The following is a 72,089-nucleotide window of genomic DNA, read 5'->3' as shown; positions in this document are numbered from 1 at the left end:
TATTGGTCCACAAGGGTTTTCTTGATTATGCAGTTGACTATCTATATGCTAATAACCATGGGATCGTCCTACATTGGGTCGATCGCCTTGAAGTCATCTTAGGTAAAGGTTATAAGAGGCCATGTTAGGTGCTTTATGCGGGGAAACCATGTTAAGAAACGGATCTGCCATAGGTGCCTTTTTCACACAAAGGCGGTAGCCCTTCCTCCGCGATGGTGTTTATGACTCGCCTTGGTTGGTCGAGGGGTTTCTCCTTTCTCTCCTTTGAGCGTTTTGGGCTCATTCGCCTCTTTGATATAGAATATATAAGTGGCGGGCAACTCTCACCCTATGAGATAGCTTTTAGGATTGAGTTAGGCCTAAATCCACATTCTAAGATAGTATCAGAGCCTATCCTAGAGCCATTCAAAGGACCACCCACCATTTTATCCATGCATCAAGCTCAAAAGTGTTGGGCGTGAGGGGGTGTATTGGAAAAAACCCAAGTCTCACATTGGCTAGAGATAGTGTCAAGAAAGAGTATATAAGTGAAGGATAATCCTCACCCTATGAGCTAACTTTTAGGGTTAAGTTGGACCTAAACTCACATTCTAAGAATCTATGATGGTATCAAAGCCTATCCTAGATCCATTAAAAAGGTCACCCACCATGTTATCCACGCACCAAGCCCAAAAGTGTTGGGCGTGAAAGGGTGTATTGGGAAAAATCCAAGTCCCGCATTAACTAGAGATAGTGTCAAGATAAAGTATATAAGTGGGGGAAACTCTCACCCTAAGAGCTAGCTTTTGAGGTTGAGTTAGGCCCAAGTCCACATTCTAAGAGGAAGAGGTAGTGGGGTGGGAATGGTGGCGGTGTCGATGGCGGTGACGATAGGGGTCGGGGTGAAATAATGGTGGCGACGATGGTGGTGGAATGGTGATGGTAGTAGTGGTGGCATGGTGATGGCTGGGTTTTAAAACCTTTACTGACCCAGCCGATCAGACTGGTTCAACCACAACCCGAAGGTTTGATCGAGTTGAGTTGCCTATCAAATCAACCATGCATTGAACTAGGTGCAATCCAATATGACCCGACTAAGTTTGCAGTTAAATCGTTGACCCACTGCGTGAAATGGTGGTGGTGGTGGAAGCAACAATGGTAGTGTGGCAGTAACGACAGGGGCAGTGGTGGTTAGAACGAGTTTTTTAAAACTAAAAACCAAATTCACAAAACTTTTTTTCTTGGTTATGATAATGAATGTAAAATTGTTTTGAAATAAGTTAAAACCCAATTCAGCTCCATTTTTTCCAAACATGTTTTGTTTTGAAATTTTCATTTGAAAACCAAAAACCAGAAACTCGCAACCACCCGATCGGGGCCTTAACTAACTAGCAATTCGTATCACATGAAAAATTGCAAATGATTTTATATCTTGTGATACATTGATGAATCAGTGACTCTCTATCACCAATACAAATCGCACAATTCAGCAATTCATTATATTCTTTTGTTTTTTGCTTTCCTTTCACATTTCTTATCAAAGAATTGAAAATTCAGATAAACTTAAATCGTTAAATGAAAAGGAACTAAACAAAGACTACTAAAGGCACCCTAATTGATTATTCAGATATTCTATTTTCACTCTTCTGAAATAGGGATTTCTCCCCATTAGTCAATCATTCAATACAAGTTCCGTGAGCTTTTTTTTTTTCAATTAGGTCCCTGAATTAATATTTGTTTTTTAATTAGGTTTTAACATGAACTTAATAAAACAATAAATACAAGTTCAAGGACCCAATTGAAGGGAAAAAATAATTCATGGACATATTTAAAAATGACATAATTCAATGTATTTTTTATAAGAAAAAAATACACTATATACTAAGAGTGTAAAATAGTTTTATACTGTCATCTAATCACAATAATTATATCAAGGCAAATAAAAAGGGATGTTGAAGAAAATTATCAAGAAAGATTTTAGATTCTAATATTTCTTAAACTTTGGTTTTTAACCATACCAAATGGCGTGTGTGATCAATGTAGCCAACCTCACCTAATAGGATAAAACTTTGTTGGTGGTGGTGACTTATTAACCAAATGAACTGAAAATTGAGCCCATTAAATAAAGGAACTGAACTTAAGTTATGTATAGTATGACTCGTTTGATTCATAATATTTAAATAAATAAATTTAATTTATATTATTAAATTCATATAAATGTTTTCTATATAATTTCCTTTTAATTTTATATGAAATAAATAAAATATGTAAAATATTTAAACAAATAAGTTTAATTTATATTAGACTTGGTAAATATTTTTATATTTTGTAATATTTTTAGAATTTCATAATTTAAATACTATTGTAAATTTATGCAAAGTTTTTGCATATTTTTTACTATTATTTATAATTTATTTTTATGTTAACATTGTTAATATATGTATATATAAATATAATTTATTAATATATTAATATTAAGAATACATAGTATGGAAAAATGTTAACAAATGCATATTAGTTATTTTTATTATATTCTTGAGTTTTAAAAAAATAAGTACGTGGTATTTTTAATTTTATGATATGTAAAATTTGTGTGTGATCTTCCTTTTATTTTTAAGAGTATTCTTTTATTTAAAATGTAAAAAAATAATTTTTTAAAATAATTTTACACTATCATCTAATCACAATAACTATATCAACACCATACAAATGATGATTTCTAATTGGTTGACAGTAAGAAAAATTTACATTCAAAATGCATCATCATTAACATTTTTGTTTTTGACCAAAAGAGTCTTATAAATTACTTACACGTAAATGTATGCTATTGTAAGTCTATGCAAAATATCTACATAATTTTTTACTAGGGGAAAGAGAGGCACCACTCTGTATTATTTAAAAAAATAAAAAAAGGTTGGGAGGTTAAATTAAAAAAATTAACTGAAAATATAAGGGGTAGTTACTGTAGTTTAAAAGAGAATAGTGGAAGTTTAAGAAGTCTAAGGGTAAAATTCTCTAATGAAACTCAAAGTGGGCATTCCCTTTATTATTAGTATACATTATTTTTTAAAAATTTATTTTTATATTAATATTGATAATTTACAGTATATTTAAATATAATATGTTATATTCATATTTATAATTGTATGATAAAAATTATTTATTGTTGTAATAAGTATCTTTATTGTTATTTTCATTGTTTATAATAATGAAAATATCTATGAATGCATGGTGAACATAAAGATAAATTATTTAAATTATTTTTACCATCCTGTCAACAAACCACACAATTAACATATATCACCTGCTCATTCAAGCCTTGATAGACAATCAGTAGGACCTCAAACCATTCTCAAGCATCTAGCCACACAATGATAAGACAATACCAAACAATATAAATTAAACTAAATTAAATAACTAAATAGGCAAAACCCATATCTCCAACAAGTTCAAACGAACCTAGAGAAAGAAAGGCATAGCGACAAAGCATTTTACATTTTACATCTTGTACATTATTGTAAAAGAATTTATCTTTATAAACAGCCAAGCACACTCAGCTGTTACTAGCAAAACTACTAGCTCAAGTATCAACGAGTGGCATCGGTGAGTTGAAATCCTTGCCAAAACCACTGCTTAATGAGTTACTTGAAATCAAAATTCTTCTATACATTTTCCACCAAACCAAGTTATATTTCCTAGCAAACCAAGTTGCTGGCAAATGCACATAAATTCAAAATCTTGGTTTCTTTCAGGTGAATCTCAAAAGCAGAACTAGAAGCTGACACTCTTAGGAAATTCAAACGAGAGAAGATCTCGCCACTAAAACTCCTAGGAAATTCAAACCGCAACCTGAATCCGCAATCGGAAACCTAATTTCGCAAACATTATCGAAAACCTAAGCGGAACAAATCCACAAACAGCAACAACAAGAAACTGTTAGTGCTGGTCTTCGAGACCCAGTAAGTCTCCACGAAGAAGACGAGCTCGGGAAGAAGGATAAGAGAGAGAGAGAGAGAGAGAGAGAGAGAGAGAGAGATAGAAGGGATGAGAAAAGTGTTTGCTATTGCTTGCGTCTATCACTGTGATTTACATCCTTTATAGTTGGTTACAATGGCATCGTTCATAACGACTATAACGGTATCCTAACTGCTAAGTAGTTATTCATTGAAGCTTGGAGATTCAAAGCCGTTCTTCCCATGCATGGCTTAGGTCTACAACACGGAATCCTTCAAACGTGTGGGAATGTTAACTTGCCTCTTGGGCTTTGCTGTTTGAAACTCTTTTCTGCTATCCTCATCGCTGGATGTATCATTCCTGCCGCCTTCGAAGAACACCTTGTCCTCAAGGTGATGAAGGCTTTTAAGGGCGGTCCAGTCTTCCCATGAAGCTTCATTGGGGTGTAGATCCTTCCATTGCACCAGCACCAATTCCTTTGGGCCTGCTTCTATCGGAACTATCTTGTGGCCCAAAATGGCTAAGGGAACTAGGACTGGTTGGTTATCCACGACCGAGGGAGGCAAGTTTGTAGCTTGCGTTGATGCTGGAGATACTATGAAAGGCTTCAAAAGGGAACAATGAAAGACTGGGTGTATGCACGAATATTCCGGTAACACAAGCTTGTATGCCACTGGTTCCAACCTCTCCATGATCTGAAATGGTCCATAAAAGCGTTTGGCGAGCTTCAAATGAGTGGAACCCTTCATCGTTGTTTGTCTATAAGGTCGTAGTTTAACTAAGACCCAATCTCCGATATTGAAGTTGTGATCTCGGCGATGCTCATCTGCTATGTTCTTCATGCGTGCTTGGGCCTTCATCAATTTTTGCTTAAGTAACGCGATTACTTCCTCCCTTTGACTGAGCCACTCATCCACTGCTTCTATCTGCGTAGAACCTTCGACTTAGCGAGGGTAATTGGGAGGTTTTCATCCAAAGGTGACTTCGAACGGAGTTAACCCAGTGGTTGAGTGAACGGAGGTGTTGCATGACCACTCCGCCCACAGCAGAAAACGTCCCCATGTCAAGGGTTTGCGATGAACACAGGCGCGTAGGTATTGCTCCACCACACGATTAGCCACCTCCGTCTGGCCATCCGTCTGAGGATGGTAGGCGAAGCTCATCCTGAGCTTGGTGCCACTCAAAGAAAAAAGAGTTTGCCAGAATTTACTGATAAAGAGTGGATCTCGGTCCGATACGATGCTTATGGGTATTCCATGGATCTTACCCACCATCTCCATGAAGAGCTAGGCAACTCCTTGTGATGTGTGTTGCGTCGGCAACATGCCAAGGTGAATCCCTTATGAGAAGCGATCTACTACCACGAAGATGCAGGTGTGTCCCTTGTACGCCGGCAGCCCCACAATGAAATCCATTGATAGATCTTCCCACGGCTGAGATGGTACTGGCAAAGGGCAGAGCAACCCTCTTGGCTTTGTAGTTTCATATTTGACAAGTTGACAGTCTGTGCACCCCGCAATGAATTTCCGTGTGTCCGCGGCCATGTTTTTCCACGTGAAGTTTTCCGATAAGTGGTTCAGAGTCTTCCTGAAACCCATGTGGCCTCCTGTGGGTGTCTGGTGGAACTCAGTCATCAAGTCCTTGATGAAGGAACAGTTGTCGGGCAACCATATGCGTCCACGGTGCAAGATGAAATGAGACGTTGTTGTGTGCTCAGGGAAGTCTAATGATGACTATCGTATCTGCTCTCGAAGGGAGATGAATTCTTCATGTGACTGCAGCTCCTTATATAAGTCTTCTAGTAACAAGAAGTGGGGTGTTGACAAAATGAAGAAGGAGGCAGGAGGAGGTTCTGCGACTCTTGATAGGGCATCTGCTACTACATTAGTTCTCCCTACGATAATGTATGGAGTAGTCAAATCCTAGCAATCTTGACAAGTATCGATGTTGCTCGGGTGTTTGAACTTCTTGGGTCATCAATTCCTTCAAGCTTTGATGATCTGTGAGAATTTCAAAATGGTGACCCAGAAGATACTGTCGCCACTTCTTAACGGCGTTCATCATTGCAGCAAGCTCACGTACGTATGCTGATGATCGTGCAATCTTAGGGCAGAACTGCTTACTAAAAAAAGCTATGGGGTGCCCTCCCTGGGATAGTACTGCCCCCATACTTGAGCCTGAGGCATCCGTCTCGACAACGAACGGTTTGGAGAAGTCCGGTAATGTCAGCACCGGGGCGTTCGTGACTGTGTCCTTGAGGGCCTGGAAGGCAGCTGCTACTTCGGGTGACCACGCAAACCCCTCCTTTGTTAGAAGGTTAGAGAAGGGAGCTGCCATCGCAACATATCCTTTAATGAATCTGCGATAGAAGCCTGTAAGTCCCAGGAACCCTCGGAGGCTGCGAGCAGTGCACGACATCAGCCATTGTTGAACAGCTTGGACCTTGTCTGGTATTGGCTGAACACCTTCCCCCGACACAATGTGACCCAAGTACTCGATTTGGCGTTGCACGAATGAACATTTGGACAACTTAAGTGTGAACTTACCCTCTATTAACACCCGAAAAGCTGTTTCCGAGTGAAGCACGTGCTCATGAATAGATTGACTGTATATTAGAATGTCATCGAAGAAGACGACAATATATTTGCGTAAGTATGGCTAAAATAGGCGATTCATTGTGGCTTGGAAGGATGAAGGGGCATTGCAAAGCCCAAATGGCATCACGTGAAACTCGTAGTGGCCATTGTGGGTTCGAAATGTAGTTTTCGCGATGTCCGTTTCCTTCATCAGTATTTGATGGTAACCCTGCATCAAGTCTAGTTTAGAGAACCAGGTTGCGCCTCCTAATTCATCTAACAGTTCGTCCACCGTGGGGATAGGGAAACGGTCTCAAACTGTGATGGCATTTAGTGCTCTGTAGTCTATGCAAAATCGCCATGTACCATCGCGTTTCTTAACGAGTAATACCGGAGAAGAAAAAGGACTTGAGCTATGCTGGATATGTCCTTGACTCAACATAGCTGCTACCTGATTTTCATTTTCTTGTTTTTGAGAATAGGGGTAACGATATGGGCTCGTGTTTACAGATGCTGAATTTGGTAAAAGGTTGATTGCATGGTCAGTGGGTCTCAATGGAGGTAACGTGTTTGAAGGTTTGAAGAGTGGAGCATATTTAGTGAGGAGATGGTTAATTTCTGGGATTTGGCAAGGTGAAGGTAGGGTTGTAGTGGTGTCGGTTTCTAACTGGATATGGAAGTAGGATCTAGTGTTACCTGTATGTACAAGACGACGCAACTGGGAGGGGGAGATCTGTTCCATGCTTTTATCGCGTTGTCCGGTGAGCTCGATCAGTTTCCCTAAATAGATGAATTTCATCGTGAGGGAAGTATAATAAGTAAGCACGGGCCTTAACAACTTGAGCCACTGCACCCCAAGGACCATGTCCGCGCCGCAAATTGGTAGTACGTGAAAATCTACCGTGAATTCATGGTCTTGGATGTTCACCGGAACATCTGGGCAAAGCTGATGACACTGGAGTTCTTCTCCGTTTCCCACAGTCACCTTGAGAGGAGACGTATTCTGAGGGGACAACCCTAAGGTAGTGAGCAAGGCCAGTTGGAGGAAGTTATGTGTACTTCCTCCATTAATCAGGATGCGAACCTTATGATTTCCAATAACTCCGACAACACGCAGGGTTTCAAGAGCCCCATGACTGGAAAGAGCAAGGAGGCTGATCTAAGCTGGTGGTTCCTCGACACCGGAAACTGTTGACAATGATTCCTGACTCACTTCCTCTTCATTTGTAACAAACAGGAATAACGAAGTGGTGCACTTGTGCCCCCGTGAGAACTTTTCATCACAATTAAAGCACAAACCTTTCTCACGGTGGAGGGCCAATTCTGCTGGTGACAAGCGTTTAAAAGGAATCGTAGGAGGTGAGGGTTTGGTAGCTCCCTGAAGCAACGAAGGTTCCAGAGACATGGTGGGTGGTGTCGACGGTTGCGAGGGAAAAAGTTTTGCGACTCGCGTGTTCTGAAAACGCCCATCCATAAGCTTCTCCTCATGCAACCTTGCAAAAGAGACCGCTTGTGTCAATGACTGAGGTTGCATTACCTGAACTTCCCTGCGAATGGCTGGGCTGATCCCCGAGACAAAACAGCTGAGTACAAATGGTGCCGAAAGCCTGATGACACAGTTGGCCAAAGATTCAAATTTTGCGAGGTACTCCGCTACTGATGACTGCTGTGTCAGCTTACACAACATGCATGTGGGGTCTTCGTATGTGGAAGAGGAGAATCGCGTGTGTAAGGTGTGGAGGAACGACGGCCACGATGTCAGCTGTCCATTCCGGTACATCCATTGAAACCATGCTAATGCCTTCCCCTCCATGTAGAATGAAGCAATCGTGAGACGTTCATGATCTGGTGTCGCGTGGTATTCAAAGAATTGTGAAATCTTGAATATCCACCCCGCAGGATCCGTCCCATCAAAACGTGGGACTTCTAACTTTAAACGGTGGAGTGAACTCATGCTAGTTGATGGCGCCGCCGTGAACACCAGTGAGGGTCCTTGAGGCGTCTGAGAAGTCTCTAGCTGGGTCATTCTTTGAAGAAGCTCATCAAACCTAGAAGATATTGATGACGAAAGCTTTGCGAAGGCATCTTCCCATCGCTCAGTGCTTGTCTTTGAACGAGTACCTTCCTCCATAGTCACAACAATGAAAGCACCAGTGTTAGTGCTAGTCTTCGAGACCCAGTAAGTCTCCATGAAGAAGACGAGCTCGGGAAGAAGGATAAGAGAGAGAGAGAGAGAGAGAGAGAGATAGAAGGGATGAGAAAAGTGTTTGTTATTGCTTGCGTCTATCACTGTGATTTACATCCTTTATAGTTGGTTACAATGGCATCGTTCGTAACAACTATAACGGTATCCTAACGGCTAAGTAGTTATTCGTTGAAGCTTGGAGATTCGAAGCCGTTCTTCCCATGCATGGCTTAGGTCTGCAACACGTAATCCTTCAAATGTGTGGGAATGTTAACTTGCCTCTTGGGATTTGCTGTTTGAAACTCTTTTATGCTATCCTCACTGCTGGATGTATCAGAAACTCACCCTTCCACCAGCAGGAAGTGCGCACGATAGTGTTCATGCAATTAGGCAAAACAGAGGAACCAATATGCGCAGGTTAACAATCGTGCGCACTTCGCCGGAGAGGAATCGCCGACGGAGAGTAACGAGAAGAGCGAGGCGCGAATATTGGAACTCCGGCGGAGAAGAAGTGGTGCTGGCGAGTGAGATTCTGAATGTTGAAGCGACGGCAGAAGCGCCAGAGAATCGCCTGATGTCGCGGCGATTGTGACGTCGGAATTTGAGCGGGAAAAAAACGAAGCGAGGAGGATGGTGTGCAACTGATGAAAAGAGCGGAGAACCTGTCGCCTCTTATTTTTTCAAGAGAGAAAGGGTTGTTTTTTTTTTTTGCTTTATTAAGTTAATTTTTTATTAAATAAATATTATAGCGTAATTTTTTTCAAAAATTGCTAGGTTTGGTGGAAAATGTATAGAAGAACTTTTGTGCATTAGATTTTTAAACCAATACGAAATTGCTAATAATTTTGCTAATATTGGAACATAATCTTGGAAGAGATGATGAAAGTAGAAGTTGATTTTGACCACACAACTAGAAAATAGAATCTTAAAATATCATCTTATATATCGACTTTTGCATAGTTACTTTAAAAGTTATTTCTAAGGTAATTTTTTATTAATGGACATTAGGATATAGATATTTCTACTATTATCTATTTTTTTAACACAAAAGACTTATTTCATTTCATTAATTATCTGTTGAACAATCCCATCAGGAACTTGATCAATGGATCATGGACCATGGACCAACATATAACTTTGATGCCCTTGCAAGTGAATGGGCAATGCAATTTGCTTGTTTCCTTATCAAACTAACCTTATGGTTTGGAAAAGACATTAAGATCCTTTTACACTTATTTAAAATCATCCCAAACTCAGAATCATCCATTATGTTGCGATCAAGACTATCAGTGAGTCTTTTGCAGTCAGACTCCACTTCAACATATTGGTAGTCCATATTCTTCAACCATGTCAGAGTTTGTAGTAAGACTAGTGCTTCTCCCTCGTGAACCTCAGGCATTCCATGTCTAATATTCATTGTAGCTCTCACAAACCAACCTTTATCGTCCTGAATGCACATTCCTTTCCCCCACCATTGTTGCTCCTGGAAATAAGCAACATCAATGTTGCACTTCACAAACCCTGGCCCAGGTGGTTTCCATTCTTCAAGATCACTATCAGAGGTTGTCCTATCGATATTTCTCCCTTTCTGGCAAACACTTTGCCATTTTTGCAGAACCTTTTTGCTTGAAAGTGAACATGAGTAGCAATCTAGTTCTTCTCCTCCCAAAACTTGGCATTCTTACTATTCCATATGCTCCAAAGTGCCATGATAAACATATTGAAAGCCTGCTCCACCAGTTTACTAGACGTTGCAAAGAACAATTCTGTGAAGCTCTCAACATTGTCACTAATGTTATCAATAATGTTCCAGTAAGGGCTTTCCATCCAACATGATTCCACAAATTCATACCCAATGAGCACATGCTAGCAATTCTCGATATTGTTTTCACAGAAAATATATAAACTAGGACAAACTATATCTCTCATTTGAAGCTTGAATCTTGTAGGGAGGCAATCCCTACATGCCATCCAAGCAAAGTTCTTGACCTTTGGAGGAATTTGTGCTTTCCATATCAATCCCCAATCACCTGGGACATGAAGCTAACAAGTATCCAAGATATTCTCCCTAAGGTTATGATAAGTTAATTTGACTGAATACTTGTCATTCCTATTATGTCTCCATATTCTCACATCTTCCTCCTGGAGATTAGCAAGTGGCATGCTAAACATGACCATCGTATCTTCTAGGTCTAGTATTTCCTCAATGAGTGTTTCGTTCCATTTTCCTTCTCCATTCAACATCAAATCACTAACAACCATCTCTGGGTTGGTTTTTCTCAAGACCATACTATTATTTAATTATAAAGTATTATATATAATAAATTTATTAACTTTTGTAACGAGTAAATAGATATTTTAATTCTAGAAATTAGAAGGTGATGTTACATTAGTCTTTAAAACTAAAAATGTCAAATATGTTCTTGAAAGTGTAAATTGCTAGTGACATCTATTTACGATAATACAAACATATATTTAGGGTCGAAGGTGAGCTCCAATTCTAAAGTGTTTTGGCCGAAAAAGATTCAATTTAGAAGTTAAGATTTTTCTCTTTGAGAAGCTAGAATTTTCTATCTTTATCCTTTCTTGCAATGAACTCCTTTGAATATGGATCCGTATATAGACCTTGGAGCTAGCTGCATATGGTTGTTGGACATATTTCAAATTAGTCAAATTACATGTTTTGTCATTTTCATATAATTGTTCATCCATAGCTTTTGTATCCATCTCTACTACAATTTATTGTCCCATTTTTTACTACAACTAGAATAAACTCAAATTCTTTGGAATCAAACCAAAGGCATGGAAGATGTCTAATCCCAAAAAAATAGTATAGTTTTGATGATAACTAAGATATTAAAGTTTGATGAATTGATGAGTTTTAATGAGGTATGTAGGTTATTACATGCATCCCACAAGTATATATAAAAGTATAACGTCCTAAACTTAGATGCAAAAAAACGTCTTAAATGTGCTTACACCCAACATGCACAAGTGGATTTTCATCTAGTGCTTTCATAAGAAATAACGTCCAGTGCACTAAGTAATTGAATATGCATCCAATGCTTTTATGAAAATATCTAGCATCCAATGTGTTATCCTTTTTGTCCAACACCTTAAGGAAACTTGCACATTATCTTTTACATACACTTAAGTTTTCTTCGTTCAAGGCAAAACGAGCTCAGCATTCCATATTTGGTTTAATTGCTCTTATATTTATTTATAATTTTTATAAAAGTAAATACACAAAAAAGAGAGTTGAATTATGATATTAAGAATTTTTAAAGCCTTTTTCAAGAAAACCAGATCAACGTCTGAAATATAATTTTGTAAGACAAATAATAGATTTTTGCAAATGCAAGTTCAGACAATAAAGACAAATTTGGCAAAACTAAGAGTTTTTAAATAAGATCAAATTCAAACTCTAGATCACTTTAAAACAAAAGAGAAATATAATGCATCTAAGACACAAGATTTGTATCAATTTGTCTCTATCAGAGAGATTACGTTCAATTCTTAGCTAAGCATCAAGTTCCACTAACTTCACAAAGTTACAAGTTTTTGTCACTACCACTTTTAACTCTACATCACAAGCTCTACACCAAGCTTGAAATAAATAACCCAGTATTTTTTGTCCTACTAAGCCACTGCTGGCTTTATACAAATCAAAAGATTTGTTGTTTGATTTGCTCACAGACTAACTCTTATCGTCTTAAAGATGAATATATGATCTAAGCACTTAGTCTTTTCTATGAAGGTGTTCAAGGTGCTTTGAGAGCTTTACAAGATTATACAAAGAACTTTTTACAAAATGAATTGAATGTTAGCACGTAGGTTTGTAAACCATGTCTTTAAAGCTTCTGGTATGTATAAATCTTCATCTTCAAGTGTTTGTTGTCTCTAAACAAATATATTTCTTCAGTTGAGCTTGCACATGGTGTTTATGGTCATTGGCATATTTAATGCTTGCATTAAATCCATGTACTTCTTCATGTTGGAAAATCACTCTAATTAGCTTTCGTGTAGAATACTTCAGCAAAAACCACTTGCTTTTTGTCAAGCAGGTCTGTCATGGCAAAACATGTCTTTTGATGTTATTGGACAACTTCCAGATCTTGAACTTTATTTATTCTTCATATGATTTGACAAATCCTAGGAGAATATTTTGTGAGACAGTTATCCACAACAAATCACAAACATGAAGTGTTAAATGCAGTCTTTAATGTTGTATCAGATCATGGCTTATCTCTGTTATCGTCTAAAAATATAAACACATGTACGTAAGGCACAAAATGACATCGCATAAGGCACAACTTTAAACCTTTGTATTTATTACATCTAATGAAAATAATTAAGGGTCTTGATTGGTCTTAAGACATAAATGTCCTTTGACTCAACACTTTCGTTATTCCTTTTTCTTTTTTTGGAATATGCTCTTACATTTGAATTTCAAACATTTGATGAAAAACAAAGTTTCTCTGAGTATAAGTACAACTTCTAATCAAAAGCACTGTTACACAACAAGGCATAGTACAAGGAGAAGACTAAAGTGGTAAAATGCAAAAAAAGATTACACATTTTCAAAGAATGTCAATACTTTTTAGGAAATAAAGAACACTCACACTTTCTCTCTCCTCCTAAAAATTGTAGACACATTTAAAGTAGCTACATGCCAAAGTTCCCATGTATTTAAAGCAAAATTATAGCGATATAAATTACAAGGGCTCGAACATACAATGAATCTATGTACTTTAATGCCTATATAAAGAATGAAGAGAAGACATAAAGAAGTTAACGAAACTATAACTATGAACAAAATAATAGTCTATTAAAATCATTATATGGATGATACTTTGTGCTAAAACTAGTAATCCTTTGCTTTGCAAAGTCATATGTAATTTGTGCATAATGTAACGACCCTCAATATTATTACATGAAACACTAAGACCTTAATGCGGAAAGATTGATTTTTAGTCCTTTTAAAACTCTTGAATTAGTTTAAATAATGCAAATACTATAAATTCTTTTTTATGAATACAAGTGTGTCATATAAACATCACCCATAAAAGGTTCTCAAGTCGTCAAGCATAAAGGGGTGTGTGCCTCAAGGCACTACATCATCAAAACATCACGAACAAATCTCCAAACAAATCTCAAGTGTCCCATTAAGGGAATAAATACAACATAAATCCATGAATATACATAAACCCTAAGCTAGTCCCCACTAAGACAAAACATAAATAAAAGACCATGGGTCAAGTCTCGTCACCAAGTCCATATCAACCATGAGTTACATGCTACTTAAAAACTACATCATAATCTGCTTTAGTGTCAAATGACACAATCATCACAGTTCAACTGAAAACGTGTGGGTAATCTAATTTTGAAAGAAAACAACATATAAATAGAAATTTAAGGTCACAATGTTGAAAAAGATATAGAAATCCTTCATTTTTTCCAACAACCATGTGCTAATACAACTCCTCAAGTAACACATCATTCTCAAGTCACAATTATTAATGCACATGACAAACTATCATGTTATCTCATGCTAATTTTTTACTTCTGGAAGATTTCACCTTTTGATCAATTAATCCAAGTATATCCCTTAACAAAGTCGCACTCTATGATCTGATCATTCAAGGAGACTCGAATTAACCCTGTGAAGGAAGTATAATTTTATTGAAAATGGATGAACATGGGAAGTGGTTTACCTCGATAAGGCTTGCAAACATCTTAACCTATCTAGGGATTTACCCACTCATCCGTCAACGTTAGCCACTACGACAACCTCCAATATTAAGTTGAGGGCCTTCTTAGCACCTCCAACTTATGTGTCTACTCACATGCAATGTTATTCATCAACGCATGCATGTTATGATCATTCAAATCAATATCATATGTCATCACAAATTAATTCACCAATCTCAACATCATAAGATGTTCTAATATCATAAATATACCATTTATATGTTCATTGTTCGGTCGCGGCAAGTGCACCGGATCACACAAGTAGTATAAAATGGTAAGAACCAAGTATCGAACTCTCGGGGAACTTGTGTTACTTGGTAAAATTGTATTAAGTGAATAGGTGTCTAGTATGAAAAACAATGTGTTGACTATGAACAGGTATGTAAACTAACTATTAAAAGGAAAATCACTTGAGTAATGATGTGTAAAGACAAGCAGACAACACGTTGGTCTTCCTATTAGGTGCCTGATGTTAAAAGGATATTCTCTACTTAACAATGCTCATGTGTTCTATGGTGTCTCCTGAAATGCTAAACCTCGATTCCTCATGATAGTCTAGCCTAATCCTGATCAAGCATCGTCCTCAGATTCCTCTTGTTGGACTAAACTCGACCAGAACCACATTAAGAAGAACATATAAACAACTAGGTTACCGTACCCCGATCCCTCGTGATAATATGATAAACTAGCCTTATCCTATCAAGTTCTAAGAATCAGACCATTTCCACTGTTGAATGATCCTAACAAAGCATGCATCTACATGATCAAGGCAAAAGCACACTAAAATGACGTACTGATAGCACAGAAAACACATAAAACATCATTAAATAGATATACATGTGTTTACATCAAGTACCTATGAGGAAGAACCAACAGAGGATTTAGCTCTCCATATCTTGGAAGCTTCCTTTACAACAAAGAGAAGAGAAAAATGAAGGATTAAAGAAATACAAGTAGTGGGGATGTCTCCTCAACCTCTAGAACCTCGCAATCACTCACAAACTCATCTCAAGCTCTAAGGACGACTTCCTCTTCAAGCTCCGTTCTCTGCAGGTCTTCGCACAACAAAATCTTTCAAAACTCTCTAGATTCAGAACCTTCTCTCTCTAGAATCTCTCACATGTAGAAGCTCTTCGAGAAAATGGCCAAAATCCTTGGAACTTGGACCTTTCCCTCTCTAGAAATCTCTAAACATGCAAAAGCTTCGAGAATTGCCCAAAACTCCTCTCCAAAATCTGATTTCAGGCTTAAATAGGTGGCTTTGTTTGTGCTAGCGCGCTTAGCATGACTATGGACCGCTCAGCGTGCATTAGTGGATTTCGGCTTAGCGCATGCTTTTCTTGCTCAGCGGATGGACTGAAGCGGTGCGCTTAGCAAGATGACCCTTCGCTCAGCAAACATGCACAGCTCATCCTTCTTCCAGATTCTTCCTCACGCTCAGCCGAGGAGTGTTGCGCTCAGCGGATGGCTCGCTAAGCCAGAAGATTGGCTTAGCGAGAGGATGAAAATCAGCACTTCACAAACTTGCCTAATTAACCTGAAATTGAGAGGAAATGATTATTAAACACACAAAATGGGAGTATCTTTTAACAAAAAGTAATTATAATACTACAAAATAACCATAAATTGGAGGAGTTTGATACAATTTACACAAGTTTTATACACAAAAGTTAGTCGTATTCACCGACTAACATTCATCTTACTCATGAACCCACATATAGTTCAATAAGCATAGAAAGACATTCCAACACCTCAAATTCTTGAAAACAACTCACAAAAACTCATATGAATGTGAATCTCATGATCTCAACATAAAGTCAACTCTAATTATAAAACAACAATATCTCAATCACCTCTTATATCATCGTAAGTTCATTAAGATCTCAAAACATATAATTCACACAAAGAAAACAAACATAAATCACATTCACATCAAAAATTGATTTTCTAGACTTAAAACTAATAATTGAACTCAAAACTAGTCACTTGACTCAAAATTAGTCATTGGACTTGAAACTAGTCATTGGACTTGAAACTAGTTATTGGACTCAAAACTAGTCATTAGAATCAAAATTGATCATTGGACACGAAACTAGTCAATGTACGTGAAACTGGTCACTAGACGTGAAACAACTGGTTACTGGATGCAAAACTGTAGAGGTGAAATTGATCAATAGAGGTGAAACTGATCAATGGACACGAATTCTGTAGAATTTCAAAATTCTATAAAATTGCCTCTCATGGTTTTCAAATCATTCCAAAACAAACCCAAACCCAAATCCTTTTCTATCAATTCCAATACACAAACAAAATCAAAACTCTTTACAAATAGGAACTTTTCATCAATATTTATCAAATAATCAAAAACCCCAATTTCAAAACTCAAAACCTCAAACGTCCCTTTTTAACAACATGATTCACTTTCAAGCAACCTTGAAACCAATTCACAACAACCTAAGCATAGAAAAGGATAAAGCCTCGCTTACCTATCAAACCCAAGGAACTAGCTTTGAGATAAAGAAAAAGAAGGAAATAGTGAACTTTGAGTCCAAGGAGGAAGTTTTCTTTAACTCCACTAGCAATTCAAACTACAAGGTCATTATCCATACACAAAACTAACCCAAATTCAGATTCAAACCCAAAAACTAAGCTTTTACTATGGAACCCCATGGGTGCCCTAGGGAAAAATGAAATGGAATATAAAAGAGGGAGGAGAGGTGCTTACCACATAAAGGGACAACCAATGACCACTAAAGAGAAGAGAAAAAAACCTTCTTTGAACAAGACAACGAAGTTCTCAACTCTTCAAGGAATGGATTATCTTGGAGAGAAAGAAGAGAATAGAAATAAAGCCTTTTTTGTTTGGGTTTTAGATTTTTGAGGGTAGAAGGATAGTTTACGACTCTTGTCATTCCTCGTTTTCACACCTAAGACTTACAATACGCACCCACCTCCCCAAACATAAACGAAAATCTCAAAACATTAAAAACTCGCCAGCCACCTACGCACATAAAATCAAATCACCAAATTTGTTCATTAATTCATTCAAGTACTTAAATTTAATTTAATTTCTCTTATAATTTAATTAAAATCGCTTGAACAATCAATTAATTAAACACAATGTTACAATACTCCCTAACAAGAAAATTTGTGTCCTAAAAAATTTAGTTACAAGGGAATAGATTCAGATACTGCTTATGCATCTTGTCCTCAAGCTCCCACATTATATATCCCATAGTGCTGCTCCATACTACCTTAACCAAATCGATGGTCTTGCCTCTAAGTTGTTTGATCCTTTATCCTTGCAGGTTGAGTCTTATAGGTCTAATCTTCATGCACTTACACCCTGTCCGGTTCTAGGACATTAGGATCCATAATATACTTCCTCAACTATGAAACATGAAACACATTGTGTAGGTTTGCTAAGAAAGGTGGCAAATCCACCTCATAAGCTACAGGACCTACACGCCTGAGAATCTGATAAGGTCCAAGGAACTTAGGGGTAAGCTTCCTGGACTTGACCTAATGAGGATCCTTTTTCATGGATCACAATCCAGCATCTTAACAGACCCAAAATTAAAGGAAAATTTGGTAGAAGAAAAGGAAAAGCACATTGAGGTGAGAAATGGAAATGAACAACGCCATAATCCCTAATGATTGATAAGTTGAGCAGAACTCATCACAAAGAATAGAAATTATTTGATAAGAACATAAGGTTCTATACAAGAACCAAGAGAGAAAAATTCTCTCACACTTAGCACAAATCTAAATTCTAATTTCTTCTAAATCTAAGTCCTGATTTCATTGATAAAATTGTGAAGTATATATAGTTGTCCTAAGGCACATCAAAAGTCCCTATTCATAATGTGACTCATAATGGCAGAATTTAATCAACTTAGAGGCTTATTAATTTGCATGCAAGCCAACAACCACTTTTATTATGCCTTACTAAATATTACAACTTTATATAAAAAAAACTAAATGGCATATTTTCTTGGACCTTGTCTGATCCTCATCATGATTGCCTTTCCTACATTCATCGATGTAACCTTCAAGAACACATGATCACCCTTTTCAAACTCTAGCGGTTTCCTTCACTTATTTGCATATGACTTTTGTCTACTTTTTGATGCCTTCATTCTTTCTTGAATAAGCTTGATCTTCTTTGTAGTCCATTGTAAGAACCATGGCCCCACAACCATGTTCACACCATCTTGATACCAACAAAGAGGTGTGCTACACCTTTTATCATACAATGCTAACATGATAATTGTTGTTGTTGGTGAATTCCATAAAAGGTAAAACCTCGTCCCAACTCCCAAGGCAATCCATGACACAAGCCCTCAACAAATCTTCTAATGATTGGATCGTCCTCTCGGACTATCCATCTGTTTGTGGGTGATAAGTCGAACTAAGTCTCAGCTTAGTTCCCAAATCCTTTTGCAAACCCTATCTAAACCTTGAGGTAAACCTTGGATCTCAGTTAGAAATAATGCTAGAAAGCACTCCATGCCACCAGACAATCTCTTTGATGTACAGTTGAGTCATCTTTTCCGACCAATAACTTATGTTAATAGGTAAGAAGTGAACACACTTTTCTAACCTATCAACAATCACCCATATTGATGGAACCCTAATTTGTGGATCCAACATTTAGATTCAGCAAACTGGGAAACCAATTTGGAGCTCTATGAAATTAGGAAAAATAAAAGGAAAAAATGGAGTTAGAGAAGAAGATGGAAAGAACAACACCACAATCTTGGGAGATTGATAAGTTGAGGATGATTTGCCACAAAGAATAGAATTCTTTGATAAGAACCTAAGGTTTCACACAAGAACTAAGAGAGGCACTCTCTTAACTGTGTCTAATATGAAAATTTCATCAAAACTGCCAACAAAGTGTTTAAGGAGTCTATATATAATTCCTACTAATAATCCTAAATTAGGCCTAAGGCCTAATAACTAATCTACTAACTAAAAGACTTAAAAATAATAATAACAAAAGGTAGCATCCCATTGCAAGTCCTAAAATAGGCCCAAAAATACAATTAAAAATGAAAATAAATCTTATTCTAAAACTTGACTAAAATAAATGAGTTTCGCTTCTTCTTTTCTTTCCTCTATGAGAAAATTTAGTCTGTCGCCAAACTCTTCTTGAAATCTCTTACTCCTTACTCAAGTGATTGGTCCATCCATGTTGAGCCCACCTAAGTCAAACTCTTCCTTCTTGGATAGTCCTCTATCGTACTCTCTTTCTTGGGAAGAATTCACCCTCAAATTGATGTCAAAGGTACCTACATCACAAAGAGTCAAGTAAGTAATATTAAAAGTGTTGCTCACACCATAGTCAAGTGGTAATGCAATTTTATATGCATTATATGTTGGATCAAGTGGTCTCGGAATAATTAAGAAGGGGGGGTTGAATTAATTATGAACGTGTCTTGACTAATTAAAAATTTATCCTTCTTAATGTTACTAGATTCAATTAGGCTTTACAACTAAGTTATGAGAAAGTAAAGAACAGAAACAATAACTTAGACAAAAGTAAAGCGGAAATAAAAAGTACACAGCGGAAAATAAAGAGTGTAAGGAAGAAGAAGACAAACACAAGATTTATACTGGTTCGACAACAACCCGTGCCTACATCCAGTCCCCAAACAACCACCGGTTCTTGAGATTTCCAATAACCTTGTAAATTCCTTTACAAGCAAAGATCCACAAGGGATGTACCCTCCCTTGTTCTCTTTGAACAAACAAGTGGATGTACGCTCCACTTGAACTGATCCACAAGAGATGTACCCTCTCTTGTTCTCAGTATAACAACCCAAGTAGATGTACGCTCTACTTGTACCACAAAGGATGTACGCTCCAATGTGTTAAGACAAAGAATTCTTGGGCGGTTAGTCCCTTGAAATCTTTTGTTTAAAGGAAAAGGGAAGAATCAAAAGAATTCTCAGGCAGTTAGTCCTTTGAATCTTTTGTCAAGAGGGGGAAAGGAGAATCAAAAGAATTCTCAGGTGATTAGTCCTTTGAATCTTTTGTCAAGAGGAAGAAGGGATGAAAAGATAGCACATTTTTGTTCTCTGCAGAATTTACACTTGCAGAAAAAAACAAAGTTTTGAAATAAAGTTTAGAAAGCTTTTTGGCAAAGAAAAAGCAATGGGCAATGGTTAGAGAAAGATTGTGAAAAAGAATTGTTTGGAAGAATATCATATATGTATATTGAATGTGTGCCAAAGTCATGCTTTTATAGACTCTTCATGTCTAGTCAAAGAAACCATTAGAAGAGTAATGACTTTTTAGAAAACCATCTTAAGAGTTATAACTCTTAACTTTTTCTACAAAACTATTCACTGATAATTGATTACCACAAAGGTGTAATCGATTACACAATGCATTTTATGAAAAGTTGTGACTCTTCACAATTGGATTTGAATTTCAACGTTCAGATTCACTTGTAACCGATTACTAATATAGTGTAATCAATTACACTGTTTGAAAATCATTTTGGAACGTTGCAAACCATTTGAAAACATTTTGGAAACCAAGCTGGTCACTAGTAATCGATTATTGATAACTGGTAATCGATTACCAGAGAGTAATCACTCTGGTAACTTAGAAAATTTGAGAAAATTCTTTTGTAAAACAAAACTGTGCTATTTGGTTTTTGAAAAAAAATCTTTTAATACTTATCCTATATGAAGTCTTGACTTATTGCTTCTTGATTTCTTCTCTTGAATCTTGAATCTTGGATTGGATTCTTGATGCTTGATCTTGAAGTTTTGAATCAATCACTTGGGCTTTTGGCATCAACAAAATTGTTTGGTTCATCATCATGAAGCTTGCTTCTACATTATAGTTTATGCGCTTTAAAACTTGAAAAGGACCATCTCCCATTTTTGAAGTTTAGATTTCCTGTTGGAAGTAAACCTATTCTTCCACAAGTGAATCCAAACCCAATCACCCGGTTTGTAACCTTTTCTTTCTCCCCTTATTGGAATATCTAGCATATTGTTCAATCTTTTTCTCAATTTGTGCTTTCCCCTTCTCATGCAACCTCTTAACAAAATTGGCTTTAGAAAGCCCATCCCTATTCATTATAGCAGAAGTGTTAGGCAAAGGTAACAAATTCAGAGGGGACAATGGACTAGAATCGTAAACTACCTTAAAAGGAGAATAAGTAGTAGAACTTGCTACCCTAGAAAATTTAGCATCGGGTAGGCATTCCTCCCAAGCATTCAAATTCTTACTTACCACGTACCTTAGAAGTTGAGATAGAGTTTGATTTACCAAGATGACGGGCATAGCACGTGGACTCAAGATTTCTCTCACCCATCCTTTTTCCATCAAGCTCTCCACTTGCCTTTGGATCTCTTTTGTCTCTTCTAGATTGTTTTTATATGTTGGCTTATTTGGTAAGGAAGCTTCTGGAATGAGATCAATTTGGTGCTATATTCCTCTCAAAGGAGGCAACCCATGAGAGGGGTCTTTGGGGAAGACGTCCCCAAACTTCTTCAATACTTCTTCCATACTTAAAGGAAAAGAACTAGCAATAGAAGACAAACAATAATCACGAGGCATTAGTAAACACATAGGTTGCCTAGCTAGTAGCACTCTCTTCACCTCTTTTTCTCTCATGAACAAGCTATGTATTTTTCTCTCTTGATTTTCATCTTTTTTTTTTTTTCAATTTCACTCTTTTTTCTATATCCACTCTTTTCTTTCTTTTCTCTCCTTTCATGTTTCTCTCTCTTTTCATCAATTTTGTTTTTTCTCTCTTGTTCTCTTTTCACTCTCATTTTTTATTTGATCCTCACATACCTCACTTGGAGATAAAGGTCTAAGGGTAACCTTTTGCCCTTTATGTACAAATGAAAATTTGTTTGTGACACCATTGTGGACAACATCCCTATCATACTTCCAAGGCCTTCCAAGTAAGAGATAGCTAGCCTCCATAGGGACTACATCAAATAGTATCTCATCAACATATTTTCCAACGGAGAAGCATATCAAAACTTGTCTATCTACAACTAGCTCCCCATTCTCACTCAACCATTGTAGTTTGTAAAGCCTAGGGTGAGGGGAAGTTTTCAAAGCAAGTTTTTCAATCAATCTATAGCTAGCTACTTTAATGCAACTACCCCATCAATCATCAAAGAGCATATTTTCCCCATGACCATGCACCTAGTATGAAAAGTGTTCTCCCTTTGAGTTTCATCTCTATCCTTACACACACTCCCCCATTAACCTCCTAACCATCAAAAATCACCTTCCAGGGGCTGTACATCACATTCACTTTCACTCTCACTAGAAACTAGAAGAGCTAGAAAAAGATCCACTAGTAATATCCCCATTACCCAACACAACCATAGTCCTTTTGTTAGGACATTGGGAGGCAATATGACCATTTCCTAAACACTTAAAACATTTAATAGAACTTTCCTTTGAAGAAGTGGGAGTAGGGTTAGAATTATTTTTACCAAGGGCAACGGTTATCATGAGATTTGAATGAAGATCCTCCCTCCTTCTTGAATGTCTCCTTATCTTTCCAAGTTGAAGAGCCATAGAGGGACTTCTTGTATGTTTGCTTCCTCTTTAATTGTTGATCCACCTTGATAACTTGATGAATGAGATCCTCCAAAGAGGCATAGTGGTGTAACTCTACAATGTCTTGGATCTCCCTATTAAGACCATGCAAAAACCTTGCCATGGTGGCCCCTTAAGACTCCTCAGTTTGAGCCTTAATCAAGGAAATCTCCATCTCTTTGTAATACTCATCCACACTCCTATTTCCTTGAATTAGTCTTCGGAGCTTGTTGTGAAGGTCTCTCCCACAATAGGATGGCACAAATCTCTCTCTCAAAACTTTCTTCATGTCTTGCCATGTATTAATCAAAGGCCTTTTCATCCTCTCAACATCACTCCTCAGTTGATTCCACCACACTAAGGCATATCCCTCAAACTTCGGGGAGGCCAATTTGATCTTTTTCTCTTCATTGTAGTTGTAGCAAGCAAAGACTTGCTTGACCTTCATCTCCCACTCAAGATACACTTCTGGATCATAAGTCCCTTTAAAAGTAGGGATCTACATTTTCACTCCCTCAATCCTTTCCTCTCTTTGTCTACCTCCATATCTTCTATGATTTCTTCTCTCCATATAACTCTCATTCCTCCATCCTCCCTCATCTTCTCCATGAGAAGAATTAAATGATTTGTCCTCTCTTCTTCGCTCTATATTTTAAATCCTCACATTTAAAGCTTTTCTACTCTTGTGTATTCTTCCCCAACTCTCTTCATTCTCCTTTCTCGTTCTCTTCATCCTTTCTTCATTGTCATAACTCATTCTTCTCATTTGATCACCAAGTTTAATCATCTCCACAATGAGCCTTGTGGTTGTTGGAGATGGTGGAGTATCATCTCCACTTGTAGAAGCCATACCTATAAGAAAAGTTAGTGCACAAGTAAAAAATAGAATAGGGCCTCACCACTCAACTTAGTTTTTCACTCAAGTTCACTTGTGTATCACTCTTTCAAGGCTTTTAATTTTATAATATGCACTCTTGCTTCTTTTCAGTTCTTATGTAGAACCTTCAAGCCCAAAATCAAGAAGTATTCAATGTGAAATATGTCACAAATCAAAACTCAACTCAAGAAGCCAAGAAAAGAAATACTCTAAGACAAAACTAACGAATTTTAAAGACAAACAAAAATAATGAAAGGAATACTCAAAAGGAATGCCAAGCAAGACAAACTAAAAGACTCCAGAATGAAGAAAACAATTGCAAAAATTGAACTATACTAGATGTAAATAACCAACAAGACATAATTTTTTTTTTTTGAAATAGAAGTATGTAAAAACAAGAAAGACTCTGAATGCAAATTTTGTTTTTTTTCATTTTTTTTGTTTTTCTTTTTGCTTCTTTTGTTTTTTATCTCTGCACTTTTTTTTTGCACAAAATTCCAATTTGAATGCAAATATGTGATTGGGAAAATCCAAATCTAGACTATAATAGAATTTTGCCTCCAAATTTGAAAACTGGATTTCTTTCTTTTTTTAACTTCTTTCTTTCCTTTTTTGCATGAATTTCAATGCTATATTTATAAAAAAAAAAAGGAAGATCAAAAGATATTGATATTATTTATGGTTCAGAAAAGAAAGATAGACTCAAAGAAATAAAACAAAGGAAGATGAAATAATAATATAGAATTAAACAAAAAAAATTGACATAACAAACAAAGGAGAAAAGACACATGAAACAAAAAACATAAAAGATAGATAACACCTGATTTCAAGAACCAAAGCTCAGATACCAATTGATGAAACCCTAATTTGCGGATCCAATTTTAGCTTCAGAAAACTGGGGAACCAATTTGGGGCTCTATGAAATTGAGAAAAATAAAAGGAAAAAACGCAATTAGAGAAGAGATGGAACAAACCTAAGGTTTCATAGAAGAATAGAATTCTTTGATAAGAACCCAAGGTTTCATACAAGAACCAAGAGAGACACTCTCTTAACTATGTCTAATTTGACATTTTCATCAAAATTGTCAACAAAGTGTTTAAGGAGTCTATTTATAACTCCTACTACTAATCCTAACTTAGACCCAAAGCCCAATAACTAATCTACTAGGTAAAAGACTTAAAAATAATAATAAATAAAGGTAGTAGCCCACTACAAGTCCTAAAATAGGCCCAAAAATATATTTAAAAATGAAAATAAATATTATTCTAAAAGTTGGTTAAAATAAATGAGTTTCGCTTCTTATTATCTTTCCTCCCTAAGAGAATTTAGTCTATCGCCAAGCTCTTCTTGAAATAACAACAACTGTGTGATAAAGTCCATAGTGGTACTTTCCCATTTCCAGATAGGGATCTCCATGGTTTACAACAAACCATTGTAGAAGCAAAGACTTTGTCTTTGATGTTTTGATGATGATCGTGATGATTTGATGAAAATGCGCTTCTCAAAGGTTAATTCAAGACAATGATCCAAGAATACAAGATACAACATCAGAAGATCTCTATTATTTTAGGAAGGGAATTCCTAAATTGAAATAGCAAAAGATTTGGCCAAGAAATTTAAGTTAAAAAGTCTTTTTCAAGAGATTTACTCTCTGGTAATCGATTACCAGAGGATCCAATCGATTACCAGTGGCCAAAATGGTTTACAACAGCTATTAGAAATTTGAATTCAAAATTTTACACTGTGTAATTGATTACACAATATTGGTAATCGATTATCAGCAGTTAATAAACATTTTAATTCAAATTTTAAAGCCTGTAATCGATTACACAAATCTTGTAATCGATTACCAAAGGAGATTTTCAGAAAATTATTTCCAAGAGTCACAACTTTTCAAATGGTTTTTACATGGCCACCCAAGGCCTATTTATATGTGACTTGCAATTCAATAAGACCATTGGTGGTCATGTAAAAGCCTTTTGAAAAGTTGTGACTCTTAGAAATATTTTTCTGAAAATCTTGTCTGGTAATCGATTACAGGATTTGTGTAATCGATTACAGCTTTCAAAATTTGAATTAAAACATTCATTAACTGCTGGTAATCGATTACCAAGATTGTGTAATCGATTACACAGTCTAAAATTTGAATTCAAATATATAATAGCTGTTGCAAAGTATTTTTGGTCACTGGTAATCGATTACATCCTCTGGTAATCGATTACCAGAGAGTAAATCTCTTGAAAAACACTTTTTAACTTAAATTACTTGGCCAAACCTTTTGCTAAATCAATTAGGAATTCCCTTCCTAAAATAGTAGTGATCATCTTGATGTTGCGACTTGTATTCTTGAATCTTTGTCTTGAATTTAAACTTGAAAAGCCCATTTCCATCATTTGCATCAAATCATCATGATCATCATCAAAACACCAAAGGCATTTGCTTCTACACCGGTGCCTACATCCAATCCCCAAGCGACCTGCGGTCCTTGAGATTTCTTTTCAACCTTGTAAAAATCTTTTTACAAGCAAAGATCCACAAGGGATGTACCCTCCCTTGTTCTCTTTGAACCTAGTGGATGTACCCTCCACTAGAACTGATCCACAAGAGATGTACCCTCTCTTGTTCTTAGTCAAACCTAAGTAGATGTACCCTCTACTTGTACCACAAAGGATGTACCCTCCAATGTGTTAAGACAAAGATCTCAGGCGGTTAAACCTTTGATACTTTGTGAATGGGGATACAAAAGAATTCTCAGGCGGTTAGTCCTTTGAATACTTTTGTATAAGGGAAAGGGAAGAATCAAAAGAATTCTTAGACTGTGTCGTTTTGAATTCTTTGACAAGGGAGAAGGGAGACACAAAAGAATTCAGGCGGTTAGTCCTTCATTCTTTTGGAAAAGGGAGAAGAGAGGCACAAAAAGAATTCAGGCGGTTAGTCCTTGGTGAATTCTTTTTGGCAAAGGGAGAAGAGAATGAAAAGATGAATAGCACAAGTTTTCAAGGTTTAGAAAACCAGAAAACTTTGGAAAACTTTTGGTACAAAGAAGAAGAAGAAGTTCAAAGAGATTCAAGGCTTGTAAAGGATTGTAAGAGATTGATTGGAAAAGTATTGAAGATTCTTGAAATGCAAAACAAAGTCTTGCTTTTATAGACTCTTCATGTCTGGTCAAGACAACCATTTAGAAGATTTATAACTTTTAGAAAAACTTAAAACCAAATTGAAAAAGTCAAAAACCTTTATGAAGAGTTACATCTTTTGATTTATTCACAAACAGTCACTGGTAATCGATTACCAAATCAGTGTAATCGATTACACAAGGCTTTTATGTGAAAGGATGTGACTCTTCACATTTGAATTTGAATTTCAACGTTCAAAGGGACTGGTAATCGATTACCAAAACATTGTAATAGATTACAGCTTTTTGAAATTAATTGGAACGTTGTAAATTCAATTTGAAAACTTTTTCAAAACAATTTTGCTACTGGTAATCGATTACAACAATCTAGTAATCGATTACTAGAGAGTAAAAACTCTTTGGTAAACTTGTTTTGAGAAAAATCATGTGCTACTCAATTTTTGAGAAAAACTTTTTATACTTATCTTGATTAAGCCTTCTCTTGATTCTTGAATCTTGAGTCTTGAATCTTGATCTTGATTTTTGAGATCTTCAACCTTGAATCTTGATTCTTGACTCTTAACTTTCTTCTTGAGTCTTGAATTCTTCTTGATTCTTATCTTGAACTCTTGAATTGTTCTTGATTCACTTGAGTTGTTCTTTGATTGATCTTTGAGTCACTTGAGTTGTTCTTTGATTGATCTTTGAGCTTTTTGTCATCACCTTTGTCATCATCTTTTGTTATCATCAAAACACCTTTGAATCACCTTTGATTCACCATGAAGCTTTGCTTCTACAAAGGGATTTTACAAGATAGTGAAACTCTCAAGCGGGTTGCTTGGGGACTGGACGTAGGCACAAAGGTGTGGTCAAACCAGTATAAATCTGAGTTTGCACTTTCTCTTCCCTTACTCTTTTATTTATTATTGCTTTACATTTATATTCAGATTGTTTTATTTGAATCATTATTTAAGAGTTCATTTTTAAGGGAACTTGTAAATTGAAATTAAAATAGAATTTTAATTGGGGAAATAGTTTGTAATATCTTAATTCAATCCATCTTCTTAAGATATATGAGGCCACCTGTCTAACAACCACTAGGACTACGACGCTCCATCTTAGTTTTTTGAGAAGTCAAGCAAGCCGTCACATAGTCTCCCACAAATTTCAACTTCATTTTTTTTTAACACGTTTTATTTCAAAAATTGTATTTGAAAACTAAAATCCAAAAACTCACAACCAGCCTGATGGATCCTTAGTTTCCTAAGTATTTTTTTAATCTAATTAAGTATCTCTATTTTAAGCTAAGCAAGTTTAATCTTTCCACCAATTTTTCTTCGACTAAAAATACCACTCAAAATATTTATTAATTGAATTAATTAAATTGTTTAAATTTACTTTTACTCAAAACTCACAAATCAATTAAAACATCAAGTTTCCTCAAAATAAAATAAAATCTCACTTTTTTTTCTTGTTCAAATCCCAAACTTGCATTTTATGAAATTCTTCCAGTTTTTTATGCTTTCATTTCATTTTTTACTCTAAAATTTTAAAATTACTTATTGAGAATGATTGCTAAAAAGTTTTATATAGATTCTACTATTATTGAATTTTATGATATGAAAAAATGATGACACGTTAAATAAAAGAAATGATACATTTTAACTATTATGATATCATGTTTATTTAATATTTATTATTAGTTTTTCGGTACTTTTTTTATAGATGTCTATATTCACTTTTTTATGAAAAAATAATTAGATATGCAATTTTTTAAGAGAATCAGATGTACAATTAAGAAGATTAAATGTATAAATAAAATAAAAGTAATATAGTTTGAGTTTGAGAGGGAAATATTTTTGGCCAATTTCATAGACAGTATGTTGAAATGTATTTCCAAATGAGAAAAAAAATATTTAAAACATTAATTGTGAAAGTAAGGAGAATGAGTGCTAGCTGAAAGAAAAGAAAAAGGAGAATGAGAGTTTATCTCTCCAAATTGTGTATTATAATTCATAACATAGGAGCAATTTTTTTCAAAAAAAAATCTTTATAATTTAATATAATGCATTAATTTTTAGAAATTGAAATTACATTTAAATAATAATATTAAAAAGAATAAAAATTGCAAATAAAGAAGTTAAATACATATAAGAAGAGACCTAATTCAAGGAATATCAAAATAGTTTCTAAAAGTTCTATAGTAAAACCCAAATTTATATTAGATATATCTTTTAACTATTTTTTACTTCAAATTAATTTTCTAAATTATTAAATTAACACATATAGAAGCAAATGATTTGATACATGTGATTAATGTGCTGAAATTAAGGTTAAATTATTTAGGTAGTACTCGAGTTCAATCCATGGTAGAAACAATTCTTAACTAAACTTTTCTTATCTCCTAGTGGAATTTCATATTAGTCAGGGTTTTTTTCTTCTAATAAATCGAAGGGTTAAAACGAAAAAAAAAACATATATAGGATGACTTTGAAGAAAGAAATTGGGTGGGTGAGAAAGCAAAAGCCAGAGGGGAATTGCCTGCAAATCTCACAATTTTGTTGACTATTACTGCATAATAAAAAAGAATTTAAGTGAGTAAGACATGATAAAATTGATAGTTGCAATTAATATTTGGAATTAAGTGATTAAACACAAAGTCATATTAAGAAGGTTTAGCTTAGTTTGTTGGATAGGATATGTGAATTGTTATAAACTTATTGGTACTTATCTTTGATTCTTATAGATAAAAAAACACAATTTTTGTTTCAATGTTTTAATTTAATTTTTGCCATTTTAAAATCTCGTGGCTCTTTTAAAAGGCAAAGTTACATAATTTCGAGTATTACATTATATACCAACCATGAATGTGTTAGTGTGTTAAGTGTTGATTTTTTTCATCAACAATTAAAAAATTAACATATATATATATATATATATATATATAATAAATAGTGGTAATAAAATTTAAACTTAAAACTTTATATAAATTATTCAATTCTCTAGCTATAGATTGACTTTCCTAGTTCAAGTTATTTACTTTACTCATTCTTTGGAGAGACAAATTATTCTAAAATATTAGGTTGAGTGGGGCAGTTGTACCAAGAATTGTTACTTTATTTTTCTTTTTAATAGATTTCATTTATACTCAGATGTTTCTTTATCATCCAACAATTAATTAAATGACCTCATGTACATTCCTTATGGATGAATCGTGAATCTGTGCCCGTGATTCCTTTTTGTCAGAGATACTCTGAACCTTGAAATTCTTTTGCTATATACCATGACTAGGGATTCCTTGAATTTATCACATGCGACATTGAAAGAATAGAATGAAAGAATAGAAGGGCTTTTAAATTTTTTCTATAGTCAACAATATTTTTTGGGCTTTGACTTTTTGAGGAAGGGTAAACTAAGTAAATTATGAAAAGGAAAATGTTAGTCATACATCCCATTTTGGTTGGAATGGGGTGGAAGTAAGAGAGATAGGCAGAAAAGAAAAAAAAAAAGTAAAGTTACAGGTTGTGAAACTTCAAAAACTCCACATACACTAATGCCCCAAAACTGCTCCAAGTTTGAGAATAATGCAGTTAACTCCTCTTCCCCGCCAACCAGGTTGATTTTGGATTTTTCCTAATTATTTAAAACAATAATTATTTAGAGCAATATTTGGATAATGAGATAGACAAACCAATCATGTGACCTACCAATATTGCGAGTGTGAAACATGAAGAAGCTGTGAGTGATCAATATCCCTAAGTTTGAGATTCATGGAGTAAATTTGTTAAAAGAGTATTCAATTTGCTCCTATTTGGTGTGATTAGTGTTTATATAATCTTATCCTCTGCACATATGTGATATAATATGATGAATTCATCATAAATTGTATGTTATATTTGTCATAAATAAGTCATGTATATACTTTGCCTGAATTCTCTCTGCATTAGAATATCTCTACTTTGTTATAAAGCTATTTGGAAGGAAGCATCACACAAGTTGACATGAAAAGCCACATAGATTCTTTTGTATCACCTTTAGTCATTTATAATAACAAAGTTACTGGAGTTTCTTTAAATTTATCTGTGAATACATTAGTTCCGTTAAAAGAGGGCAACTTTATAAAAGTATCTTCTCTATAAATGCTGCATTTTTTATATTCCCCATTTTCTACTATTTCAATTTGCAAATGATTCTGATTTTCAAATTCCTCCAACTAATCAATTCTCAAACGCCTTCCCTCTTGTTTTCAATTCTCAAATGCTTTTATGGAGGCTCTTCTAATCCGAAACATCAACACCAAGGACATCATCCTGTTATTTTTACCTGCTTTAGAAGGTGGCAAGCCAAAAATTAAGAAACTCTTGAGAGCTTGAGCAAAATATAATCTACAAGTTGCAGACTTGCAGATGGATATACAGCATTGGGTAGGGCTAATGATGAAATTAGAGATTTCATTCATTCTTCATGCAGACGGCTTGATTAGTTTGTTTCCATTATGAGCCAGTTTAACCACACACATAGTTGTTCAAATTAGGATAACTTTTTGAATTTTTGAACTATTTTAGTTTATGAGCTTTGGGTTGATTGTAAGTAAGTATGAAGTTTATCTTAAGAATCTATGTATAAACTTATTTTCTTTCATTGCCTGAGATTCAGATGGTGAATAATTACTGCTGGAAAAATGCACATAACAAGTAAATGAGTTTAGGGATACTTGGTTTGAGAAATCATTTTCTATTTTTATGTTCTGTTAATTACAAAATGTCACTTTATTTTCAGTTCATTTTTTATTTTTAGAAATTTGTATGGGAAATAGTTATAGCAAATACTGAAAATAGCAAACAATATAGAAAATTGTTTTCAGTGTTTCTATTATAAACTTTTGAAAACAAGAAACAAAGTGAAAATAGAAAATGAAAAGAGAAAAGGTCTTCTTAAACCAAACAGGCATACAGCCCCTATGTATTATACAAACTTTTAACATAATATGGACAGCTTAACATTAATTCTACCTTTCCCATGCATAACATATCAACTATAGTGACTCTCTTGCACCTATTGAAGAGCTGAGTGCTAATAAAGTAAAAGGGCAAAAAAGTAACATTCAAAACTCATGACAAACTAGTTTGGAAAATGGATACCCTTTAACCACCCATGAAATCAATACAAAGCATATATGTATGAAGGAAGGACTCATCCTTTTCTTTTTTTTAACTTGTTATCTTATACTTTTCTAGATCACTACATTTAAAATGTGTTTGGTTGCTTTGCTTGAGCAAGCATTTCAACCACTTCCCTCATGGTTGGTCGCTCCACACTGTGTTCATGAACACACAACATTGCCACAAAAAACACCTGCATTGCTTCAGCTAAAGGAATGTGATCTAGCCTCTCATCAAGGATCTTCATCACCATCTCTTTGTTCCAATTGGTTTGCATCTTGGTCCATTGAACAATGTCTAATCCTTCTTCACCAAAATCCCCCACTGGCCTTCGTCCCGTTATCAGTTCTAGCAGCACCACTCCAAAGCTATAAACATCACTTTTCTCATCCACTTTCAATGTGTATGCATATTCTGCAACATAAATTAAAATCAGTTAAAAAATAGTGGATTTCACAACTTAAACTTCAAAGTTAAAGTAGCCAACACTATAATAAACAAATTTGATGTGTGTGAATATAGGGATGTATGTTGTACATGTATAAAATAAGATAAGATTAAATGATCTTTATACATGGCACAATATTTTAGTCCTACATAAGAAAACACTGTTTTATCTTTTACATGAAAAACATTTATAAATTAGTCCCTGTCAATTGCCAAATTATAACAAAGTTAGATTTTGCTTTGTTGTCCTATCAAATAGGAATCAAAATGTAAGATTTTTTTTTCATGGAAAGATTAAAATGGTATATGGCAAAAGGACAAAATTATTAATTTAACTTAGAAAAAAGAGGGCAAGGAAAAGGAAGACTGGTCCAATATTATTTTACAGATAAAGGGAAAGCTTCTTGTTAATTTTCCAAAGCAGCAAGTTAAATTTGTATAAAGGTAACCAACTTGTGTCTTGTGCCTAAATTCTTCACGTTTCTTTTTTATCTGGGATTTTGGGAAAGTGAATCTTAGATCTCAATCTGAAACTTTGAGGGGGTAAAATATATGCATTTGGTTAATGTGCATTTAGTGACTGTTACTGATATGATAAAGGGTGATGGTCAAAAAGGGATGACTGTGATTTGTTCTGGTTTAAGGGTGTGTAGTTTCAAGGCATGCAAAAGCACACACACACACACAGTTAGCGTGAAAAAAGAAAGTGAAAAGAATTTCCTGTGTGTTAGTGGAGCCTTTACTCGGTCAGTCTAGGAATACACGTACATGGTGTTGGACACTGTGGTCCCAGGAAAAGACCAAGTACATGCTACAGTGGCTAAGGAGAGGAAAGAATATTTTTGTACCCAAAAATAAATGAAAAAGTATATTTAACACATGAACCTTTTTTGCTATGAAATTTTGAATTTTATTATTAAAAAAAAGAGCCTGAATTCATCATTCTTGTTGTTGCAAGTTAGGATTTTAACTCATTTCAATTGGTCAACTTAGTAATCTAAACAATAATGTACTCCAAACTTTTATTTGGAGGGGAAAAGTATTTATGGTCCTAGACCACCATATGACTGATCTCAGTTAATCTCAATATAACATGTAGTCGAATTTTTCAGTTTGCAAAAAAAGAGTTGATAAAACTAAGGACAGTAATCTAGACAATGTAGTATCTTTTCTAGGGGGGTGGTGGTTAAGTAAAAATGTCTTCAACTTGAAGTTAGTGATGCTAACCAATTAGATTGAGACAGAAGATATAAATCTACTTGAAGTTATCAATTATGATCTCTCAAATTATAGTTGAATATTTAAGTAAGTACCTGGAGCAATATAGCCATAAGAGCCAGCAATGGAAGACATGCACTCTGATCCCCCATTATCTTGCATGAACTTGGCAAGCCCAAAATCAGCAACATGAGCCTCAAAGTCAGAGTTCAACAATATGTTGTTTGACTTTACATCCCTATGGATGATCAAAGGGGAACAATCATGGTGCAAATAGCAAAGTCCTTTTGCAGCTTCTATGGCTATTTTGAGCCTAGTGTCCCACTTGAGAAACTCACCCCTCTTCCCATGCAAGACTTCTCCCAAGCTTCCATTTGGCATATAATCATAAACAAGCAAATTGGTCTCTCTGTTTGAACAAAATGCTAGTAGCCTCACAATGTACCTGTGCCTGATTCTCCCCAATGTTTTTATTTCTGCAGAGAGGCCATTGTCATGGGAAGAGCCTTTGTTGATTCCTAAGAGCTTCTTCACTGCCACTTCCTCTCCCTTAGGCATGGTTCCTCTGTATACAACACCTGATCCTCCTCTTCCTATGACATTGCTTTCCTTTATGCACCCTGTGATGTCCTCACTCCCATATTCCAGCTTCTGGAATGCTGTTAACTTCCATGAATTGGAGTGCCTCCTTGTCTTTCTACTCTTGATGATTGCCAATGTTGCAAAAATCAATGAACACCCCAACAATGCCAAAGCAAAGAGGAACTTGAACTTCCCAGGGACCCCAGGTTTTGCACTGCTTTTTTGTTGAGATTCCAACACAGCTGTTGAAGAAAGATTGCATGGCTTGGAGTCATATCCACATAGCTGAGGGTTACCAACAAAGGATGTGGAATTAAAGAGTGAGAATTGGCCCCCCTCAGGTATTGAGCCTGAGAAGTTATTGTAAGAGAAATCTGCTGAAGTTAAACCCTTCATGGCCCTAAGTTCCTTGGGCAGGCTTTGGTTTAGGTGGTTCCATGAGACATTGAGATAATTTAATATGTGAATTTGAGCAACTTGGACCGGAATAGGGCCTGATAGTTGGTTTTGGCTCAAATCTAAATAGGTGAGTAAGACACAGTTACCTATCCCAGGGGGAATAGTACCTGAAAAGCTGTTAGCACTAATATCCAACTTGAGGATACTTTTCAATCTCCCTATATCTGGTGGGATTTCACCTGTGAATCTGTTTCCACTGAGCAGAAGGATTTGCAAGTTTGGAAAATTTGAAATTGAGGCTGGAAGAGTCCCCGAAAACCGGTTGTTTGATAGGTTCAACTGTGCTAGTTTGGAGGATGTGTTGCTTGTTGATTGTGGAAAGCCACCACTAAGATAATTGTTCTGTAGCTCCACAAGTAATAGCTCAGGCAAATAAAGAAACTCATGTGGCAGTGGCCCAGTTAAATAGTTCTGGCCCAAACGGACTCTTTGGAGTGTGTGGCATTGACCAAGATCATCAGGCAAAGATCCAAACAGAAAGTTCTTCAGCAGGATCAAGATTTTCAGCCTCTTTCCGACGCATAGAGATTTTGGCACCAAACCAGTGAGCTTATTTGTTGACAAATCAAGCTCAATCAACCTTCCATTCTGGCCAAGATTTGAAGGAATCACTCCAGTGAAGTTGTTCTGCCACAGCTTCAGAGTCTCCAATTTAGGTAGCTCAGCAATGAAGTGAGGAATTTCTCCATGCAACTTGTTTATAAACAAGTTCAAGAGAGTAAGCTCATGAAGGGCTGAGAACTCATAAGGGATGCCTCCTGTGAGCATGTTGAATGATAGATCAAGGGCTTTTAACATAGTCAAGTTTCCTAACTGGGGAGGGATTGAACCACTTAGCTGATTGGTTTGCAAGAAAAGAGTGTCTAACTTGTAGAGGTTTCCCAACTCAATAGGAATTGGACCTGTCAAGCCACAGTTTGCAATGTCTAGATGAACCAAATTGGTCAGCTTACCAAACTGAGGAGGGATTCCACCATCAAACTGATTGTAGTATCCCAAGTAAAGATGAGTCAGGTTAGTGAGATTCCCAAGCTCACTTGGTATGAAGCCTCTCAAATCATTCCCTGCAAGAGACAGAAAGTTGAGCTGCCACATTTTTCCATAGCTTGGAGGGATTTCTCCAGAGAAGTAGTTCCCTCCAAAGTTCAAGTGCTTGATCTTTGGGAGACCAATGACACCCTGAGGAAGTGAGCAATTGAAAGCATTGTCATAGGCATCCAGCACTTCAAGCTCCTTCAGCTGGGAGAATTTCCAACTCAAGTTCCCACTGAACATGTTGATAGACATGTTGAGGAACCTCAGCTTTGGTAGCTTGTGAATGTCCCTTGGAAACTCCCCAGAGAAGCCATTTCCCTGGAGTGAGACACTCACAAGGCTCAAGAGTCCTGTGATGGAAGGTGAAAGTGACCCTGAGGCATTCAAATTAGATATGTCAAGTGACACCACAGAGATGTTGTCCTGGTCACACTGAATGCCATACCAAGTGCTGCAAAGGGACATGTAATTTGACATGTCCCAGCTCCTCAGAGAAGAGTTTGCAACTCCAAAATCTTGCTTCATAGAAACAAGGATTGAAGCTTGCCTTCTCAGGGAAAGAGGAAGTGAAGAAACATAAGCAGGACTAGTGAGGCACACAAGGAAGAAGAACATGCAAAAGGGTACAAAACTGAAAGAAGAAAGGGTAGCCATTTGTGAGAAAAATGGTTTAGAGGAGTAGCATATGAAAGGAAACTAATACACTATGAGAGTGAAATAGCAATGACAACATTTCATAGACCTTAAAAAGTTAAACTGATTATACACTAACAGGATTGATAAGGTGATTTCTCTAATGAAGAGTATAGAAAGCTAGCATAACACTAACAGCATCCAATGTTCTCTTTCTTTCTCTTCCCTTAACACTTTTCCTCCTTCACATTCACGCACACACTTACACACACTGCTTTGGTGTCATCTTTAGCTTTTTCAAAAAGCAAAAGCAAAAGCAAGTGTTGTTGGAATAGAAAAAATAAAAATAAAAATATGGATAACCATTAACCATAGACAGTTTCATCACCCAATTAATATTTAGTGTTCCACTTTGTGTCGGTTTTTGAGACCAGTTTCACCATTGTCCTTTGCTTTTTCATTTTACTAATTAATTTTCTTTATTTGATTTGGGAACTTCATGAGAGGGCCCAACATGGCAGTTGATTCAGATATGGAATCTTCTTTCATGCAGCTCTAGTGACATGATTAAACCATCCATGGACATCTTTAAGTGTCAATCAGGGTCTAGAATAGAACTTTATAGCAAATTTAAGCGTTTTTTGTTTCTGGCTTTTGAAAGGAAGGAGGGAATGGGGTGTGGAAGCACAATAGCACTTTTTTTTTTGTGGCTGCCCCTTGTGCATAAATTGATGTCGGAAAAGCAAAAGAAGAACATGGAGAAGAAATTGAAAGGGGTTCAGTCATAACCAACCACTGTTACGTTTGTTCCAAAATGAAGTTAGTTAATGCAAAAGTTGGACAAATTATGTTTCATGTGACTAGAGAGATTTTTGTATAAATATGATACGATGGACTTAACTCGAATGCACTTTAATTTTGTACTATAGTTTTCTATTGTGCGAGTCATAATTGTCCTCTATAATTTATAGTGTATTTCTCATTTGGGGAAATCAAATTAATGTTTTGATCGTGCTAATGATTAGCACCATAATTAATAATTAAACATTAATGATGAAAGTAAAGATCGACCGATAATTGTATATATATAATGGAGAGTTTTGTGGGATTTTGCTTCTAAAACGGAGAGATGTGAAAAAAAAAAGAAAAAAAAAGTGAAGTGTTTTTTTTTATTGACTTACAAGACGAGTAAGATTTACAAGCTACATTAATTTTAAATCAACACTACACATAATTCTACTTTCTCATTTTAGAATAATCAAATCTCACCTACCCATAAAGTATGAAGAAAAGTTATCATTATATTAACGGGAGTAATAATTTTTAGACACGTCCATTTTTTAAAACATTTCAACTCAATCTTCTTATTATATCATATCATTTATCATACTTATATTTTTATTTATTTTTTATCTCTTTCACTAAGTATTGAATAACCTTTGAAGTGTTTAAAATAATTTTTTGCATTCGATATATAAACCTTGAGAGAGAGAAAAAAAGTAAAAAATGGAATATAATTTCATCTCTTAATGGAATATTCTTTTTATATCTTGATTCGTATATACTTATATCTTTTCAAAATATTTTTCAGGAAACTTTTCTTTCTTTCATTTCTTTACTCTCTCTTTCTCTTTCTCTTTCTCTTTCTTTATTTGCAAAAGTACATCTCATCCTTCTTTTTTCTTTAGGTTATTTTTTAGAGGTTATAGCACCCCCAGGGCTCCAACAAGAATGGCTAGAATAAGTCTCAGGAAAAATGGTAGTCTCGTTCAAAATGCATGTGGAGTTACTGCTAGGTTTGGGGGTATTTTCACTATTTATAAAATATTTAACATATATAATAATAGAAGAATTATTAATTAGTAAAATAAATAAATCAATTTATAATATATATATATATATATATATATATATATATATATATATATATATATATATATATATATACCTTTTAAAAAAACCTTAGATTATTAGAGTTGTGTGAATACTCTATACTTCAGTTAGCTTGTAGAAGTCTGACCCTGAAATGATTAACAATGAGTCGAGACTCTACTTAAGTACTTATTTTTTTACATGAAAAAGTAGTAGTGTTGATTAATTTCCACCCCATTAAGAAATTTTAGCACTCAAAGCACTGTGACACAAAACATGATTAAATTATTTGAACGATCAGTTACATTAATCTGTAAGTACTAGTTAAATTGGTTACTTAGTGATTAGTGTATTTGTAGTTAATAATATATAGACGTGTACGTTATCAATTCATGTGGCAATATAATGTCTTTTTTGACAATGTCTTGTAAGATTGGGTTTCTATTGTCTCTCAGAGACAAAGTAAATTTAAGTACTATTTCTTGAAAAAATTAAAATTTATTAAAAAATAATAAAATTTTGAGTCTCAAATCATATTTAATGGTTATCTCTCTCGTAGTTTTATAGTTTCAATGTCTTTAACCAATTAAAAAATATATATTTAAAGGAGTGTACACTCTTCAAAATAAAATAATTTTTGTGTATATTATCATTATCATCATGCAACCAATCATTTTTTTATATTATGTATCTTAAGAACTTTTACATTAGAATAAATTATTTTTCACTTTAATTATGCAAAATTTCGTTTTAAAACTTCAAACACAGTCCATTGCCAGGAAGATTTCATCATAAAATATGTAAATAATAAAATAGTTTTATTAATTCTATTGTAACATATTACATTCTTCTCATCGCTATATTTCCAAACATAATCCAAATAAGTTAGTCAAGACTATTTTTAAAACTCTATTTAACTAAAAAGACTAAATTTTAACTCATTTTTTACAGGAAAATTTAATTCATTTAGACCTAATATATATATATATATATATATATATATATATATATATATATATATATATATATATATATATATATATATATATATATATATATATATATATATATATATATATATATATATATATATATATATATATATATATATATATATATATATATATATATATATATATATATATATATATATATATATATATATATATATATATATATATATATATATATATATATATATATATATATATATCTCACAATAATAATAATAATATTGTTATTAATATTAGCCTATACTTTCTTTGGAGAAGATTGAAATTGAGAGAAAAAAGAAGAAATAAATAGAAAAGAATTGAAATGAGGATATTTATTTTCAATTGTTTGATTTTATAGTAAAGTGAAACAAAATAAATAAGAGATAATAAAAAAATATTTTTACTTTTATTTTCATTCAGTTTTTGAAATATATATATATATATATATATATATATATATATATATATATATATATATATATATATATGACGTAAAAGATGCATATTAATTTACATGCATTTTCATTTATTTTGGCAACATTCTGTTATTGTATACCATGTTTTAAGAAGAAGAAAAAAAATCTAAATGCCTACAAAAAAAAAATAAGCAAGATAGTAAGCAACACTTACAGAAAAATAGTGTTGCACTAATTCTCTTCTGTTTCGCAACACAACAGAGAGGAAAGTGGAGCCTATATGAATTTTTGGTATTCCTCTCTACTATTGCCCTCTATCCAAATCAGTGAAATTTAACCTTTCATCCTTAAATCACTCTATCCAATTTCTCTGTTTCCTAATTCAATCTATATACAATTACGTTGATAAAGTTGTCAACTTATTTACTTTTAAAAGTAAGCTTAGGCCTAAATATGCCTTCAAATAGGGTTCTAACGCTAGACCTGATCTTGAAAAAATGTCTATATCAGATCATACCTTAAGTTTATGAAATGAATTAAAAGGTCATTCGACTTAGGATAAGACCTGAGGTAAACGTACGCACCTATTTTTATCCTTGAACACCCGTAAATCACCTTTATCATCTTCCAAATTAACCTATTATAAAGATTCCATGATTTTAACCATTATATGTCTATATATCATTGTGAGCATCATTAAGAAAAGATTATAGCAAAAAAAAGCATCATTAAGAAAAGATGAAAGACAATGATTGCTAAAGCAACGCTATTTTTATCTTTTTGAAAGAAGAAAAAAAGAAAATTTACTTCCCAATTATAACTCAAGTCACAACCCAACCATGCCTCGCCGCGCAACGTAATCCAATTACCGAAATCAGTTAGAAGAGAAAGAAAACAATATCACAAAGTGGACTGAAAACCGTGTGTTGAATATTTTGGCCAGGCCAAAATAGAGTATATATACTATAAGCATATAAGCATAGAAAATTCTCATTAGTTAATTTTGTAGGATTGAATTAGATTTAAATTTAAATGTATTAGAGCATATTAAGTAATTTTTTATAAGACATTTCAATTAAGTTTTATTTTTTTTACTGGCTGAAAAGTATGTTTGACTATTTGATAAATAAGTTTTTTTTAGTAGTTTTTTATTAAAATAATATTTTTTAAAACCCTAATTTCTAATTTTTAACTTTTAGTTTCTAACTTTTTATATTTTCTTTTATTTTTATTCTCAATATATTTATCTAAGATCTTAGTTACTTTGTTTAAATAAATTATGACTTTATTATTTTTTGTCATTTTACATTTTTCAGTTACTTTAACAGTATTTTATCGAACACTTATAATTTAATAAGTTAATTTTTCAGTTACTGAATAATTTTTTCAACTTTTAACTAACTTTTTAGTTAGTTTTGTCAAACATAGCCTTAAACATATCATGTCACCCGCTATTGAGCCATTATTGGATCACTCACAAATGTTAAGTATTGCAAACCTTACGCTGGAGATGTTCAGTTTTTAGCAAGATGTGGGTTTGTCAAAAATCTCACATTAACTATTGGTATGACTAAAATAGAATATATAAATGGGAGATAACTCTCACTTTATAAGTTGATTTGTAGAATTGAATTAGACCAAACTGACATTCTAAGATTGTGGATTCCTTATTTATTTGTTTTCAATTGTTGAAAACAAATCAGAAAAATAATTTTTTTTAAAAGATCACTAGGATAATTTTCAATTATAAAATTTAATGACTATGTACTATCAACTAGTAAATAATAATTGTTCCTATGACTTTTAAAATAATGATTATAAATTTCAACAAATTTACCACAGTGTGTGTGTGGTATATTCATATTTCGCTAAAAAAACCATTGTAATTTAGATGCTATTAAAAATAAGAAAAATCATTTGATCTTATAGTTGAATGAACTTTACTTTTTAGTCCATACATTTAAAGATCATCCATTTAAGTTCTTGTATAAGAACTTTAAGATCCCTTTGATGACTGTCATTAAAAATAATAAGGACTAAAAAGTAAAATTTATGTAACTATAAGATCTAAAAGTATTTTTACATGAAGCAAAAAAAAAAAAAAGAAGAAGAAGATGATGATTTTTTAAGTGTAATGAGTAAAAGATAAAATTTGGACAAACTTTTGATTCCAACAAACAAAACTAATTAATCAATCTCCACATGAGCTACATTAAAGACAGTATGTTACAAAATATGATTTCTAATTTAATTTGCAATCAGTAATTATTATAATTTTTCTAGTAAATAATTATCAATATTTTACTTTATTTTTTAGATTAACATAATTATTTAATCTCGTTAGGTGACAGTTCAGTTAAAAAGTGTCTTTACATGAAAAAAAAAAAACTTATGTTTCAATCCGTATAAGATCTTATATAAACTAAAACTTAAGTCTTTTAAAAACTAAGTATATGTTTGGATTAAAGTATGTAACTGAAGTTTAGATCAATAAACTTTATTTTACAAATTAAGTTTGCAAAAGTAACTTCCTTTTCCTTTAATTTCGAACTAAGTTTTAACATAAAATTATAACAAAACTCAACCGATCGAAGCTAATTAAAAATCAAATAAGAGATTTTGTTAATTTTACTTTCTTAACATACATTGAGATCTTGAGGGTCTCTCAACTGGGAATCAAACATGCCTTAAAACTTAAAGAAACATAGTAAAAATAAGGACCAATGTGTACTAAATAAAGACATATAAAGACTAAAACCTATAGTTTTTTCATATTAATTTCTAAATATGAGTATCACATATAGACATCAAATAATTATTTTAATATTTTAACCTTATTTTCAAGTTCTTCCCATATCTTGATCCTAAGACTTGGGAGAAGTAGCCAACCCAGAATAAGACAGGAAGACTTGGTAAGAAATAGAAGAGACAGCCTATGCTGTTGAATAATGACGATATAAGTATATGAAATCAACCTAGGTCATCCAATAAACTCCACCAATTTAATTTCTTTTTAGGTAGATACCTGTGGCCCCTTGGACCCTCTCTTTCCTTCTTGTTATTTACTTACCAGCATGCACATGAATAAAGTACATTGTGTCCTCTACAATAATGAACACACTACCTGCATCTTTTAATTACCCTTCAGTTTTCACCAAGTAATAACGTGAAACTTAAAAAGCAAAGTCCATTGATTCTTTTCAACGACAATGTTGGGATCCATCATTTTGCTCTCTTTCATTTCTCTCTCCTAAGATTGATTGGTTTGAATATTAATTTTTTTTCTATAAATCTTTTAATTTTTTTAGATTTTATGTCAATCAATGTAAAGGATTTATACCATATTCACATATCATTAAAGATAATTTAACTTTAAAAATATTATAGTAATGATAATTAATAATATATTATTAGATGATTAGACAATAATATACAAATTTACAATGATAATTGATTAAAATTACTTCTTTTTTTCATTTTACCTTGACTGTTTTTTCATCATTATTACCTTCTAAAATTGGTCAATGGCACTATGGCTGTAAGCTCAGCTTGGCATGATCTATGCTTCAAGACAAAGCATAATAGTTGGGGAATTGATTGCTGTACATGTCGGTCCCATTCTGTGAATTCTTTGTTTTGTTTTGGGTGGTGGGTTTTAGGGCCCATTTCGGGCATCATGTCACTGAAACAAGTACTTTTGGTACACTGTCCGTCTTTGTTAGAAAAAAAGAAAAAAAAAAAAAAACTTTCTCTTTCAGTTGAAGAATTGAAGATGCATGATTTTGATTTGGATATTATATATAAATTTCAAATTAGTGGCAAAAGGCAAAAATAAATAGTGTATATATTGATAGTGTAAATTATAATGTTATTCAATCATGTATGATATTTTTATTAACTTTTATAATAATTATTTTAAAATGTATATTAATTATAATTTTTTATTAGTTGACAGGATAAAGATAAAATACTCAATAAAAATTGAACTCAAATAAATAAATAAAGCAATGCATTGCATGGATCAAATTTAGATACCACCCTGTATGGGTCTACATATAACAAAGCTTCCTTTTACCCACCTTATGTTTATCTCCCACTTTGGGAGGGGGAGAACTGGAGAAGTCATGGTGGTAGCACAGAGAATAAAATTATTGTAGTGTTTGAAAATGAAATGCAGAGAAATCATATTTGTCCTAACCTAGCTTCCTAGTTTATAGGCCTTTGTTTTATACATACATGGAAATGGGATCACCTTAATTAGACAACTTTCCATCAAAATTAATTAGGACGCACAACTGGTGAGTTGATTATTATTTTGTTATAAATTGTAGTTTACATATGAGAAAACTCTCCAGCCACACTATATGAATATTAAAAAAAAAAACTTTTAAGTGGGTCAATATATTTTCTTAATTAGTTCAAAATCAAATTAGGGAATCAAAGCTAATGATATAAATTTATACATAACATTTTAATCATATTTGACTAGCATGCGCATGCCGTTTCAATCTATTTTGTTGCTAACTGTTTTAATGCATTTTTTCCATAAAAATATGGCCCATACATTGCATAATAATATGCACCAAGCGGCAAGAGAGAGGAGCAACTTTTTGTTGGTCTGTTTCTAGGGTTTCATGCTCTTCAAGTCTGCGGACATGGTTCTCTTTCCTCTTATATATTTTTTTCAAAGAAAAAAAAGAAGAAGAAAAAACTGCATCATTTGTTTCTGACAATCCTTTGAATTTTTATTTTATAGAGAATTTTAAGTCATTTATTTCAAATTTTAGCTCATTTCATCTTCAAATGAATGAATTTTAGAATATGAGAATGAAAGATGATAACCATCTTATTTTCTAAAATTTAATTAGAACTTTCATTTATTTTCTTATATTTTTTGTATTTTAATTTTTAGATTACAAAAAGGAGGAGGATTAAAGTTCTAATGAATTATGAAAGAAAACATTAAGAGTAGCCCATAAGATGCTCTTGAGATGAGAAGATTTGTTCTTAGTTGAAAAGTAATGTAAAGGGAGGAGAATTTCAAATAAGAGAGAGATGTATAAACTTGTAAGTGATAGTGATATCATTTTTTTATATATAATTCTTGATTGAGGGAGTAAGGTTTTGTAGGGTGACACATTATTTGAGGAGGTTTTTCAAGTTTTTCCTTAAAACTTGTTATCTTATTTTGAGATAGCCAATATGTATTAAAATGTTCAGGTGAGCATAGGCAAGAGACATGAGTCAAGTTAAATCTTGTGTTTTTTGCTATTTTTATGTGGTTTGTTTTTGTATGTGTTCCTATATTCTTTGCAATGTATCTTATTGGTGATAGCTAACTATGATGTAAGTACAATCAGTATTAGCATTGAATGTTTAAATTATAGTGAAGTGATTAAATATGTATTTTAATGTCATTTTAAGCTTAACAACTAATTTAGTACTCCCTCCATTTAAAAAAAAAATACTCATTTCATTTCTTTTAAAGGGTGGATGAGAAGAAATTGCAGGTTAGAATCCCCCAACTGATATTATTAACAAATTAACATTTGTCGATAACAAAATCAAAATAATGCAAAAGATCCACAAAAGGAGAGGCATTCCAAGATGTGCAATCATGATCTTGAGCAACACCATTCTTGGCAAGGTGATCAACACAAATTATTAAGTCTTGAATTTTCCTTATTAGCATTGCATACTTAAACGTACAGGCTCAAATATTAAGGATATGGCATAAGCATAATCATAATAGGTTATCACTTGTGTGTATCCTAGATCCCAAGCAATTTGTAACTTGAAGAATGTCTATTAGTTTGGCATAAATAGTATCTCTTTGACCCGAGAAACTAGAGTAACCGGCAAGGGTGACTTTCTTGACACACTTTGATCAACATTGATGGAAAAAATCCATATATTCTTGTGGCTACAATTAATTTTAGCATTTTGTTTAATCAAAAACTAACTAATATTATAATCCATTTGATTTTACTTACATCAATCATTGTAAAAAAATGTGGCAAATTGAAGTAAAAGAGAGAGATTCCAAGAATATCTCACGCCAATTCACAATCTTGCTGGATGTGAAAAATAGTCTTGCTCGTAGAGCAATTGTAGCATTTGTCATGATTAATAATACCATGGTGATGCATAAATCACATTTGTAGGCAAGGAATTATGGCATATGAACCATGCAATCACACAAATGCATTCAGACAAGGATAATTTTCAAATCCATCAAAAAGACTCATCTGTAATATGGTGGGAGATATTTTGCTTCACTAGTTAATTACAAACAAATCTAGTAGTTTATTCATTACAAGCTACTTTGATTCCAATGATCATGTCTTGAACACCCAACAGAATAGAAGGTAGGGGAGAATTAAAAAGATGAGGGATGACCCCTAGAATTAGAGTGCAAATGTTGGATAAGTCCCACTGATCATCCCAGGTAACATCCTTATAATATTTTTATAAAATATATAATCTCACAATAAAAAAAATCTAAAATATTTTAACTTGTATAAATTACAATTGTTCTCAACACATTTTCATATTTTAAAAATATTAGTATGATTTTTTCATTGTCAGTCCAATAAAAAATTAGAAAAATAAAGTGATAAAATTAATATTATTTTTTTCTCTTTTATATCTTATGATATTTTACATTCATTTAAAGAAAAAATATCTTACGGCGAAATATTAATTTTTGATGGGGACAAAAATAAAAGTTCTATATTCATATAAAAAAACTTTGTGGGGGAAATTGGCCATATAACCTTTAACTTGGATCTATTGGTGCGTGGAAGAGAATAATGCAGTGGTGGCATGGTGTCCAATATGGAAAACATGATTTGTAAAAGTCACATGATTGAGAATAGTTGTAGATGTTCTAGTAGTAAAACTTAGCGTTGGTGGAATTGTAATAATTTTGTTAAAATTGGTTTGTATGTTTTGGAAGGTCAAGTGATCCATCAATTTTGAAGTTGAAAAGCCTAATATTGAATGACTATTAATGGGTGGTAATGACTACTAATGGGTGATAATGACTACTAATTGGTGGTACTGACTACTAAATGCATTCGTGATGGTAGAATTCCTATATATAACACATGTGTTTGGTCCCTGAGCTTACATATTTCATTTTCGTCTGATATACAATCTACAGAGAGAGTGAGAGCTTGGAAGAACAAAAATAAATCAGCTCTTTCATGACAATGGTTGGAGGTATATTTTGATTTTATTTTCCGCATTTGTTAATGACCTGTGTTTTGTTTTCTTGTTTATTACATCACAGGTTTGATATTTTAGTCTTACATTTGATATTAGAACCTCAGTTGCCTCTGCCTTGTCCATTTTTTGTTTTCGGTAATTTTTCGATCTAATTTCATTTTTGTTGTTGAGAGTCTTGTTTGTTAAAAATAAGATTAGAAATTTTTATTTTGGTTGATTTCCTTGTTTTCTAACTTTTGAATTTGTAATTTTTCTCTCCTAATTTTTCCTTTTTGAGCAAATAATTGTTAAATTAACATCATTTAAGTTTTTGTGTAGAGAATATTAAAAGTGATGAATTTATTATGCTTAGTGAGTAAAATAAAACCCAAAAAGTAGGATAATTTAGGAAGGTTGGAATAATTAAGGAAAATAGAGCTAGTTAAGGAAAACAAAGCTAATTAAGGAAAGTAGAACAATTAAGGAAAGTAAGGTTAATTAAGGAAAGAAAGTTAATTAATAAAAGTAGGCTAATTAAGAAAAGCAGACTAATTAAGGAAAGGAGACTAATTCAGAAGCCCGCTAATATGCACCTCTAAAAGAAAGAGAGAAGAAGGAAAAGACACACAGAAATTCCAAAAGAATACAATTTCTTATAGAAAGGCAAAGGCTAGAAGAAGAAGAAGCAAGCATTGGGAGTCATTACTTTCCTCCATTCCCTTTCTTATCTTTTCCTCCTTTACTAAATATTTCTCTCTTGCAATTGTAAAGTCTCCATGACAATTAGAGGCTAAACCCCCTTTGTTGGGAATTTGACAGTCAATTACTCTTGATGTAATTTCTCTTCCTATCTATATATGAATATTACATTTGCATTATCCTTTCTTGTACTTAATATTATTACTTATGGCTTGATCACCCATTTGCATGATAAGTTTTAGGGGTAGCATTGGGAAACATTATTTTCTAATAGAACTAGGAAATGATATCTAAATAAAGTCATCGCTAGGGATATGTTGATATTTGTTTAGCCTGTTATACATCTACATTCTTAATGTAATTTGCTATTTTAGCTCTGCAAAGGGATTTGGGAGAGAAAATAGATAAATCAGAGTTTACCAATCACAATTCATCAGATAACTGCATACATTCCAAAAAGCTTCATTGGCCAATTCTCAAGTTCACAATTGTCATAAGTTCATGAAAGGAATAGAACAAGATGTACTCCAAATGAAATGGTTAGCAAGAATGACAAATTACAAGGAATAATCACCAAACTTCAATCCTCATAAGGCTAGTGTTTCTCTCAATCCCATAAGTGTCTCGGTAAAAGTGTTTGAATTATAACAACTAAATAGTAAAATCTCCAACTTCGCACATCATCTCAGTCAATTCTATAATACATGCACAATGTGGATCACTAATGACTTTATTAGGCTTGTAACATGGTTGGGCTAACAAAGAAATCATGGTTTTTCTAGGAATCAAAGATTAGGATCTATGAGAGCATTTATTCCCCCAAATTATTTACAAACTAAAACTTAGAATTTATGATTCTTTAAATCTTCTCTCTCTCTCTCTCTCTCTCTCTCTCTTTTCTTGCAATAGAAAATCACCCAAAAGCATTCCCCCAAATTTGGGACAAATTTGTTTGGATCCATGAGTACTCTCCAACAACCTAAGAAATGGCAGTTAGTAAATATCACTTTTTGGGCTGGGGTTCCAATGACAACTTTTTTTTTACATTAGGCTCAAAAAGGGTGCTAGGGATGCATTCATTCACAGGATGGTTTTTTGGCTAAGTAGTTGAATAAAATAAAAAAACAAGGTCTTGATCATTTCCACATCATACATGCATTTCAAGCAATCCAAGAATCATGCAAAATCAGGAAATTAAAACCAGTTGTTCTCTCACAGTTTAAAGTTCGCACAACTTACCGGTTTTCATTAAAGTATTCAGGTTCTCATTTCATGTTTTTTTGTCAGAAATACTATCCTTTTCATTCTTTCACTGCTAGTTCACACTCCATCCTTGCACTAACGCCTGCTTGCACAAGAATCGGCAATTCACAAAAATACTCATTAGTACGCAGTTCATCTCACTCATGCAATTGATTTTCTCAAAATGTGTTGCAACCAATCAATAAGTTCCTACTTCTCTATCATGCATCAAACTAAATTGAAACTATTAAATGATTGAATTTAAACTACTAAAATTAAACTACAGAAATTAAACTGCCCTAAATGCATGAAATTAAAATAAAACAAAATAAATAAAGGCAAATAAAGAAAATTAAAAAAATCTTGATCAAAATAGGCCCCAATCTTGTGTGGGCCTTGGATCCCAAGCTTCCCGAGCAGCAGTGATGTCTGCAACATAATCATCATCAGCTCCAGCATCTGCGACATCATCATCACCAGTACCAAAGCTATCACCCCCCTACAGAAGGAAGTTGGACTCCTGGCCAGGCAACTTGTACAACAATTTGGTCGCTTCTTGCAAGACATTCATACAGTTTTCTTAACCTCCTAGAGCTAAGGCAAGCACACATTATTATTGAAATAAATTGAACACAACTATCCTAAGAAATAACAAAAAAAACACACAATGCAATTAACTAAAAAAATAAAGTAAGAAATCTTGGGTTGTCTCCTAGTAAGCGTGTCTTTAACGTCACTAGCTTAATGGGTCAAATGCCTTCAAGGTGGCATGAATGTCATGTAGAATACATCTTCCTTGCACTTTTGCTTCTTAGCTAGAGACTCCATGAAACTCATGTATCCCGGGAAGGCCTTCTATACCATTGCAAGAGAAGTGTTGGTGTTCAAGTAGAGAATGACACTTAAAGATTTATCGCATTCTACATGCCTTTCTTCCTTGTCAATCAGTTGATGAGGAGGGGTATTGACTTAGAGAATACTTTCTTGTTGAATTTCTACTTGTAAGCACTTCTCTCATTTTTGTTGTGTTCTTTCCTCGCTTTTTTCTTCATCTTTTTCTCTTAAATCATGCTCTTCTACAAGACTTTTCTCACGAGCTTCAACCTCTACAAAGTTTTCTTCCCTTGTGACCAAAAAGGGTAATTTAGCCACTTCTTTTGCTAGCTTACCAACTTGAATTTCCAGATTTTGAATTACGTGTTGATTAGCTTCATATGTTTCTATGAATTGCATCAACATGTTCTCAAGATTAGAAATTATTTCTTCTTCATATTGATTGTAAGGTTGTAACTCTTGCTCCCTCCAACAATTTTCCATGGAGTAACTCTCGCCAACCTGAATCTCCAGATTTTGAATTGAGTTTTGATTGGCTTTGAAGCTAGCTTGGGATGTTTCCATGAATTACATCAACAAATTCTCCATATGAGAAATTTTTTTTTCTTCATATTGATTGTAAGGGTGTAACTTTTGTTCCCACCAAGAATTTTCCATGGAATAGAGATGACAATTATTATTGAAATTCTCTCCTCCACAAAAATCATAATTTATCGGTGGTGGGTGAATGACCCCTAATTATATGCTTTCAACATGCTCAGACCACCTCTTTAAAATATCTTCCATGGGTCAAGTTCTTCTAAGGTTCCACCCTGCAAGCATAGACTCACAAGAAAAAGATACTTCTTCTTTTTTTTATCATTTAAATTTTAAAAATTAAGGAAAAATAAAAATTAAAAATAGAATATCCAAAATAGCAAGTACAAAGAACAAAGTCGTCGACAACGGCTCCAAAAACTTGTTGATGAATTGGCAAATGCACGAATGCGTCCCAAGTAGTAAAGTTAAAACGAAAGTCTGAGTATCCTATCCACAGGGACTTTGTTTGTACTTATGTAGATGAATATTTGATTAAGAAAAAGATTTAGAAAGATTGTAGAAAAATAGTAATTTAAATTGACATAAAAGTAAATCAAACAAGAGGAGAAATTAAACAAAAATTTAAATTAAAAGACAGAAAAGATGAGAAAATCCAATAGTATTGTAGAAGGAAATTCAGAAGATGAGAATGTTGGAAATTTAGCCTACCAGAGTTATTATTTGCTGTAATGTTAATGATTTTTCTCTATTTATAATTGTTCCAATTTACACTTGCATCTACTAGTATACTCTAACTTTGGTCCCCCGCATGAAAGAGTGTAATTTATTTATTTTCTCTCCCAAATCTCTTTGCAGAGCTAAAATAGTAAATTGCATTAAGAATAGAGATGTATAACAGGCTAAACAAATATCAACCTATCCCTAGCGATGACTTTATTTAGATACCATTTCCTAATTCTATTAGAAAATAATGTTTCCCAATGCTACCCCTAAAACTTACCATGCAAATGGGTGATCAAACCACAAACAATAATATTAAGCATAAGAAAGGATAATGCAAATGTAATATTCATAAATAGGTAGGAAGAGAAATTACATCAAGAGTAGTTGACTACCAAGTTTCCAACAAAGGGGATTTAGTCTCTCATTGTCATGGAGACTTTACAATTGGAAAAGGGGAATATTTAAGTAAAGGGGGAACAAATAAGAAAAGGAATGGAGGGAAGGAATGACTCATAATGTTTGTTTCTCCTTTTTCTAGTCTTTGCCTTCTATAAGAAATTGTATTCTCTTGGAATTTGTTATTTTTCCTTCTTCTTTCTTCTTCTTTTATAGGTGCAAATTGGAAGGCTTCTTGTACTAAGCCCGCCTTTACTTTTCTTAATTAGTCATGTTTTCCTTAATTATTATACTTGTCTTACTTATTCTTCTTTCCTTAATTAGTTTTGCTTTCCTCAATTAGTCTTCTTTCCTTAATTAGTCATGCTTTCCTCAATTAGCTCGTTTTTCTTAATTAGCTTTGATTTCCTTAATTAGCTTTATTTTATTCACTAAGCATAATAAATTCATCACTTTTAATATTCTTTGCACAAAAACTTATATATAATTTAACCTCAAAATATACTCACAATTAGCAGTTATTAGCTTACTAGACGTCACATGAGCCATTGGGTCATTTATGGTACTTTTGACATATATTCATTTTTCATATGTTATATGCTTATGTGTTTTTGTTTATTTTTGCAATTTCTATAGTTTTGATTTGTTTTATGCATGAATATATTTTGGAAAAGTTTATTTCATGGATATATATATATATATATATATATATATATATATATATATATATATATATATATATGAAATCAAATACATAATACTATGTTTCGATTATGAAATTTTATATGAGAATTTTATTCATCATTGTATCATATTTTGATCTTGAAGTGCATAATATGATTTATTCTCATATGATTAAGTTTTATGTCTAAGTGATCTTTATATTTTGATTAATTATGGATTAGTCACAATATTTATAATTTTATTAAAATTATATATTAAGTTGTTTAAAGATCATATAAGGAATTATGCATAATATTGTGATTAATTGTATTTTATATAATGAATTTTATCCCACAAGAATTTTTTATTATATTTGTATAATTAATTGAGATAAAATGACATATTTTTTTTCATGGTTTACCCACAAGAATCATGAGACATGTATAATTTGTCAATTTTATCATAAAGTAAATATTTGCGATAAAAAATAAATTATTTTCATGTTGTACCCGTAAATCAAGAATTTGAGTATGAAATTTTATTATTTTATCATAAAGTATAATTGTATCTTATTGAATTAAAAATTTTGCCCGCAGACAATTTTTATGTCACAAGATTCAATTTCTAGTATGTTTACATTGGTAACACATATAATTAAGGTTAATATACCTCAAATTTTGACATAAGCCTTTGGATTAATACAGCTTCTCAAACTAGTAGTTTTTCTGATATTCAATATGATGTTCCCGAACTCAAAGAAGATAACTATAAGATATGGAAGGAGAGAATTCTTCTGTAATTGGGGTGAATGGACATAGACTATGTTATAAGGAAAGACAAACCACTTGCAATCACTAATAAAAGTAACCTAATTGTTGTTATGCTATATAAGTGGTGGTAGCGATCCAACCGGCTCAACATTATGTTCATTGAGACCAAAATCTCGGCTAGGATACGTGGTTATGTAAACCAGCATGGAAAGGTCTGAGACCTTCTTAAGGCTATTGATGACCAGTTTATGACTTCAGATAAGGCTTTAGCAAACACCCTGATCATGAAGTTCTCCTCTCTTTGGCTCACTAGTGTGAAAGGTGTGTGTTAGTACATAATGCAAATGCGAGATATTTAAGCTCAACTTAAGAAACTGGAGGTTGATATGTCTAAGTCCTTCCTAGTGCACTTCATTTTAAACACCCTTCCATCGGAATATGGACCGTTTAGGATTTCCTATAATACACATGAGGACAAATGGTCTATCAATGAACTAATGACCATGTGTGTTTAGAAAGAAGAAAGGCTTGTAATGGAGATGAGTAAGAGTGCATTGCTGACATCTGTTTGTGGGAAAAACAAAGCAACTAAGTCTCAAGCTAATTAGAAAGGGGAATGGTAAAATACCACCTCAAGCTAATATTTAGAAGGTGACAAATTGTTTCTTTTGTAAGAAGAAGAGACACACGAAGAAGAATTGCCCCAGATTCCAAGAATGGCTTGAGAAGAAAGGTAAATCAATCTCATTAGTATGTTATGAATCTAATATGGGTAGTGTTAATATTAACACATGGTGGATTGATTTTGGATCTACAATCAATATTGCAAATTCTTTACAGGGTATGCAAAACCTAAGGAAACCAATGAAAGGTGAGTAAAGCATTTTATCTGGCAATAAGCTAGGCTCACTTGTGGAGGCTATTGGAACTTGCATTTTAACTTTAAGTATTAGCTTTATTTTGAAATTTGAAAGGACCTTTTATGTGCCAAGTTTTTCTAGAAACTTGATTTTTGTTTTTCGACTCATACCTTTAATTTTAAAGACACATCGTTTGATGTATTTTATAATTATGAATGTGTTGAGAATGGTATCTTGTCTGATGGTCTTTATTTTCTTGGTTTACAAAATTATTCCACTTATAGTTAAATGCATGTTCAAACTAGTATTAAAAGGTGTAATATTAATGAGAATTCCTCTATGTTATGGCATCAAAGATTAAGACATATCTTCATTAAGAGGATTAAAAGGTTAGTGAAGGATGGGGTACTCAATACTCTAGATTTTGTTGACTTTAAGACTTGTGCGGACTGCATTAAGGGTAAACAAACCAACATGTCTAAGAAAGGTGCTAACAGGAGTTCAAGCATATTAGAAATAATTCATACTGATACTTATTGTCCAGATATAGATGCATGTGGTCAGAAATGTTTTATCACCTTTATAGATGATTATTCATGATATATGAATGTTTATTTGCTTCATAACAAAAATGAAGCATTGGATGCGTTCAAAGTCTTTAAAGCTGAAGCTGAGAACCAATGTGACAAGCAAATAAAAATAGTGAGATCAGATAGAGGTAGAGAATATTATGGCAGATATACTGAGAATGGACAAGCACCTGGTCTTTTTGCAAAGTTTCTTCAAGAACATGAGATTATTACCCAGTACACTATGTCTAGTTCTCTAAATCAGAATGATGTTGCAGAAAGAAGGAACTAAACATTATTGGACATGGTATGGAGTATACTTAGCAACTCCAATCTTCCTAAATCCTTGTGGGTTGAAGCACTAAAGACGACAATGTATATATTAAACCGTGTTCCAACCAAGACTGTCCCAAAGACACCTTTTGAGTTGTTTAAAGGTTGGAAACTAAGTTTGAAACATATGCACGTTTGGGGTTGTTCGTTTGAGGTGAGAATATATAACCCACAAGAGAAGAAACTTGGCCCAAGAACTGTTAGTGGGCATTTCATTGGATATGCCGAAAGGTCTAAAGGTTATAGGTTTTACCATCCATATCATATTACTATGATTATGGAATCAAGAAATGTCAAGTTTCTTGAAAATGACTTGATTAGTAGGAGTGATCAATTGAGGGACTTGGGTTCTAAAATTGATCATATAGAATCTCAACCTTTCACATCAAGTGAAAGATTGGTTGTAATTCATACCCCTCAAGTTCAAAGGGATGATGAATAACAAATGACTGGTATTCCACAACCTATTACTGATATCCAGTAGATCAAGTTGATCATTAAATTCTTGAAAATGATGAACAACCAGGTGAACAACATGATCCACAAGAAAATGTTGATGCAGAATTAAGGAGGTTTACTAGAGTAAGAAAATCAGTTATTCCTAGTGATTATATTGTATATTTGCAAGAATCTGACTATAATATTGAAACTAAAAATGATCCCAAAACTTTTGGTCAAGCCATGAGTCGTAAAATTCAAATTTATGGTATAATGCCATGAAGGATTAGATGAATTCCATGCAGAGTAATGGAGTTTGGAACCATGTATAGTTGCCTAATGGGACAAAGGCTATTGGATGAAAATGGGTCTTTAAGACCAAAAGGGATTCATTAGGAAATATTGAGAGATACAAGACAAGACTCGTTGCTAAGAGATTTACTCAAAAAGAAGGAATTGATTACATAGAGACTTTTTCTCCTATATCTAAGAAATATTCTCTTCATATTATTTTGACATTAGTTGCTCATTTTGACCTTGAGTTGCAACAAATGGATGTGAAAACAAATTTTCTTAATGGTGATTTAGAGGGGGAGGTTTATATGAAACAACCTGAAGGTTTATCCTCTAGCAGTGTTGAGCATTTGGTTTGCAAGCTTAATAAATTGTACTAAATTATTTATTTTTATTATAGAATATATAATAATTTCTATTAAAAATTATTTATTTTCAAAAACTATTTATATTAAAATATTTGTATTTTTTTACAAAAATATATTGTACTAAATTGTTTTTCAAATATTTTTTCTATCATAAATCCTTTTCCTATTGGATATTATTTTTAGCCTTTTTATATATTACTATCAACAAAGTTGACTAGACGTTTTGTCATTTTAAAAACATTTACTTTGTGTTGTATCTCTTTATGAAGAAAAATAATGTTGATGTGTATAGTAGCAGCATTGTTAGGGCATCCAGTGAATAAATGGTAACTTAACAAATTTAAAATATTTTAGAATAACTTCAATAAAAATTATATTTTAAATCATTTAAAGAATCATGTTTAATATTCTTAAGTTAAATAAACAAAATTGTATATTTTAACATGAAAAATAATGTAATAAAAAAAGAAGTATAATTTACTTTAACAATATTAAATTAGACAAACTAAACTTTATATTTTGACTTAACACAATATAATGTAATGCTTTCATCTATCATACACAAACTGTTAATTATTTAGATAATTATTAAAAAAAATAAACAAACTGTTACGCACAATGAATAATAAAGTACATTTAATTTAATCCTACGGTAAGATAATTATCAAAATTCTTTTCTCTATTTTTTATAATAAAATATAATTTTTAAGTTAATTATTTAGAAATTATGGTAAATATACTTTTTAAGATAAATTAACAACTAATTTATCCTACGGTAAAGTACATTTTTATCGGATTATAATTTATAAATTACATTTACAAAGTGAATAATAGACTCGTCCACACAGGATTGACCCCTAAAACCCTGAAAGCTAAAATCCCTTCTCCGAAGCATTCGAGGGTTTATCACACTCTTATTCTCAAACTCTTCGTCGATCAGACGAAAACTGAAAACCCCAAACTTATTCATTAATCTCCACAACATGACGAGTGTGATTCTCAGAAGATCCTCTTCCGTAATCTCGCGCCGCTTCTTCGCCGCTCTCGCCTCCGTCGAGCCGCTTCCTCGCAGGTTCCCCGCCGACAGGCACGGTGTATCCGGCAACGGAGCCCGGACCTTTCACGCGAATCCCGGACCGTTGAATTTCCGAGCTTCGCTGGTTCCTCGAGCGGCGCAGTTCGCCATCGAGCGCGATTACTCCAACTACGAGGAAGTTAGCAACGCGAACAGCGACGAAGGACTCGAGATCGCGAAGCTCGGGATCGCTCCGGAGATCGTGGATGCTCTGGCCAGGAAAGGGATCGCGAAGCTCTTTCCCATTCAGGTAACGTCTATTGATATTCGCTGTGTTCTTCAGTTTTCGTTGGAAATTTGTGACTTTCTTTTTTGTTATTAGGTTTTATGCTTTGTTAATTGTTGTGGCGAGGTTGATGTTGATTTTCTTTCTCTTTTATTTTTGGTGAATTTTCGTGTTTATTTTGGTAAAGGGAAATGATAAGTAACTTGAAACCGGTTGTCGGAAAATTTTACGGAATCAGTTTACTAGTTGAAAGTTTTTTCGTATATTGCAAGGACATTTTTAAATTTGAATATATTATTTTTTAAAAATATTATGTTAAACAAAATATCATTTTTATTACATAATAATAATGAAATAATCAAATTAAGTTCCTTGAAAAGAAATAAAACATAACAGAAGGTGTTTTCATTTTTAATAATGAATATTTTATTAGATGTAACGAAAAATAGAGATAAGACTTTTGATGTTAAGGAGGAAATTATTTAAATGAAGAGATATAATTTCTGTATCTATTTTTTTGATATGTAGTGTGAAAATTCAAATTTAGAAAAGAAACAAATATCTTTAATTTGATATGGTACGTCAAAGAAAATAACTTTTGAACATGCTCTTGTTTAAGAATGAACACTCAAATTTATATTTATTATTATTATTATTTATGGTGAAATGATTTTACTTACATTCAGGTAATTTGTTTTTTTATTTATTTAAATTTTGTTTGAATTTGAAATAGTTTGGTTGAAAGAGAAGGCATATGTTTGTCTTTGTAGAAATCTTGCCATAAGTTGAAAATCAATTCTCACTATATTTTGTGCTTGGGCTATTCTTTCTTAGTAGTGGTCGTAAACAGCTGGACTGAAATGACTTGATTTACTTCCAGTTGGTCCAGATATTTATTTTATTTACTCTTTTTTTTTTTTGGAAGGCTGCAAATATATATATATCATTAATAGGTAAACCAGTACCAGAGGTACCAAAGAGCAGAATTACAAGGCACCAGAGTGCTACCCTCCAAAACACCACACAAACTCAACATAAAAATTCAGACCCAAACCCATCTAATCAACAAAAGTAGATATATTAGAAGACCAGTGATGGAAATTAATGCTGAAATCTTTATCATAAGCCTTTAACCATGACCAAGCTAAGTAAATAGCATGATCCATGACTTTATAGGGATCAAAAGGTTTTCCTTGGAAAATCAATTGATTCCTATGCTGCCATATAGAAATGGTTAAGGCTATCCACCACCCACATCTTGAACTATAATTCACATTCGATCCAAACCCCTCACAGAATTGGTATAAATGATGAATTGGGTTAATGGAAAGGGGACCAACTACCCGAACCCATCTCATAGATTCCCACCACAGAACATTTGTCATTTTACAGTTGAAGAACAAGTGCCCCACATCCTCTTGCACACAGCCACATAAAGAACAGGTGTCTTCCTGAATACTGACCCTTCTTCTTAGGAGGTTAGCCTTGGTAGGAAGCCTATTTCTAAGAAGTCTCCAACAGAAGATTGCCACCCGGGTTGGTTGAAAAAGAAAGCAAATGTGTATGTTCATAGAAATTTCATGAAAGACACTTGTTGCTATATTTTGGGCGTAAGCTACTGCATTGTTATTAGAAAGCTGTGGTGAAATTAGTTGATATATATATATATATATATATATATATATATATTTCTTTTTTTTTTTTAAATATTTTGGGCTTGTAAAAGAGTGCAAAGGTCTGTGTTCACAGAAATTTCAGGAAAACTAATTTATGCCATATAAAACTGCTGTTTAGAAAAATTATTATCTTTGGTCATGAGTCTTGAGATATTCAATTATTGTTGTTGTTGTAGAGAGCTGTGCTAGAACCTGCGATGCAAGGACGTGATATGATAGGTCGAGCTAGAACAGGAACTGGGAAAACTCTTGCTTTTGGGATACCCATCTTGGACAGGATCACTCAGTTTAATGCTAAGCATGGGTACTTTATATTAGTTACACTTACATCTTACTTGAATCTGTAGTCTTATTTTTCTGCTTGAAGGAGGATTAGGTAACCGGTAGTATATAGTCTTGATTTGTGTCTTTAACTAAACAATTTTTTTTTATTGATTGTTGCAGACAAGGAAGAAATCCTTTGGCTTTGGTTTTGGCTCCAACTAGAGAACTTGCGCGGCAGGTTGAGAAGGAATTCAATGAGGCTGCACCTAACTTGGCCACAATCTGTCTTTATGGGGGTATGCCCATCCAGCAACAAATGAGGCAGCTTAATTATGGCGTAGATATTGCAGTAGGCACGCCTGGTCGAATTATTGATCTTCTCAATAGGGGGGCACTGAATTTAAAGGATGTCAAGTTTGTTGTTCTTGATGAAGCTGATCAGATGCTTCAAGTAGGATTTCAAGAAGCTGTGGAGAAGATCCTGGAAGGGTTGTCTCCAAATCGTCAGACTCTTATGTTCTCAGCAACAATGCCATCTTGGATAAAGAATATTACCCGCAATTACCTGAACAACCCCTTAACCATTGATCTTGTAAGCACACTAATCTGTTTTAGGCTCCAGGAAAAGGCTACTGCAGTTTTCAAATGTCATTTCTGTTGGAATTATGCAATCTGCTAAAGCTTAAGATTTGTGATCCAACAGTAAATAAATTTCAATTGATGAAATCTTCTTGTGGAGTACTCAGATTTTAGTGATTCCCAAAATTGAGGTAAAAGTTTAGAGTGTGCAGAAAATTCCCATGATAAGGGCTAAAACTTTTAGTGTCCAATTGTGATGAAATACAAAGAGTAGGATATATTCTATGAGTAACTCAGGTATATGGATGAATAAGTTCGCACCATCCTAAGGATATTGGGCCAGCGGTACCTTTGAGATACAGAACTAAAAGAGTATCTCCCCTTCTTACGTTCTTAGGGATTTGTGCAAGAGACACAGGGAAATATAATAAAGTTCCTAAACATTTTTTGGAAAATCGAAACAAATCAATTCATTGGTGAACTAAGGCAGTTTACATAGTATAGGAACAACCATTCTGGTGTGGTTATTTATTCTGGATACATTTTAACACATTAAATAATAGTTTTTGATTGACATAATGACATCATCTTGTCTTTTACCAGAGAGCATACTAAAGAATCTTGAAAAAAGTGACATTGAGGCATGAGATTACTTGAAAATTACAAACACAAATTATTCATATTATATTTCCTTCAAAACTGCTTCTGAAACTGGCATATTTGGTTGCCTCTTCACATTCTCTTGAATGCTACTGGGACAAGACAAATGCATGTACGGAACTCCAGTAGTTGGATTGTGGACTCTCCTGTGTCAACAAAATTAAAGTGAAGAGAGTGAAGCTTGTAGCAAAAGTTGTAGGCTAGCTGGGGTAACTTTTCAGCAACAATTTTACTGTACATACTATATAGATGTATATATCATGTGTGTGCATATGTGGGTGGCAATGTGTGTGTTCTCAATCTTCAAAAGAAATTGTAGCTTTCTGCATTTATGTATGTATGACTATTTTACTGGACATGGTTATTAAAATTAAAAAGTGATTCATTATATGGTGACTCTTAACATCTGATTCTGATTATTCTATATAATTTTGGAATTTATGCTGCTGCAAGAGATCTTCATTCAATATTAGTTTGGTGTTTAGGTAAATCTGATGGATGCTATTGATTTCTTGTCTCTTGACATCTAGCACACAGAACTGAACTGTACTTGTTATATACACATTTTTCTATGATATTTACTTTGCAAGAATGAATAGGAAATCTTGTAAAAAAAAGGAATCATGAGTAAATAAGAATGCTTGAGATTAATGTGCCGTATCCTTATATTGATTGGTATTTGGTAATAAGTTAATCAGGAGCTTATTGGTGCCATAGGTTGGAGATTCTGATCAGAAGTTGGCTGATGGAATTTCGTTGTACTCTATTGTGTCTGATTCGTACACTAAAGCAGGAATTCTTGCACCTCTGATAACAGTATGAATTCGGATACAATCTTTTCTCTTTATTTTTTTGCATCAGCTATATTTGTGGTTTTCTTATCATTGCTATTTATTTATAAGAAGCTATTTTAGTTGTTGTTGTTTTTACTAAAATGATTGCAATTTAGTCTGCCTGGTCTGTGGACAGGCTTCTATTGCCTTTCCTAATGGTATATATTTTGGTAGGAACATGCGAATGGAGGAAAGTGTATTGTTTTCACTCAAACGAAACGTGATGCTGATCGGTTATCATATGTCATGGCAAAAAGCCTTAGATGTGAGGCCTTGCATGGAGATATTTCACAAACTCAGAGGGAAAGAACTCTTGCTGGCTTCAGAAATAACAATTTTAATGTTTTAGTGGCAACTGATGTTGCTTCACGTGGGCTTGATATTCCCAATGTTGATCTTGTGAGTTCTGGTTTGCTACACTTTCTTTTTGAAATAGTTGTGTTATATTGTTTTGTTACTTGTTTCTTGATTAAGGTTCAAGAAAAACTCTTATTTTCTATTTGATGATTCTGCTCCTTTGTTATTACTGTCCTTCGAATATTTGATACTGTAAACTAGGGTGCTGTGTTGTAATGTTTGGAAGGATTTTGGTGGGGGAGGGGGGCGCTTGAATATGTTTGGGATACTATTTTGGAATTCCTTAAATTTTGAGTATGAAGGAAAATTATGGGGTAATGTTCACTATTATCTGTTTCTGTTTTATTATTCTTTTCACCATTATCTGCTTTTGTGTGTATCTTGTTCACTCTAATCTTTTATGCCTTTATGTGTAATATATTGTCATTTCAAACCCATTGACATACACTGTTATTCAATTTGTTTGTATGTAAATTTTTACTTGGTTTCCTCTTACAGGTAATACATTATGATCTTCCCAATTCATCAGAGATATTTGTTCATCGATCTGGACGAACTGGCCGTGCTGGGAAGAAAGGAAGTGCCATTCTTTTTTTCACACAAGACCAATTCAGGGCCGTGCAGACTATTGAGCGTGATGTTGGATGCAAATTTACAGAGGTGATCTTTGCTTCCTTTCCATTTCCATCCTTCTATCTTTCTTACTGGATGTTGTCTTCATTATTATTATTATTCTAGTCCCTTACTACTCAAAGGTGGCTATCCTATTCTCTTGCCATAAATCCAATCCAGTTCACTCCGAAGGGGGATTTGAATGTGCTGCCTCTCAAAATTAGGGAACTTTGTGGTGAATATCCTTATTTTGTTATTAGTTAGTGATTGAATCAAGGAAGGAAGTCTTTAATTTGACCAAGGTTTTCCACTATCGCTGGGTGCCAATAAAACTCAAGTTGATGAAATTCTTCATCGAGTCTAGTACTCTTCTATATCTTTGTTCAGCTGGCAAACTGCTGTCCGTACATACAGCAAGTGTGGTGTTCTACTCATTAAACTTGGGTAGATTATGCAGGATGTTATCTTGATGAGTGCAAAGGGTTATGATATATGTACATTTGAATCCATGTTCAACTGTCTAGGGTCTTCTTTGCCTTTGAGGCTCATAACACCAAGTAGGACGAGATGAAGCTGCAGATTTCAGACTAAAAAACCTTGAATGATTAAAATATGATGGCATTTGGATAGTACATTTAGTTTTGGTAAAGGACTAGGCTATGATATTACTGCAATGCAGAATACACATTTCCTTATCACAAAATTCTATGAATTTCATGCTCAATCACATGATGCATACATATACATCTATAGTTCTAGGTTGGGTTAAGTAGTATATTATATTGAAATATAAGTTAAATCTTGTATTAAACCTGTTAGTTATAGCCTTATAGGTTGTTCTTTGATGGTGAAGGGTATAAGGTCAACAGAAAGTATTTGTTGTAAGATGTTAAAAGTTGAAACCTAAAATTCTAAACTGAGTTCGCTGGAAATGATCTGAGAAAGGCTGAAGTTCTTTATGCTCATCTTTGAAGGCTGTAGCCAGCATATTCTCAACTTCTAATGGAGCAGCAGGGGTTCTTATGTTATGAATTCTCATTTTTACCAAATTGGATTAACACAAAATTGAGTCTTTGTCAAACTGATAATGCCTTGGTGAATATTTTTTGATCTCGATGTTTACTTGGTGTTACAAATTACAATTGTACTCTGCGTGTGTTCACATGCTCTTTTACTTAAGATGTGAAAGGTCAAATCCTTCTGCTATAATTTTTTTTCTTGACACCTTGAGTTTCTTTGACTCTTCCTATTCTTGTATATCAGCTACCAAAGATTGATGCTCCAAGTGGATCAGCAGAGATGTTTAGTGGCATGGCTGGTGGTCGATTTGGCTCTATGAGGGATCGTCAATCTGGAGGTACAGGTTTTGGTCGCAGTCCTGGATTTGGTCGTTCTGGGAGTTACGGTAACTCTGGATTTGGCCAATCTAGTTATGATGGCTTTGGTTCTGGTCAAGCTCCTCAATTTGGTGGAAATTCTCGCCCCGGTGGAAATTCTCGGCCCAGTGGTTTTGGTAGTTCAGGTCAATCTAGTGGTTTTGGAAATTTTGGGTCAGGTCAATCTGGTGGTTTTGGTAGTTCAGGTCAATCTGGTGGTTTTGGTAGTTCAGGTCAATCTGGTGGTTTTGGAAATTTTGGGTCAGGTCAATCTGGTAGTTTTGGAAATTTTGGGTCAGGTCAATCTGGTGGTTTTGGAAATTTTGGGTCAGGTCAATCTGGTGCATTTGGTGGCAGAAAGTCAAACCAAAGCAGCACCTTTGGTAATTCACATGGTAGTGGTTTCAGTGCTTTTGGGAATGACCCAAATAATGACAGTTACAATAGATGAAAGCCGTTTTAACTTCAACTTGGTAAGTGCACCATCTTCATTTCTTGATTGTTTAATTTTGGCCTCTTGCACAGTTTAGTTTACTGTCTTTATCTAAATTTTCAGGCACTTTGTGATGGAAAAGGTTACGGCATAAGAATAATACATTCTATTCTTTGGGGCATTATTTTTTATTGGGATAAATCTTTAGCTCAAACTTAATTCTAGTGTTATTCATGGCAAAAAGAAGGGAGAAGGCTGTATCATCTACATGTTCCACTTCTGCCAATCTTCTGTGTGGCTCATTATTTTGCTTTGTTCGGTTGGTAGAATATGACTATGAAAGTACATGTGTATGTATATGCCTTGGAAATTTTGTAGCAGCAGCTTTATAGATGGGTGATCCAACTTTTTTAGTACTTGTTCCTCAAAATTCATAATATTTAGAAACAGGTAGGCGTCTGCTGTTCGTACATATTATTATCATACAAGGAAATTCTCGTATTCTAATTGATGTAATATATTACGAACAATTTGTTTTTGGTTGCGCCGTGGGTCACTTCCGGGAATGAATGAAATATTCAACAGCATCTAGTTTTATTAAAGAGAACCTCGATAGGTGATTGTATAATTGTATTGCATTAGGCACCAAAATTGCTGAACTGCATTGAATCATCTAGATTGCTAAATGGATAATTGGTTGAAGTTGATGGTCAACAATAACTTGATAATTACTTCTTTTTTTTTTTTTTTCCTTTTATTCACTTGCAATTGAATTGTTCCAAAAGTCGGAAGGAACTTTAATCACTCCCTATTTCGTTAAATGATAAATAACAACGTAGATGTTTAATAAACTTTGGTTTGTTGTGAACCACAAGACTTGGCAAATTAGAAAAGGTCGATCACGTATCTAAAAAGGAAGTTTTACCTTTCGTGTCACTCAATTCTTAACTCAAATCACAGTCTAGTCTTATGATTTTTGAATTCTAATCATTTAAATTTTATCATTATCTAGGCTGAATTAAATATACTTTAGCTGATTATTTGTACAGTTGACTTTAGGTATTAATCTTATAATAGATGTATAAAGGTGTTATCATTTGTATACTTTTTTTTATGTACAAAAGACTTTTGAAACTATCTTGATTTGTGTCCCTCCTCCTTTTCCAAAAAAGAATAACTTTTTATAATTACATTAAACTAGTTGTGACTTCATAATTATTTAGTTCTGAAATTTGGTTGCCTTATGGTTGAATCTTAGAAATGATATTTGACAATTTCTTTAGTACTAAATTACTAAATGTATTTTTGCTTAATTGGCTTATTGTAAAAATGTTTTTTTATTTTAACCGTTCAATTTATTAGGGGAACTAATAGATAAGTAAAGTTTGATTAAGAATTATTTTTGTTAACAATTCAACTTAGATATTATTCAAATGATTTAACTATAATTTAATACATTAATCCCTTGATTAAAATATCAATTAAATTAGCCTAGAATACAATTTTGATCTACTTTTCAAAATCAAAGATCTTGGTTCAACTATCAATTTCAAGGCATTCACCGTTAATAAGAAAATGTTGGCGGCTAAATCACCATCTGACACTGCTATTGGATTTTTTTTAATTAGATTCTTAACTAGTAACAAATTTTGCTTAAATTCTTTATTAAGATAAATGCTCAACTAATTAAATTAGTGATTAAAAACTCCAATATTATAGTATCACGACAACAATTTAACAGTCAACATTTTTTTTAATTATCGGTCAAAGCTTTAAAATTGATAGTTAAACTAAAATCTTTGATTTTGAAATATAAGAGATCAAGCGTCTTTATTTTTTTTTTATAGTGAGATCAAAATTATAATTTGAGTAAAATTAGAAAATCAAAATTGCATTTTAGCCGATTACTTATCATCATGATTGCTAAGCGACCTAGTATCACATTGACATTTCCATGTAAAATATGCATGCTCAAAGGTTCACCGTGTAACTAAATGCACTGAAATGGAGTCAAGTGATATAAAGTTAAGTGTGTGAATTTTATAATTGTAAAATTTTTACAAGGTTCATTTACCTCTCTTTTTTTGGTATGTTTTTTTTATGCATTTTTATCACTTGTTTTTATTGTTTTACATTCTTAAACCTCAGGGTGTATATGCTACATTTTGCAGTTTGATACGTAGTTACTATTTAGTATTGCATTCTTATTTCTTAACACATTTTTATTCCAGTTTTGTGCTCTATAGTTGAGCCTCATCATCAAAGAATAGGAAAAAGAAATGTCATATTAGTGATGTTATTAGGAGGCTTATGCTTCGGCACTTGGCAGTGGCTAATTCTGTTGTTCTATTTAGGCTAAATCATAAACCACGATCTCACGAACATATAAATTTTGATGAACACGAACATCGATCCATTTTCCAACTCGTAGAACTCAGTAATACATAACCTGAGACGTGTGTTAGACACACTGTCTTCAAGGATTCATTTGCGTAAAATCCAAATCCCCCAGGATTTAATTGATGCATTCTGAATTGACTGAAATATTAGAATCAACAAGTAAGAGAAGAACTAAGAATCCAAATAAAGAGTGGATAAAATAATAGGGATTTTTGTTTTTTTCAAGATGCAAAAACAATAAGGAGAACATCTCATTTCTTGATAGAAAATGGGTCTGACGACCGTCATGTTAATTTTATTTTTGGTAATAAATAATAAATATGATTAATTAAAAAAATTATATGTAATTAATCTATTTTAAAGGAGTATCAAAAAGATTTCAATACAATAATTAAGTCAATTAAATTTGCATCATAAAACCCTTTGAAATGGAAATTGTTCGACGTTTAAAAACAGCACGTTAAAAGCCTTTTAAAATACTCAAAAATACTACAATCGTATGTAGATTGTCACAATGTGTTATAGTTAGGCATACTGTGACATATCCTTCATTTTCGTTGGACTCACAGGTAATTTTGCAACGTAGGTAACAAAAAAAAGTGTTGCGCCTTTATGTAAAATATATGTAGTTAATTACATGAAGAATTGAATCGATTGTAGGGAAAAAAAATTGAGTTGGTTAATGCTGTTAAGAGGTACACTGAACTTGAAATCTAAGACCATATTGTCAGCATAGAGGGAATTTACTTGTCATATACAAATCCCTACACATGAATTCTAAATCACAAGCCACAAGCCTACTTTTTCTTTATCTTCAGATAATTCACATCTATAACCCCTACAACCACAACCATAAGCCGCAACTATCCCAAGTTGTGGCAATATATGGATAGTACTTAGAAGCTGGTTCAGCCTTGGACATTCCCTAAAGAACAATTGTTGAAGCCCAACAAAATTTCCAATTGAAAATGGCAGTTCATCTATGTTAGTATGATCCAAGTAAACCTATCTTATATTCTCCATCGTTCCCAGTACTTCTGGGAATTTCTTAAGACCTGAGCAACCACTCAGATCTAGAGTCTCTAGAGATGTCAAGTAGATTCATGGTAGCAACATTTCTAGCTGGGTGCATCTTTGAGCACTCAATTAACTTAAGTTTGTTAAGAAATCCAAGTGAACTATGGATGCTATATAGATTAGTGCTTATTAAGACCCAATGTTGTCAAATTTGGTACTCCAAATAAGCTAGGTAGTTCAGTTAAGAACTTGCATCCTTCAAAATCTAGCAAGCTCAATGACTCAAACACCTACAAAACAAAAGCCAGTGCCTCAAATTATGAGTTTTCAATTGGTCATAAATATCAGTGTTCAAGGCCAACAAAATGTGTTTAATGCAAAAAAAAAAAAAAAAAATTGAAAAAATACTTGCCTTGAGTGATTTGAATGATTTAAGGCAACTTTCAGGCAGGCTGAGTATAACAAGATTCTTGGGATTAAAGTTAGATGGTAATTATGGTGATGGATATCCACTCCAGTGCAGCACTCTCAGACTATTTGGTAGATTTTGAGGGCCTCTAGAAAAGTGTGCATTTCTGATTATAAGAATTCTCAAGTTTTTCATATGCTTGAAAGCTTTTCCACTCCACTGCTCTTCTTTGTCTTTACTCAAGTCCAGGACTACGACTTCAATTGCAGCAGTTCCCTTTCAATTCCAAATCATAATTTAAATAGAATTAAATTTTTGGAATGCATGTCTATCTACATATTTGAAGAAATTTACAATATCATAATGTTCTTTTCTGCTAAAGATTTGAAAATGAGATTAGAGAGAAAAATACCATGGAGATATTTATAACATAACCGTATTTTCTTCCAAAACATGAACTATATCCTCGTTAGACCACAATCTACTGCGTCCGCCAGGCTCAGATGTTGATACCTGCCTCACAATTTCTCTGCCCATGTCTTGAACTAAGTCATGCATTCTCACACAGCCATTGCCATCTATTTTCATAAGAGATATTTGTCAGCCAACACTTGAATACCATTTTCCACTTGAAGACCATGTAAGTTTAGCATTTCTTTGTCATAACAAATTTCATAAGAATTGAAGAAACAAGCAATGTCAAGAAAAATTCCCTTCTCATCCTCTTCCAAGTTATCATAGCTAACTTTAAGTATTTCATGGATCTCTTTATGAAGAACTTTTTCATATTTATCTAATGTAGATTTCCATACATGTAAACTTTTGCCAAACAAATGAGAGCCTATTACCTCCAAAGCCAATGGAAGGCCATGAGCATAAGAAATTGCCGGTTTTGAAATATCTGCATAACTTGGATCAATTTTGTTACTTTTTAAGGCATGCCATCTAAACAATTCAAGAGCTTTTCATCATTTAACTGTTCAACCTCGTATGATTTTTCAACCCCATGAGTGTTCAGCAAATGCTTGTCTCTTGTTGTGATTATGACCTTGCTGCCAGAGCCAAACCAGTCATGTCCCCCTGCAAGTACCTTTAACTGCTTCAGCTTGTTAACATCATCAAGAATCAAAAGGACCTTCTTTCGGTGGAGCCTTCTTTTTATTATTGGAATTCCTCTGTTAACATCTCCCACTTTGATATCTTTCTCACCAAGTATTTCATCAAGTAACGTTTCTTGCAGTTGTGCAAGATCATGATTACTAGAACTTTCTTTTATGTTGGCAAGATAACACAAACCTTCAAACTGAAAAGCTATCAAGTTATACACAGCACAAGCAATTGTTGATTTACCTATTCCACCAACCCCATAAATGCCTACCATGCTAACTCCCTCTTCAAATCCGTGTCCTAGAAGAGATGTCACAAGCACTGGAGACTCAACGCCAATTGGGTAATCCGCAACATGTAAAAGACTGAGATTGATCCTTTTAGATACCTCTGTAACAATCTTTGTAATAAACTCGGATTCTGATTGTGATCTGCAACATGTGATGAAACTGAAGCATTTAATATTTTAATTCAAGTTTAGCTCATTCACATCAATCAAAACTAATCACGTGCATATTATTGTTTCTATTCTCCACATTTTCTTAGTCTATATTCAACCATATTATATTTAGCACAAAACTTAGATTAAGTTCTTTAGGTGTTTTTGGTATTGTTTTCTTATTAGAATTGGAGTTTTACTTTAATAATTTGCATGAAAGATCGTGATAGGAACTTGGGTATTATGGGTGCCTAATGCTCGGTAGAGTATTTTAGTACTTAATTCTCCCCCCTTAACCATTTATAAGGATGGGTTTCTCAAGTGTTTGGGTGCTTATTAATTGGTTGTCGGTATCTCGAAAAGCACACAAGGTTTTGATCAGTAGAGGGTTTTAGCTTTTCCAGGCGGGTTCCCCAAATGCTTGAGTGCTCATAGATCAGTACAAGATACCCAGGTCAAACTCAATTCTGATTAGAAAATAACATAAAAACCACTTGCAATTGTATCCAAGTTCTGCCCTATATTTTAATAAAGTCTACAATAGGCCCATATGGGTCCGGAAGCTTTATAACACAAGTTACCCTTTTTATATTTTAACATTAGGATCATAAGATTCATAACTGATCACACAAATTAACAATAACCAAATGGAGAATAGGATATTAACATGTGAATAAAAGAAGAGATTTGAATTTAAACCAAAAGAGCTAAAAGGGGTTGGAGTGATATACCTGTGTTGGAAATGCCAGCCAACCATATTAGCAGCCTTAGACAAAGCCTCTCTCCCTTTAAAGCACCTTGTCCTTCTCATCATCCTGAAACCTCTCCTCATGTTTGGCCAAAGCTTCTGCATAAGTCCCAGTTTGGTGCCGAACCTGTGTGATGGTTCCAAGTCATAAAAAACTGGCCAAAACAACCGTGCTGTTCGTTCCTTCAAGCACTCGAGGATCATGATTCATGACAAGTTCATTCAAGCAGTGTGTTGAGGACGCGTAATTCTCAGAGAAAACAGCAATGAAAATCCTAGAGATTACCAGTGAAACTGTTTCGGGTATCAACACCTCTAAAGACTAAAGCTGAGGAACACATCATAAGTGAAGGAAGTTGGAGATGGTAGTCAAGTGTGTCATTGTGGTCTACCTGACTAAGAGTAACCAACGAGGATACTAAAATGGTGCAATAATCATGGCGTAGCCATATGTGATACTTTTGACCTTGCATTTTCAGAGAACCATTGCCATTGCGTTTCTTTCAGGGAAATCACTGTTTGTTACGAAAATTGTTGCTCGAAAGCCATGTACTTCTCCCCCCCCCTTTGTTTCTGTCAATTTTTTTACTTTCTTTTCTCTCTTTTTTAAATTACAAATAACCAAAAAAATACATATACCTATACCTATATTCAAAATTGCCATACCGTGTAGGAATCAATTCAGTGCAATTGTTTTTTTTTTAGCATAGTCAGTACTGTAATGGTGAGATGAAAATCTAACGATTAAAATTTCAAATGCATACTTTAAGTAGTTTGATTTATTGAGATAAATTATGAGCCGGCAAAGGTTTTGTGTAGCTGTATAAATGCATGGATAAGTCGGTTGCACGAAATCCTAACCCGTGTGTCTTGGGATAAGCCAAAGCATGTGTTTGGATGGAGCAATTTAATCCGAAAATTCATTTTTTTAAAAATTTAAAATGATTCATGATAAAATAACTTGTTTGGATATAATATTTGAAAAGAGATTTAATTTTTGATATTTTTATTAATTAAAATAGTGAGATTTCAAATTCTCTCAAAAAATATATAATTTGAATTTTTTTTTTGGAAATGTTCACTCTAACTCACGTTTTTACTTGCAACTCTTTCTCGTTCAACACGCAATTATGGGGTGACCAAAGTTTTTATGACCGACATCAACATAAGTTATTTTTCACTGACATTGGCCGAGGTTTTTTCGGTCAGAATTTTTTTTGTATGATGTCAACCAAAGCTATCTTTTGTTGATATCGGCTAAGATTTTTTTTAGATGATGTTGGTTAAGGTTATTTTCTCACTAACGTCAGTCATGAGAATTTTTTGCGCTGACGTCTGCCAAGGATTTTTTTTTACCGTTGTCATCTAGTTTTTTCAGTTGATGTTGACCAATGGTTTTTTTGGCCAATGTTAGCTAGATTTTTTTTCTATTGACATCGGTCATGACTAAATTTTGAGTAGACACATCCTAGGGTTTTTCAGCCAATGTCAACTAGGTTTTTCGAGCCAACATCAGCCAAAGCTATTTTTTAGCTAATATCTGCTAGGGTTATTTTTCAGCCAATGTTAGCTAGGGTGTTTTAGTTGATGTCAACTAGATTTTCTTAGCCGACGTCGATTAGGATTTTTTTTGCTGACATCGACTAGGGGTTTCTGACTGACATCAGCTAGAACTATTTCTTAACCACATTAGCTAGGTTTTTTTGTTGATGTTGGCTAGGGTTTTTTCTGCTAACACTAGCTAGGTATTTTTGACCGACATCAGACATAACTATTTTTAGTCAACATCGACTAGGTTCTTACAGTCGACATCCATAGAGTTGTTTCGATCGACATCGGTCAGAGCTATTTTTTACCCAACATCCGCCAAGACTATTTTATAGCCGATGTTGGGTAGGGTTTTTTGTCCGACATTGGTCAGGACTATTTTTTGGCCAACTTCGACTAGAGATTTTTCGGCCAACATTGGCCAATGATGTTTTTTGGCTGACATCGAGTAGGTTATATTGGTCGTCATTGACTAAGTTATTTTTAAGCCGATATTGGGTAGATTTTTTTGTCAACGCCTGCTAGGACTTTTTAGGCCGACGTTGGCTA

The 72,089-nt window shown here is 33.6% G+C and overlaps 3 protein-coding genes and 1 pseudogene across 4 annotated transcripts; 1 reads left to right on the top strand and 3 right to left on the bottom strand.

The window, feature by feature from the left end:
* Window positions 1–9,796: 9,796 nt before the first annotated feature.
* Window positions 9,797–10,956, bottom strand: LOC102660201 (uncharacterized). Its single transcript, XM_006603191.1, has 2 exons — window positions 10,828–10,956; window positions 9,797–10,312 (listed from the first exon to the last, which is right to left on the bottom strand). The coding sequence occupies exons 1-2, from the start codon at window positions 10,954–10,956 to the stop codon at window positions 9,797–9,799; spliced, it is 645 nt and encodes a 214-aa protein (XP_006603254.1).
* Window positions 10,957–31,938: 20,982 nt separating this feature from the next.
* LOC100803075 (CLE-related protein RLK3) lies at window positions 31,939–36,813 on the bottom strand. The gene is made up of 2 exons (XM_006602226.4): window positions 33,947–36,813; window positions 31,939–32,600 (listed from the first exon to the last, which is right to left on the bottom strand). The coding sequence occupies exons 1-2, from the start codon at window positions 36,579–36,581 to the stop codon at window positions 32,272–32,274; spliced, it is 2,964 nt and encodes a 987-aa protein (XP_006602289.1). The 5' UTR covers window positions 36,582–36,813; the 3' UTR covers window positions 31,939–32,271.
* Window positions 36,814–56,622: 19,809 nt separating this feature from the next.
* LOC100802553 (DEAD-box ATP-dependent RNA helicase 53, mitochondrial) lies at window positions 56,623–64,285 on the top strand. 2 transcript variants are annotated; one of them, XM_006602221.4, is made up of 9 exons: window positions 56,623–57,106; window positions 58,935–59,062; window positions 59,203–59,614; window positions 60,979–61,077; window positions 61,269–61,493; window positions 61,950–62,111; window positions 63,327–63,585; window positions 63,646–63,912; window positions 63,996–64,285. In XM_006602221.4, the coding sequence occupies exons 1-8, from the start codon at window positions 56,765–56,767 to the stop codon at window positions 63,888–63,890; spliced, it is 1,872 nt and encodes a 623-aa protein (XP_006602284.1). In that variant the 5' UTR covers window positions 56,623–56,764; the 3' UTR covers window positions 63,891–63,912; window positions 63,996–64,285. The 2 variants fall into 2 exon arrangements, with proteins under 2 accessions (XP_006602284.1, XP_003553167.1); XM_003553119.5 differs by having other exon boundaries at window positions 63,327–63,912.
* Window positions 64,286–66,997: 2,712 nt separating this feature from the next.
* LOC100802028 (disease resistance-like protein DSC1) lies at window positions 66,998–70,361 on the bottom strand (annotated as a pseudogene).
* Window positions 70,362–72,089: the final 1,728 nt, after the last annotated feature.

Source organism: Glycine max, chromosome 18 (genome assembly GCF_000004515.6).
Source record: "Glycine max cultivar Williams 82 chromosome 18, Glycine_max_v4.0, whole genome shotgun sequence".
In the NCBI taxonomy this organism is placed as follows: domain Eukaryota; kingdom Viridiplantae; phylum Streptophyta; class Magnoliopsida; order Fabales; family Fabaceae; genus Glycine; species Glycine max.
This window is presented reverse-complemented; position numbering and strand designations above follow the sequence as displayed.

Bases quoted from the DNA above. Each gene is read 5' to 3' on its own strand.
- LOC102660201 (XM_006603191.1), bottom strand. From the start codon at position 10,956: ATGGTTGTTAGTGATTTGATGTTGAATGGAGAAGGAAAATGGAACGAA. The intron at 10,313-10,827 runs GTGAGAATATGG...TCAAGCAAAAAG, and splicing joins CTAATCTCCAGGAGGAAGAT to GTTCTGCAAAAATGGCAAAG.
- LOC100803075 (XM_006602226.4), bottom strand. From the start codon at position 36,581: ATGGCTACCCTTTCTTCTTTCAGTTTTGTACCCTTTTGCATGTTCTTC. The intron at 32,601-33,946 runs GTACTTACTTAA...TTTATGTTGCAG, and splicing joins TTATGGCTATATTGCTCCAG to AATATGCATACACATTGAAA.
- LOC100802553 (XM_003553119.5), top strand. From the start codon at position 56,765: ATGACGAGTGTGATTCTCAGAAGATCCTCTTCCGTAATCTCGCGCCGC. The intron at 61,494-61,949 runs GTGAGTTCTGGT...TTCCTCTTACAG, and splicing joins ATATTCCCAATGTTGATCTT to GTAATACATTATGATCTTCC. The intron at 62,112-63,326 runs GTGATCTTTGCT...CTTGTATATCAG, and splicing joins TTGGATGCAAATTTACAGAG to CTACCAAAGATTGATGCTCC.